Here is a 70,144-nt window from a genome sequence, read left to right as displayed (position 1 = left end):
GAGACTGGGGGCTCCCCGCGGGCCGGATTGGAAGTCTACCAGTTTACACCGGTAGACCAAAGCTGCGATACAAGGTCATCTGCAAGAGGGATCTGAAGGCCTTAGGAGTGGACCTCAACAGGTGGGAAACCCTGGCCTCTGTGCGGCCCGCTTGGAGGCAGGCTGTGCAGCATGGCCTTTCCCAGTTGGAAGAGACACTTGGCCAACAGTCTGAGGCTAAGAGGCAAAGAAGGAAGGCCCATAGCCAGGGAGACAGACCAGGGACAGACTGCACTTGCTCCCAGTGTGGAAGGGATTGTCACTCCCGAATCGGCCTTTTCAGCCACACTAGACGCTGTGCCAGAACCACCATACCATAGTCTTTCGAGACTGAAGGTTGCAAATATATATAGTGTGCCACCATCTAGCAGCCTCAGGAACACAGGACCCTGATTATTGTTAATTAATAATTTTTCTTGTTACTATTAATTAATAAAATTTCTTTCTAGACAACTTTTCAAAAGTGGGTCGTAGCGCTAACAAGTCTGGGAAGCACTGGCATAAAGCACCCAGGAAGAGTCCCGAAATTACTGGAAGGGAACCAACAAAGTGTAGTTTACTACAGGCAGTGCAGTTCAGTATTATTCTCAAAAGAAATTTTTGGTACAGTTTGCATATTGGCCATTGTTATACTCTACTTTTACTGGGGCCAGCAATGAAATTGTACAAGATCTAGGGCCCAGTCCTATCCAACTTTCTAGTACCGATGCAGCTCCAATGCAGCCCTGAGGTAAGGGTACAAATGTTCCCTTACCTTGAGGAGGCCTCTGCGACTGCCTCCCCACCACAAGGTGCAGTGCATGCCCTATTGGCACAGCTGCACCGGCACTGGAAAATTGGATATGATTTGGCCCCAAGACTACTAAAAAGAAATGCAAAAGTACTATTACCCTACCCTGACCACCATCATCACGTATCTCGTTATCCTCCTCAAACAGTTCTTTTTGGCTGGTGCTAAGATAAAATGCTACTGTCTTGTGTTTTGAGGAAAGTCCTGGTCGCTTGAAGTAACTTACAGTCACCAGTTGTTCCTCTTTAATCCAGCCTGCAATTAAATAGCATACCAGCTTTAGCACTATGTGTGCTGGTTCCTGGAGGGTAGCAAATGTATAGCTGTTATCTAAGAAAAGAAAATGTGTGTACCCAATTTTGCATTACGCTCTGGGCTAGTGGTTCCCAAACCTTTTAGCATCAGGACCCACCTTAAAAAAAAATTGCACTTCACCAGCTGCTCAAGCCTCTGTGACTATAATGGTGATTGGGCAGCAGTGCTCCGCACCAAAAGTTCAAGTATGTTGCAGCTTGCTTCATTTAGCTGACGTGAGCTAAGGCAACATGGGTTTTCTTTCCTTTTGTCAAATATTTATTTTAAAAGAATAAAGGTCTGTTGGCCAGGTATGGCCCATCGAAGCTCTTTATTTGGCCTGTGTGAGAATTGGGCTCTCCCAGCACCACCATCACCCAGTGGCATAGCTAGAGGAGGTGCAAAGCACTAATTTTTGCAGGGAGCCTCACCACGACATGCAACAATATCCAACACCCCATCTCAGGGAGACAGACTGGGTGAAAGCGGTTAATGGGAAGACACTGCCAATGTGTCACTGTCAAAGGGTCTCTTACAGAATTCCTCAGCACTGTGGCAGCTCATTTGCAGGTGTAGCTCTGAGGAGTCTGCTGGAGGTGCCTCAGCTCAGGATGGGGGTTTTGGGATATCACAGGTGCTAGTCCCACCACTGCCCGGCCCTGATCTGCCCTGATCCACACTCGGCTGCGAAATGAACTGTGCCATAGGATTGGGCCCCACAGCTCTTTCTATTCCACCAGGCATCTGGTATAATATTCTATAATGTTGTGATAAGATTCTTTTAATGTCTTACAGATTTTTAGCATATAGTTTTTAATTGTGATTTTATTACCTTTGGCATTTTCTACTTATTTTTGGTAAGCTCCCTGGGTCCCCTTGGGAAGAAAGGTGGTGTAAAAATGCTGCAAACAAACAAACAAAAATTATGCACAACAAACCTGTGACCTTTATTGCAATGCCAAAAGAACACCAATGACAGGGTGTGTTTTGTGTTTTTTTGGTCATAGCACAAGTTTCATTTTGCCATGCTTGTTTGCCATTGGTGTCTGAAGTACAGAGCTGGCATAAAAAGGTACATCCCCGCAGTGTTATCACCTACAAGTTGTTAAGAGTGCTTTTCTCTCACTGGCCATACTCCTTGGTGCCCTCTCATTCTTGGTCACACACACAGTCTAGCATGCAGCCCTCTGAAGTGGCAAGACAACACAACAAAGAAAACTGCATACACTCAAACACAAATAGCCTTATGCACCCACAAATATCACGATGGATCCATGGGAGGAAAATGGCAGGTACACCGTAACATGTACCTGCCATTTTACCATCGAACCCATTTCACTGTATTGTGAAAAGCACAAGAATCGCAGCACACAGAAATCTATGTGCAGAAAGTGTGATTGTAGCTGCTGCACAGCCCTTGGCCAGCAGGTAAGGGTTTTCGTAGGGGGAGGTTTAGCCAGTGGGACGTTGCTCTTACCGGTGTTGCAGCAGATGCCGGTAGCAGCACAGGTGCCTCTGTTGTTCCCGCACAGTTTCTTTCCAGACTCACAAGGGGTCGGGAGGAAGTTTTCTTCTTGACATCTCAGGGTTTCTGCAGTGCCCAAGTAGCAGCCCAGCTCTTCTCCACGGCAGAGGTTGGGCCCAAAGCAATTCCCCCTGTTCCTAGGCCCACAGGAGAGGCACTGAAAAAAAGAGAGCCGTACTTTCGTAAAGTGTCTCTGCCTGGGCCACCCATGGCAGGGCTTATTCGGCACCAGCAACTGCTGGATCACTCAGTTACGGACCAGAGCCAAATGAAGATCTGTGGATTTTGCACTCCTGAAGAGTCCTCCCTGTCAGGTCTCCGATTACCATCTGACCTACCTTTCGGACGTCCATATCCAGGATGGAGCGCTTCCCTCCAATGGGACAGTTCTGGATGTAGCAGGCTGACGAGAGGGCCACAAGCCAAAGCAAGCCGAAGGCAAGCATGTTGTTAGACATGGTTCGGGTCACCACCAACTTTTCACTCAGCAGTGATGGGAATGTCCACCTGGACTACCTGCTCCTTGCCTTGGGCAGGTGGGTCTTTGATGCCAGATCACCTGTTGCATACTGATGCTGAAGTATGAGGGATCCCAGAATCCACCCAGACCTTGATATCTGATGGTATCCTATGCAGGTTATAGTTTGAGATACTATGGGTAAATTTGAAATGTGCAATCTCACAAAAAAGTACACAAGTTTAATGTTCTCTAATTTATGCAGACTTCATAGTAGAGAGGCTGCAACTTTCAAACATCTAAAGTAAGGATATCCAAACTCCGGCCCGTGGGCCACATCCAGCCCTCAACACCATGTTGAAATATGTGATGTGGCCCTGAGTCTGAAAAGTTTGAAGATCCCTGTCTAAGGGAAGCAACTGAGAAGGTGTGTCATGTCAACAAACACGTTGGTGGATGTCTGCAGATCCCTTACAGCCCAATCCTATCTGCTGCCCCTCAGAGTGATGCAGCAGTGACGAAACTGCCTCTGCTGCCTCCTTTGAATGAATGGAGGCCACCAACGGGCACCTTGGGGTAAGGGAACATTGGTTCCCTTGCCCTGGGTAAACTTCGGAATCTGCAATGGGGCTACTTAGTCCTATGCCGGCAAAATAGCTGGAGCAAATGCAAGTAGCCCCATATCAGGAAATCAGGCTCGTGAAGGGGTATAGTTTACACCATTCTCCTCTCCCAGCACTGATCTAGCACCTCCTGCCCTCCCTCTTCCAGCTAAACCCCTCCCTGCCCTGTTCCATTCTCCACCTGCCGGCCTTACTTTCTCCATTGGGTGCAGGTCTTCAATTGGTGCCGGCAGGTTGGTGCAAGCCTTTATACCAGTGCCATGAGTCTCCGTGCTGCCGCAACGCCTTATGGCACTTTTGCAATAGCGCACATGCTTGTCCTGCCAGCATGAGGTGGGATAGAATTGCACTATTAGTCAATAGTCAGAGGTGTATAGACTCCAGTGGGGAATATTTTGAACACTTGGTCTGATTGATTGATTGATTGATTGATTGATTGATTGATTGATTGACAGGGCCAAGCAACTACTTCTATGTAAACAATATGCAGTATAGAGTATGTATGAATTGCAACATAATTAACTTGTTCAGGGAGCCCAGGCCTACTCAGAAGTAAGTCCAATTTTGTTCAATGGGGCTTACTTTCAGTAAAGTGTGGTTAGGATTGCAGCCTCAGATGGTTTGTCAAGGACAGTCATTTTCAACCTTTTTCATCTCAGGACACACTGACAAGGCACTAAAATTGACAAGGGACACCATCAGTTTTTTTGAAAATTGATAAGGCACATCTCACTGACAGCAGGGGCTCGCATTCCCCAGTGGCCCTAGTAACAAACAAACCTCCCCCCAAACTCTTGAGGCACATCTGCAGACCATCCACAGCACACTAATGTGCCACAGCAAAAGTTGTTGAAAATGGCTGGTCTAGGACATCACCTCCAATTACACATCAAGTTTTGCTGCATTTCATACTCTGCAGCAGTCACCCCTTTGTAAAATGCCTTGAAAACTTCTATTAGTTTCCTTTCAAATTCCTTAAAGGCTTTGCCAATTCAGAAACCCAGAGAGGTGAATCAAACCTTGATGTACAGGACCCGCATTTCATTTCCTGGTTCAGAAGAAAATCTTTTCAAATTCAAAACCTATCTTCGTTCATCATCTGTTTCTCGAGGAACCAATTTTCAAACCAGCATTTTCCCTGCAGGATTTTCCCCATTACAGGGAGTCTAAGCCCACTCCCTAAATGGTTCATGAAACTAAATGGTTCTTTTTCTCATGGGGAAGCACAGGTAATGAACCCACATGGGGATCAGGGAGATGATAACTGGAGCAACAACTTAGTGCAGATTAATAGTAAGAATCAAGCATTCCTGTTAGAAGCCAATAACAGTATCCATTTTTGAAAGAGATGACCTGTGATTAGCAGAAGAGGACAGAATTGTTGTTCCTTTTCTTGGAAACATCCAGACAGACAGACAGACAGACAGACAGACAGAGACATTCTTGGAGACAACCAGACAGACATCCAGGAAAGGGCTTCTCTATAAGGTAAATGTGTTTCCTACTTCTGTAAATCCTGACGTGTTTCAAAACAGAGAAGAAAACCAAAAACCTTGTCTTAAACAATAGAATAAAGTTGGATTGGAATTCGAGGTCATCCAGTCCAACCCCCTGCTCAGTTCTGGCAACTGTGGTAGCATCCTAACAGGGCTGTCTGACCTTTGCTTGAAAATCTCCAATGAGGGAGAGCCCACAGCTGCACAAGGCAGTTTCCCAGGTAGGACAGCTGCTACAGTTAGGAAATACTTCCTCATGTCTAGTTCAAATCCACTTCTTGGTAGTTTCAACCCATTGATGCTAGTCCTTGGGAGTCATAGAGAGTAAGTGCACTCCTTCCTTGTATGTGGCAGATATTTGAATATGACTGCCTAAATATATCAAGCTCTTTTAACTGTTCTTCACAAGATGGTTTCAGAGCCCTCAAGATGTAGAGAAGGACTTTGTATTGTCAGATGAGTTCACTGTGATTGTAGCATTGTTTATGTGCTGGTCTGTGGAGAGAAGGAATGTACATCAGTAGCTTCTCCTATATATCACACAATATATTTAGGGGAAGCTATGTGTATGTGTGTAACAGCCAGATATATTCTCAGGGTGTTTATTGTGTTTCCTATCCAAAAAGATTGATAGTACACACTGGCAATCTTACAACACTCTGTCTAAAGTGGAGGTCATGGAACATTTTTTACTGACATGTGTTTACTGACATATGCTGAGGACCAGAAGTGATGTCATTAGGCAGGAAATGATGTCATTAAACAGGTCATAACAGAAAATAAGCAATTCTTATTTAGGAATTCATTAGCTGCAAATGACAGAAGAGAAAATACACAAATCTTGAACATATTTCAAGATATTGGAGAGCCCAATTTTCATGTGGGCTGCCCTTTAAGCAGTAACACTTCAGCACTGCTCAGCAACTAGCCTAAGAGCCAAATAAAAAGCTCCTGTGGGCCGCATCCAGCCCCCATGCCTTGTGTTTGACACCCCTGCTATAAACTGTGCTTCCGGTAAACCAGAAGCACAGTTTCCGACCCTGTCAGGAGCCACAGAGAGGCTTCCATGGGGTCCTAAATGCTGTCTTTCCCAGATACCTTGCCAGGGCAAGGGCGTCCAGGGCCACGTTAAGTTCTGCTAGAGATGGTTGACTGTCAAGCTCCTGCAGCACAGGCACGCACTCAATGTTGTTCAGCACTTCTTCAGTTACTATGTGTAACTTCGGTTACACATACTAATTGTAGATTAATGTCATCTGCATGTAGCTCAGGTATGTATCACATGGGTAATAATGAATCATGGCCCAAGAAACTGAGCTAAAATATAATTTTTTAGTCCCTTGGTTGGATGTATTTTATGGAACAGAAAAAGACAAATCCCATTAAAAGAACCAAGTGCACTACCCACTTTACAACCATTTTGATCTTCATCCTTCACAATGTGCCATCACCCTCTATTTCTGCCTCTTTTTTTACTCTTTCTCCAGATGATCATGTGATGGCAAAAATGGAAATGAACAATGAATCTGCAATTTCAGAATTCATCCTTCTTGGATTTGGAGATGTGCAGGACCTGCAGATTCCTCTCTTCCTGCTCTTCCTCTTAGTTTACATTGCAGCCATGGCTGGGAACCTTCTCATCCTGCTTCTCATTGTAGCTGACCAGCATCTTCACACAGCCATGTACTTCTTCTTAGGAAATTTGTCGGTTCTTGAACTCTGCTACAGCACCACCATTCTACCCCAGATGCTGGTCATTTTCCTATCTGGGAATAAGGGCATTTTCATTAGGCTCTGCATCATGCAATATTTTGCCTTTGGTGGTTTGGCTGGCACTGAATGTTACCTTCTGTCTGTGATGTCTTATGACCGCTATTTAGCAATATGCAAGCCCCTTCATTATGCAACACTGATGAGTCGCAGGCTCTGCCAATATCTGGCATGTGGATCTTGGATCAGTGGCTTTATGGCCAGTACCATCATCACGTCATTGATGTCACAGCTCACTTTCTGTGGCCCAAATGTGATCAACCATTTTTTCTGTGACTCTTTCCCAATTCTACAACTGTCCTGCAATGACACCCAGCTTGCTTCTACATTGATATTTCTTTTGACTTCTACATTTACCTTTCCTCCTTTTGTCCTAACGCTGGCTTCCTATGTTTGCATCATTGTCAAAGTCTTGAGAATCTCTTCAGCGGCCGAGAGGCAAAAGACCTTCTCCACTTGCTCCTCTCATCTCTCTGTTGTGACCATTTTCTATGGGACCCTCATGATTGTCTACATGTTACCAGAAACCAATGAACTGATAGATATCAATAAATTCTTCTCTGTCGGCTACACTGTTCTCACACCCTTGGTAAACCCCCTCATCTACAGCCTGAGAAATCGGGAGGTCAAGAGAGCCCTGAAAAGAGTTCTTCACAGATGTTGTAATTAAGGAGTTGTTGGTTTTTATCAACTAAAAATCATTTGATGTGTCAGGAGGGGTGTGTGGGGAGAATCATGAAGCATGATGCCTATGATTTGAGGAAGTGTGTTCTGTAGAATGGCTGTGTGGCTGATCTGTGCATGTTGGCATCCTTCAGTCTTGGAAGACTATGGTGTCACACTCTGAATGGTGGTTCTGGAACAGAGTGTCCTCTCCAGTGCACGAACCACCTGTGCATAAGGAAGCTCTTATTCAGTCTTGCATATGGAAGCTCTGATTCAAATCTTGCTTATATTGCGAATTCTATATATAAACCTACACAAAATACTGTCACCATCTCTGCTAGTGATGTGTTTAATTCAGATTTTATTTTTTTCTAAGAAAATTAGGTGCCTCAGTGAATTCTGAGCCCAGGCCATGATATCAGTAATGCAAAGGAATTCATTCCCCTTCTTCATCCCAACTGTCCTCATGGATCCCCATCCCCTCTTTCACGGTTGCGCTGCCAGCGTCAGTGGTTGCTTGCCCTTCTTGGCTGATGTGGATAAAGAGAGCTATCTCTCTCTCTCTCTCTCTCTCCCTTGCTTTATTTGATCTCTCCTTCACTCCTTGGTGTTTGAAATATTATGAAGGGTTCGGGAATGCCGGATGACAGGAATGCAGGGATATAAATAATCCTGGTGGCCTGCCACGCATCATTTCCTGCACCAGAGAGAGAAGGAGGGGTGGAGGAGAGGAACAACTAAGAGAAGGGCGCACCTTTTCAGCATTGCTCCAACCGTTTTAATAGGCTGGAAAGTGGGTGAGAATGGAAGAGGGGTAACTTCCAGTGTGCTGCAACAGTGACATGTTCTGGGAGCCCTCAACATAAGAACATAAGAACATAAGAACAGCCCCACTGGATCAGGCCATAGGCCCATCTAGTCCAGCTTCCTGTATCTCACAGCGGCCCACCAAATGCCCCAGGGAGCACACCAGATAACAAGAGACCTGCAAGGCTTCCTGGGAATTGTAGTTAAGAACATAAGAACCGCCCCGCTGGATCAGGCCATAGGCCCATCTAGTCCAGCTTCCTGTATCTCACAGCGGCCCACCAAATGCCCCAGGGAGCACACCAGATTACAAGAGACCTGCAAGGCCTCCTGGGAATTGTAGTTAAGAACATAAGAACAGCCCCACTGGATCAGGCCATAGGCCCATCTAGTCCAGCTTCCTGTATCTCACAGCGGCCCACCAAATGCCCCAGAGAGCACACCAGATAACAAGAGACCTGCAAGGCTTCCTGGGAATTGTAGTTAAGAACATAAGAACCGCCCCGCTGGATCAGGCCATAGGCCCATCTAGTCCAGCTTCCTGTATCTCACAGCGGCCCACCAAATGCCCCAGGGAGCACACCAGATTACAAGAGACCTGCAAGGCCTCCTGGGAATTGTAGTTAAGAACATAAGAACAGCCCCACTGGATCAGGCCATAGGCCCATCTAGTCCAGCTTCCTGTATCTCACAGCGGCCCACCAAATGCCCCAGGGAGCACACCAGATAACAAGAGACCTGCAAGGCTTCCTGGGAATTGTAGTTAAGAACATAAGAACCGCCCTGCTGGATCAGGCCATAGGCCCATCTAGTCCAGCTTCCTGTATCTCACAGCGGCCCAGCAAATGCCCCAGGGAGCACAGCAGATAACAAGAGACCTCATCCTGGTGCCCTCCCCTACATCTGGCATTCTGACTTAACCCATTTCTAAAATCAGGAGGTTTTAGAGAAATCCCTCAGAGAAATCCCTGCCATTGGGTCACCATGGTTCTTCGGGTATATGCCCATGCTTATACGTATATACTGTACACACATGCTGCTCCTTCCTGCTTTGGCCTTTCTTAGCACCACTGCAGCACTAAGAAAGGAGCTAAGTGAACTGCCCACTTTTGACTCTCTTGGATGCTTTGGTGCAATAAGAAAGCAGTGGTCAGAGATCTCTCTTCTTTACATTTCAAGATGCCCAGGAAGTTAAAGGAGAGGACTGAGCAGCTTCATCTTTTTTCTGTTTCAAGAGTGCAGACTGAGGAGCATCTGGGATTGCAGCTGCCTGCTTCACTCTCCCGCCAGTAGTCTCACCTCAGAAAAGCATTAAACCTAAGACTACCTGGCGGAGGCATCACAAAGGAGAGATTAGCATAATCAGGGTTAACCCATACCTTCATGTTCCCATTCTACACTGTACACACATGAAGAATGCCTGCTTTCAGGTTGAATGCTATATTCCAGTGCTATCATTGAGTTTGGTGTCACCCAGTGCAGCAAAGGTGTTACCCCTGTGGCCTCTCTTCCAGTCTTGTTCTGGCCCTCCCCTCTCATAAGAATGGGTTCAGTTTTCCTGTTGTTGTCAAACTGTTTGGTTGCTCAGACAACACCAGCAATTCAGTTCATGTTTATCAGTTTGTTCAGCTGATACAGGAGTAACTAAGTGATACAGCAGATGTCAAGCAGAGGAGCTCCTGAGCCACAGTAGTTGGGCTTTTATACCTTGTATACTTACAAGTCTTCCCTCTTTATTCGCCCCTCGCAAGCTACGTAGCTCCCATATATGGGCTCATTTTGTACGCTTAGCAAAACCAAATCTTCATGCAAGGCGGATGCCATCACCATTTTTACCCTTTGAGCAAGGTGAGATGCAAGCCTTTTCTAGTTTCCTGTTGTAGCTTCAGTTATTTCACTCTAGCACGCCTAACACTGTTGCTTGTTTTCATGCAAAGCTGTTCTTTAAAACTAAACTAATACACTTGACAATTTCAGACATTTCCCTTGGGTGAATGAGTGCAATCGTGGTTTTTTGACCACTCATGACTTCATTGGGTGACCGCTCATGACTTCCTTGCACCACCCTAATTTCAGCATAACATTATGCAGAGGAATGGAATAAATCTGGAATGGAAGAGGGCTAAACGATTTGGGACAAATCTGTGCTTCTTTATGGCCACATTGCATGCATGTGCCTGGTCAGTGTGGGCCTTGCACCAATGGAATTTTGCCAGCATAATGGATAAGCCATCCAAAACCTATGCAGGCATACTCATAGCACTGTATTGGCATGATGATGGAGTCATATCACTGAGACAAACCCATGACCTCTGGCAAACCCGTGACTTAGGGCCCAAGCCTGTTGGGCCCAGCACCAGCACTCCACCAGTGGGGCCGCGGCTCCAGAGAACAAGTGACGAGGGTTCCCAGTGGTAAGGTTTATCACCAGCCAATGGCAGGGCATTTTGGAGTGGGGGAGGGGTGGGGAGGAGGCAGAACTGGGCAAGGAGAGGTCAGGGAGTGGGAGAGGATGAGCCCAGGAGGGGGCAGAGATGGTGGCAGGCTCTGCTGCCATATCCTAACCCTCCTCCTGGGCCAGGAAACCCAACATGGGTCTCCTCCATTCTGCTCCAGCTCAATAGCAGGCACAGATCCAAGGAAACCCATTGGGGCGGCCTGGTCACTACACGGGGTAAGGGAATGTTTGTTCTGTTACTCTGAGGAGAACTGGCATTGTTTGCTTTCCCCATAGGATGCAGTGGTCACCATTTTGGCACCACTACAGCCCTGGGTGATAAGGAAGTTTAGGACTGGGTTGTTAATAGACTGCAAGGCAGAGCACAGAATCGCATCCCAGAATGTGTTGCCAACAGGGGGATTAATTGATTCTAGAAACGGAGGAAGCTTCAAATGCCCCTACCAAGATCTTCTTGCAAATAGCATTGAACATGAGCCAAAATACTTTTTCTGACACTGGAGTTAAGTATCCCATATTGAAAAAGCACGTCTTTCATCATGTGACATTGCCTCACTAGAAGTCTATTTCCTGAACTATATTGTCTCCCTAGAATTTCAAACACTGCACTGAATGAAAGACAATTTCCAGAATGACCCAGTGAGCTTTCTCTTTCCCATGGGGTGAAAGGATAATTAATCCGCATGTGGATCAGAGAAATAATAAGTAAGAGAATGGTGAGGAGAAAGTGAACTGAGGATAAGAATGGAACCAAGATCTTCCAGTTACAAGGGCCAGAAAAAGAATTTTTGGCTGAAGGAGATGTGTTCTGCAAAGCAAGTTAGAAGGAAAGACAGTGGGCAGCACATCTCTATTCAGAGAAATATGTATGTCTCTGATGTGACTCAGCTACAAAGGTAAGGTTGAGACCTATTTAGCATATGTTTAAATGACCCACAGCAGAGAAGAAATCTTGTTATATGAAAAGGCTTCATATTTGCAAATACAGTACTGAAGGTGCTAAAGGTACTCACCATATGTCTAGCATCTTATCAGAGAGTTGATAAGAGAGGATATTTGGGGGGGGGGTGTAATTGAACTCTGTTTATTAAAAACAGATTATTGCTCCTTGACAAGGGCAATCTTATAACACTCTGTATGGAGAAATGATGTACAATCTTACCTGGCTCATAATTTTTTGGTTGAAAATATCCAGAATATATCTTTATTTCTGAGAATCAGTTTGAAAAATCAGTTTCTTCTAATTTCAAGGTTACAGGTATTAACAATTCTCCTTTATAGAAAGAAAGAAAGAAAGAAAGAAAGAAAGAAAGAAAGAAAGAAAGAAAGAAAGAAAGAAAGAAATTTAAAGGAAAAATTTAGGTTTCTTTTCATTTTTATGGTGAAAACATGTAGATTGGTTGATTGTGCCAAATATTTTGCTTACAAGGAAATATTTTACAAAAATTTTTTAACTACCCCAACAATGTTTATAATACAAATGATGATTAAATGTGGGGGACATTTCTTTAATTCTTTCATTCTGAGCAGATTCCATGAGTTTGTATTTACATGTGAAGGCCAGAAAAGGTTTCTACCTGCTGCCTCTGCTCCCAAACATTATATACCAATCTTCTGAATAGAGTATGATACAAAGGAAGAGTCCAGAAATAGCCTTTCTGGTGTACAGAACACAGATAAGAGCCTGTATGTTATGCATGTATAAGCTCTTTTCAGAAGGTCAGACCAATGCAAGGAAGGACCAATTAGCATGTTTCCATTTGCACATACTGACTGTGTATCTGAAGATAGCTCAGGTATGTATCATATGAGTAAGAATGAATCATGTCCAAGAAAAAGTGGGGGCAAGCATCAGGTATTTTGGGGTTCTCCAACACAGTGAACTAGGCTGTAGTTTTAAGAGGTGTTTTTTTTGTTTGTTTTGTTTTCTCCTTTATTTGGGTGGGTGTACTAAATAAAACAGAAAAGGACAAATGTCATTGAGGCTCTAATCCAATACACACTTTCCTGGGAGTTAGCCACATTGAATGCAATGAGTTTTACTTCTGAGTGAAAATACTCAGGAATGCACTGCAAAACAATCAAGTGCACTGCCCAACATGCAAACGTTTTGACCTTCATCTTTTCCAATATGTTATGATCTTCTGTTTCTGCCTTTGTAACTCTTTCTCTAGATCAGTGATTTTCAACCTTTTTCATCTCATGGCACATTGACAAGGCACTAAAATTGTTAAGGCACATCATCAGGTTTTTGACAATTGACAAGGCACACCATGCTGCCAGTGGGGGGCTCACATCCCCATTGGCCCTACTAATAAATGATCTTCCCCCAAACTCCTGTGGCACACCTGAAGACCACTTGTGGCACACTAGTGGCTGCTCTAGATGGCTGCTCTAGATGATCATGTGATGGCAAAAATGGAAACGGACAATGAATCTGCAATTTCAGAATTCATCCTTCTTGGATTTGGAGATGTGCAGGATCTGCAGATTCCTCTCTTCCTGCTCTTCCTCTTAATTTACATTGCAACCATGGCTGGGAACTTTCTCATAGTACTGCTCATCATAGCTGACCAGCACCTTCACACACCCATGTACTTCTTCTTAGGAAATTTGTCTGTCCTGGAACTCTGCTACAGCTCCACCATTCTACCCCAGATGCTGGTCAGTTTCCTATCTGGGGATAAGGGCGTTTTCATTAGGCTCTGCATCATGCAATGTTTTTTCTTTGGTGGCTTGGCTGGCACTGAATGTTACCTTCTGTCTGTGATGTCTTATGACCGCTATTTAGCAATATGCAGACCCCTCCATTATGCAGCTCTGATGAGTCGCAGGCTCTGCAAATATCTGGCATGTGGATCTTGGATCAGTGGGTTTATGGCCTGTACCATCATCACGTCGTTCATGTCACAGCTCACTTTCTGTGGCTCAAATGTAATCAACCATTTTTTCTGTGACTCTTCTATAATTATAAAACTGTCCTGCAGTGACACCCAGCTCGTTTCTACATTGTTAGTTATTTTGAGTTGTGCATTTACCCTTCCTCCTTTTGTCCTAACGCTGGCTTCCTACGTTTGTATCATTTCTAAAGTCTTCAGAATTTCTTCGGTGGCCAAGAGGCAAAAGACATTCTCCACTTGCTCCTCTCATCTCACTGTTGTGACTATTTTCTATGGGACCCTCATGATTGTCTACATGTTACCAGAAACCAATGAACTGATAGATATCAACAAGTTCTTCTCTGTTGGCTACACCATTCTGACACCCTTGGTGAACCCCCTCATCTACAGCCTGAGAAATCGAGAGGTCAAGAGAGCCCTGAAAAGAGTTCTTCACCGATGTTGCATTTAGCCAGAAGATGACTTTTTGTGTTGTTTTGGATAAAGGTGGTCTGAAGGAAAAGAAACAGTAATTGGTTGTTGTTGTGCATATGATTTGTGCAACATTCTGTATTAGACTGCAAAGTAACTGAACCAAGATCCAGAATACTGCTGGTTCATATCTTGCTTATACTGTGATTTCTGCATGTAAACTTATGCATGGTCCTAACCAGTGCTTTTTTTTTGTAAAAAAAAAAAAAAAAAAAAAAAAAAGGGGGTGCAGGAACTCACAACTTGTTAATCTTTTATTTATTTATTTATTTTTAAACCATTTTTTATTGGATAAATAAAATATTTTTTATGTGCTTCCCCCCTAAAGTTGAACTTACTTCTGAGTAGACATGCATAGAATTGGGCTGTCAATCTCCACATCCCCTTCCCCCTAGCTACTTTTTCTACACATGGGGGAAAATACTGTACAGGTGCACTTGTAGCATGTAGTATGTAGTGTGGCACTACTTTGAGGAGAGGAAGCAGTGAATGGATTCCGAAAAATGGCTTACATGAGTTCCATGTAGTAAAATTACTCTAAGCAACTGTGGGAGTAAGAACAAAAAAGGAATTCTTACACGAGAGGGGTCCTTAGGTGCACATAGAAACAGCTACATTTGCAAACAAGGGATTAAATATGGTTTAATTCAGGTATCAGAATACTCTATGTCTTTGGGAAGGCGCTTGGCATGCAATTGTATGTTCTCAACTGTTACCCTACACATGCCCGATCTTGTCTGATCTCGGAAGCTAAGCAGGATCAGGCCTGGTTAGTACTTGGATGGGAGACTGCCTGGGAATACCGGGTGCTATAGGCTTATACCATAGTCTTTCGAGACTGAAGGTTGCCAACCATATGCTGCCCTGAGCAGCTGCTGTGCATTGCTGGAGAGGAGCTGCAAACACTGGCTGGCAGAGGGCATGCTTGTGGGGGAAGGATGAGGAGGATCTCTGGCAAGGCTGGACAGCACTTTGTACACTTAGAATCCCTTTTCACCTGCCCTTAGCATGTGAAAACGGGTGCAGATATATATCTCTGCCAGGATTATGAGCCCAATCCTAGGTATGTCTACTCTGAAGTAAGTCTCGTTGTAGTCAATGGAGCTTACTCCTAGGAAAGTGCCTAGGATTGCAGCCTAAGAGCCTAATCCTATGCATGTCTACTCAGAAGTCCACTTTAGTGAATGGGGCTTACTGTGGATAGGATGGCAGCCTCAGGACCCAATCCTGTGCCTGTCTACTCAGAAGTCAGTCCCATTAGAGTCAATGGGGCTTCCTCCCAGGAAAGTGTGGAGAGGACTGCAGCCTCAGAGCCCTTCCTCTGCCTGTCTACTCAGGCTGCAAGGCTATGACACTTTCCCAGAAGTAAGCCCCATGGAACACAATGGAACTTACTTCTGAGTAGACATGCATAGGCTTGGGCTCTCAGGCTGCAAGGCTATGCACGCTTTCCCAGGAGCAAGCCCCATTGAGCACAATGAGACTTACTTCTGAGTAGACATGCCTAGGCTCGTGCTGTAGATTGGCTGGGGGGCTGCACCAGCCAGCTTCCTTCCCCTCCTCCTCTGCCAAGCCAGTACCTGGGCATTCCGTGGGTGCCGCAGTCCGTCTCCCTGGCAGGCTGGCTGTGCGACCTCCTTCTCGGCGTCGGCGCATGTCCCCTGCGCCCTCCACCGGCTTGGAAGCTGCACGGGGAAGCATAGCACGGGGAGGGGAGGCGGGCTGGGCTCAGGCGAGAGCTTGGGGGTGGGGGCAGGAGGGGGTCGTTGTGCGGTCAGGCAGGGGCCAGGCGCCCGCCCACCCTGCACCCCCCAGCACCCACCCAGCGAATTCCTCTGTTTTGCTCCCCCCCAGGAATCCCTCCGAAGGGGAGGGGCCCCTGCAAAAAGGTGCCAGAACTCCGTCCCCCCGCGTTCCATTAGAAAGAAAGCCCTGGTCCTAACTGTCATCCTCTTAGTGTTGTGCACTCCTCTAAATCAAACTCAGCATACCAAGCTCATTTCCAAGAAGACTGGGAAGTAGCTCCATGAATTCTGAGCCCATTATATCATCAAGAATGCTTTCCCTTCATCCTGTAACTGCATCCAATCCCATCTTACCCAACCTCTATGCCAGTATCAGTGGTTACTTCTCCTTCTTTGGTAGCATGGAAGGGGAAGGAAATTTTGTGTCTCTGCCCTCTCTCCCTTTGATCCCCTCTTGCCCTCCACTTCTTCCCTCTCTCTTGCATGAAATGCTACTTTTGCATTCGCTGTGACCAACATTCAAACACAAATATCATGCTTCTGCCATGGCTACTTTGGCCCTTACTGATGCTGGATCAGGCCTGGCAATTTTGGATATTTAAGTTGGATGCACTTGTCAAATGATGCATCACAGCCCTCTACATGTTCAATAAAAGTTAAATCTTCTCATTGTCTGCCTGCCTGCCTAAACAGTGGGAACAAAGGTTGTTAGGTATGCACCCACAGGCCTTATCCCATTCCCTTCTCAGTGCTGGAGCAGTTACTTGAAGGAAAATTTTCTTTCACATACTGAGAATCCTTTTGTTTCTTAATTGGTATCTCTCGCTGTTTGAAACGACACTCCTGAGGTAGACAGTTGAATCCTAAGACAGTGAATCCTAACTAAGCACCATTAAAATTGACCAGATTAAGTTCATTGTGACTGACTCAAGCCCCATTACACTTGATAGAATTAGGGAATTGTAACTTTCTTTAGATGTAACCTCTGGGGAGGGGAAGTGAACTGTGACCCTGGGATTAGTCCTTCCAAGTTTGTGACACTCCGCCATGTGGGTGGGGGGACTGGCTTTAAAAGTGTTAAATCTCCTCCCTTTGAGGTAAAATTTCCCATCCTTTTCTAAATGACAGTTGGAACACCTGGCCCAACTTCCAGACATCACCATATATGAGCATTATGTTCTCCCCACACGCAGAGAGAGACCCACACACCAGTATATTATTAATTTATACTATTTCATCACAGCCTATGCTAGGCTGGTTATAGTCTCCAATTCAGAATCTAGCTAACATCACACCCACAATAATAATAATAATAATAATAATAATAACTTTATTTCTACCCCGCCTTTCTCCCCGAAGGGACTCAAGGCAGTTTACAACATATTAAAAACAATTTAAAAAACAAATAAAAACATATTAACACATACTAAAAACAGCAGTCAGAGTAAAAAAAATAGGTAAAAAGAGCATAGAGCAGCAGCAAGTCATAAAAGAATCAGGCCTGTAAAAAAATATTAAAAGATGTTAAAAAGATGTTAAAAAGCCAAGAACTCAGAAGGCCTGTTTAAACAGAAGGGTCTTCAGGCCTTGCCGAAAGGTCTCAAGAGAGGGAGCCATTCTTAAGTCAAGGGGAAGGGAGTTCCATAGCGTTGGTGCCACTACTGAGAAGGCCCTATTTCTTGCAGCCGCCCCACGTACCTCCCTAGGCGGCGGCACTTGTAAAAAGGCCTTCTCTGATGACCTGAGAGGGCGAGCCGGATTGTACGGGAGCAGGCGATCTCTAAGATACCCTGGTCCAGAGCAGTATAGGGCTTTACAGGTCAATACCAGCACCTTGAATTGGGCCCGGAAACGAATGGGCAGCCAGTGCAGCCGCTGGAGAAGCGGACTGACAGGGTCGAACCGCCTACCTCCAGTAACCACACGGGCCGCCGCATTCTGCACTAGTTGCAGTTTCCGAACCGTCTTCAAGGGCAGCCCCACATAGAGTGCGTTTTTAGAGCCCCACACACCAGCATGTTTTATTATTTTAATATATAATATTATATATATTGCCATTATTACTAGTTGGCAACCTTCAGTCTCGAAAGACTATGGTATAGCGCTCTGAAAGGTGGTTCTGGAACAGCATCTAGTGTGGCTGAAAAGGCCGATTCGGGAGTGACAATCCCTTCCACACTGGGAGCAAGTGCAGTCTGTCCCTGGCCTGTCTCCCTGGCTATGGGCCTTCCTTCTTTGTCTCTTAGCCTCAGACTGTTGGCCAAGTGTCTCTTCAAACTGGGAAAGGCCATGCTGCACAGCCTGCCTCCAAGCGGGCCGCTCAGAGGCCAGGGTTTCCCACTTGTTGAGGTCCACTCCTAAGGCCTTCAGATCCCTCTTGCAGATGTCCTTGTATCGCAGCTGTGGTCTACCTGTAGGGCGCTTTCCTTGCACGAGTTCTCCATAGAGGAGATCCTTTGGGATCCGGCCATCATCCATTCTCACAACATGACCGAGCCAACGCAGGCGTCTTATCATCATCATCATCATCATCATCATGCCAAACTTCATGAAACACAGTTGTAAACTGGTATTGAGCAATTGATACAAGTCTCAGCCTGAGACCCAAGTATCAACTAGGTATCGGTGCAATATGTACAATGTTCCTAAAAGCACTCTTTTTTGCCGATCTGATGGTGTTATTTCAGTAAGCTGCAGTTGTTTAAGTAGTTTGCAGAACTTTTCAAGATTGTTCCAAGTGCCCCAACAACAATGGAGACCACTTTGGTATGCTTTGTCCGTAGTGATTTCAATAACCAGGTCTTGGTATTTTGTCTTCTTTCTAGTTCTCTTTATCAACTCTGGCATCTCCAAGAACTGCAGTATCAACTAGCCAGTCCCACAGGATTTTGACTTGTTCAAAATCTTTAGGTGGCGCAGATCTAAGTAGCCGCATTGGGCCTGCTGCCACTTTATCCAGAGTAAGGGGAATTGATTCCTCTTGCTCCAGGCTGAGCCACTTTCAGCCTCCAACCTGCCTTGGATGTGGGGCAGGCGTGCTGGCCTGCCTGCTCTAGGATAGGTTAGAATTGGGCTGTCAGTCTCTGGCTCTCAGCCCTGGATATCACCAGGCTGTTAGCTCCCTTTTCTTGGTACTTCCCTTTTGTTCTCCTTCTCTGTTTCTGTAATAAAATCTTTGTTCACTCTGAGAGCTCTGTGTTTGTGTGTCCTTTCGGATCATCCTGCCAAGCCAGTATATCAATAAAAAAGGTTCAATGCATAAACCACCTTGCTTGGTCCAGATTTGGCTTACAGGATGGCCCCTATAGTACCACAGATTAAGAAACAAATGGCATGTGCTAAGGCTCATAGGCCTCTTGTTCTGCTTAACTTCCAACAGACTAAATGCTAATTCAGCAGGCCACTCTTTGCAAATAGCCAGAGTTCTGAACTGTCCAAATGTTTGCACAAGAATATGATGACTTTGTCATTCTAGATGTGAGAAGACCTGGAGTTCAAGTTGATATAGGTCACAAAATGTACCATGACCATTCTTACAGTACACATACAGTACACAGTCTCCCATTGATGAACAATTATGAATTTCATGCAGCAGATGAATGCATTTTGTTCACCAAGATACTTTGAAAAAAAAATGACGGAACTAATCAGCTAACTTAAAAAAAAAAAAATTAAAACAGTGTTGTCCAGGGCCAGACTTACCCACCTTAAGGAGCAACCTGCCTGGCAAGCCCAGGTCCAGGTGCATGCTGGGAGGGGCTGGGAAGGCTGCAGCAGGGCAAAGCACAGGCTATTGGTCAATGGAGCAGAAATATGCTGTAAGAACATTAACTCTTGTTTACATACATCAATCAGCCTACAGTGATTTTTGTTGTTGTTAGAACTTGTATGAAGAGCCCTAGTGGATCAGGCCAAAGGCTCATCTAGTCCAGCTTCCTGTATCTCACAGTGGCCCACCAGATGCCCCAGGGAGCACACAAGACAGCAGGACACAACCTGTGTCCTGTGTCCTGTGTCCTGCTGCCCTAATGATGCAGTTTTCAAGAACCTATCAACTAGGACTTTAGGTGAAGATTTACTGTACTAAGAATGAAAGACAAAGACCTGGACAAGCCTGAAAAATCCACCTCTTTCACCCCACTGTGTGGCAGCCAGCTGTGGAACTCCTCACAAATGCTACTCTTCCAACTAGTGCACTGTAGAAGTCCAATGTGCAACCATGTCCCTTCCACTGCCCTTGCAATTGCTAGTAGTGGGAGAAGAAACTGAGTGGTCTGGGTTCTGTTGTGACCTGAAGCAGAGGAAGAGAGTATAAAATCAGGGTTCAAATGGATGTGTAGTACCTCCAGCCTCCTACCCCTCATTTTCTGTAAGGGTATAGGAGGAAAGGAGTAGGCAAGATACCAGGGAAACAGTAACTAGGAAATATTCAACAGGGTGGAGACCACAGACCAATATGAATTGCTGCACAATTTTGGGCGTTTCTCTTTTAGGCAATGCAGCCAAAGACGAGGAATCCCACAGATCTGACGGTTGTTGTAAGCCTGCTGGCCGCTATGGGGGTGGAAGGTGGGGGGGGATAGAAACCTCTTAAATAAATACATTCTAAATAAATATTGCCTGTCTGATGTGCTTCTGCCCTTCTAGCACAGAACACACATTTGAAAGAGCTATTCTGAAAATTGTACACTGCTTACCTTACATGTTACAAGATCTTCAACTGGATTGCCCAATGTTTACATTTTTATTGGGAAAAAGTCACTGGAGCAGAGGGTCCACATTTGATCAGAGATCTCTGAGTTTGCAGGGAACGTTGGCGTGGCAGGATTTAAAATTTTTAATTTAAATTTTCCTTTAGATCAGGGGTCTCCAAACCCCGGCCCAGGGGCCAGATGCAGCCCGCAGTGAGCCTCTATCTGGCCTGTGGCCAGTCTCTGATCCCCTGAGCACTTCTGGCCCCGTTGACCAAACACAACCAGAGTTGTGCTTGTTGGTTGAGGGAATGGGGGTCCATTTAAGTGTGTGCTTTATTTCTTGGGTTGTGTTCATGCTTGGAGAAGTCCTGGACAATTGAACCCATTCATTTATTCATTCATCTAAGTTCCATCTCTAATGTATTTATTTAAATTTTATATATATATTTTTCCAGCCCTTGACACTGTGCCAGATATTTGATGCAGCCCTTCAGCCAAAAAGTTTAGAGACCCCTGCTTTAGATGACTGTCCCATATCAATCAGTGCCATTACTGAGGCTTTTAGCTGGGGGTGGGGAGCAACCTGACCTTTTTCTGCAGTGGGGCTTATGACAGCATTGGAAGGAGGTGATTATATCAAGAGAATAGTGCAGGCAGTGTTGTGAGTAAGCATTTCTACACTGGCAGTTATTTGAATGTAGAATTTAGTAGACAGGACATTTTGAACACCAGCTAAGAGGGTCACAACAGTGATTCTCAGTGCAAGCCTATGCGTACCTACTCAGAAGTAAGCCCCATTGAATTCAGGTCTGCAATCTTATACATGCTTCCCTGGAAGTAAGACCCACTAAATTTCTCCTGAGTATATCTACATAGGATTACAACCTTCGTAAGTCCAAGCGATCTCCAGGAAATTTAGATCTTACTGCATTGCAACTATTATTGCCACCACCATCTTCAGTTGGCCAACCAAATTATTTTCAAAATAATTCCTTTGGCAGAAAAAATTTTAAAATCTGTTTTGGGCTTCCTATCACTGGCATAGCTAGATGGGGGCAGCACACTAGGTTTTGCAGGGAGCCTCCTCCTCCTGCAAGCAGCTCCTCCTCCTCCCCTGGGGAGCCATGTGGGTGGGGGGAACGGAGGCAAATGGCTCCCCAGGGGAGGGGAAAGAGCCACTGGCATGCTGCAGGGAGGCTCCCTGCAAAACTTAGTGTGCTGCCTCCCTAGCTACGCCAGTGCTTCCTTCCAAGGCAAAATGTCCAAGAATTTTCAAAGGAAGCTGAAGAAGTTTCTATAAGGAAAACAAAATTGAGAAGGTGGTTGCTGCTCTGGCCTGATGTCAGAAACTGAGTTGCACTAATTTTCTCACTCAAGTTCTTCATGCATACAAAAGAAGCCAGAAGATCTCTAGCAGTGAGTGTTCTCGTCTCCATGGCAAAGGAGCTTCCATGCTAGTCATCCCAGAGAACTGGCATGCAGAAGAACATCATTCAAAACAGTACGGCTATCAAATATTTAGGAAAGTAGATAGAGCCATTGGTAGAGAGGTGTGTATTTTTAGCATCTAATGGACCAGTTCTATCTCTTTCCCTCTCTGATGCAGCTGTGCCACCAAAGCACACACTTTATCCTGGGGGGGGGGGCAGTCCTGGAGACTCCTCACAGCAACCCACATTTGGTGTCTGTTCTTGCCCCCATATATACCGGGGCCAGCCAATCAGAATAGGGCGACCTCATATTCACAAGACTGTCTTGTGACCCTTTCTGATTGGCTGTCCAGTGGTGCAGCCATAGCCTACGTGACTCTGCACACATTCTCCCAGGTCATATGGCTCCCACCTAACACAGGTGCAGTTGATTGCTAATCACACAGTGATTGCTGTTCCAATGTTTGCATTTCATACCAGGCCTGGGCATCAAGGCCCCTCCTGCCACGTCCTGCCTTTCAGCAATCCAGGCCCTGGGATGCCAAAGGCCTGACAATGCCCAATTCCAGCCCCCAAGTTCTCACTTGCCCACTTCCAGAAGGGAGCCTCCAGGTGATCAGATAAAGAGAGGTAAGAGCATGTGAACCACCCGGACAGGAAGCAGCACTGATGGAGAGGCCTGCACCACCCTTTTGACACCACAGATGGACACCTGGCGAGCTCATAAGAACCAAGTGGCACAGGGTTGTGGGGAGGGTGGATGTAGGACAGAACAGCAGGTGGACCTCCAACCTGCTCAGATTCTGCACAGGATCCATTGGTAGCCATTTGGAGTTGCAGCACCTGTGCTGATTGGGCCCTGGGAGGTGAACCAGAGACATCAATATGGATTGCATCACCTGGTGCAAGAGCTCTTTGTGTCAGCCCCACGATGGACCTCCTCCTATACCAGTTCGTAAAGAATAAATTACAATATCATATGCAAAGCCTAAATGCAGTGGCATCACTATGGTTAGTGTCACACCCCCCCCCCATTAACTGTATTTACTAATTTAAATATTTAACAGTACAGTTCACTCAACAAATCAGTCTCCAACTTGATGACACTCGCGCAGCTGAATAAGAGTTCTAGTAAATGGTGCCCTGGCACAATCTGCATGTTCCCAAGAGAGTATTTCTTGTTTGGCCATCGTCACCTGCAGCAGACCCACCAGCGACTGGATTTTTTCCCCCTGAACAGGTGTGCAAGCCATGGGGTGAAGGACCAAATCCTAAACTCTCCAGTGCCAGCGCTGACCTCCAGCACTGGTGCTGTGTGCAGTAAACAAGCCACAAAGCACATTTTGCAGCACTGGGAGACCAAGGAGCACCAGCACTTGGCTGGCACCAAATGGAGCTGGGCCCGGCCCTGGTAGGCCAACCCTTACCAGGGAAGCGCCCACGGTAAGATGCACTGCTGGTTGGTGGTGCGGAGTTTTTGGGTGGGAGGTGAGGCATTCTAGGGTAGGAGAAGGCAGGAGAAGGGGGATGGGGGTAGAACCAGGGCCAGAGGGGGGTGGGACTGTTGGAGCCCTGCTGCACCAGATCCTATGCTCTGTGTTGGGCTGAAAGGGGACGAATGTCCCCTTTCCCCAAGGAGACCCTGGCAGCTGTCGTGGTGCCCAATGGTAGCCATTTTGCCACTGCTGCTCTTTAGGGTGCCAGACAGCTTAGAATTGGGTTGTAAGTCTCTAGAAACATGATCCTAGGGGCAGGGCCCTCTGGGACACCAAATTCTTTCACAACGGCCTGTAGGTACAAGCACCTTAAAATATTCATTGGATCCCACCTATCCTATTAACATGAAGCAGATCATGTGCAATATGGTAAGCCTCTCCTTTACAGCTGCCTGCAGGTATTCTCCAAGACTGAACTCTCACCTCTTCCTTAGTGTATTCCGGAACAACTATAAAAATAAAACTTGTTTTTACCCCCAGTGATGCCCATTGGAGATGACACTTAGCAGATTATCTCTCCTGCAATTATCTCAACAATTGTCATTTCTTTTCCTGGCCCAATTCCAGAAACTTTCCAGACCGTACAAGAAAAAAAAGAATCTATAAGCAAGACTGGAAGTGTTTATAAACCCCTCTGTTTGAGTCATGGAGAGCTGCAATGAGAGTTGAAAAATGGCAGGACTCTGCCAGTTGGAACTGTGACAGGTTCCCCCTTTTACCATATAGTTTGATTTCAAATTGGTGTACCTCGGCTGTCCTTTAGAGAACATTTTGATAACCTTGTCGATGCACCAGACAAGACTGATGTGGTTCTCTTTAGGCAGCACATGGGCAGGGTTGACTGCCATCTAATTGAGCTTGTTCATGCCTACAGATAGAAGAGAGTCTCCCCTCTAGAGAAGCATGGCTGCCACAGTGTTGAGAATACTGGCACTGCTGTTTCTGCTGCTTATCAAGGAGTGCAAAGTGGAGAACACCCAGTGCCCTGCGTCTCATCCCTTCCCTGTTCCGCACGAATGGGACTATCCAGGCGACTTTGTCATTGGTGGAATGGTGTCCCACATAATTTCTCTGTTGAATGGAAATTCCTTTCGGGAAAATCCGCTTCTGGATGTAGGTTATGATCTTCCTATGTAAGATTTTTCTGAGTCAAACACGCTTTGAAACCTAAGAATTTGAGAGGCAGGAAACAGAATTCCCAGCTAACAGGAATGGAAGGAAAACCCCTATTTTTCTTGGTCATTGACCGTTTATGAGTCTCATGCTTTTAACTGATAACCACTGACCTGGACTTCATTCTCCTTCCCCCAGAAGAGCTCTGAGTGTCGCTCTCTGTCTCTATCTCTGAATTGTGCTGAATTTCACAGCAGCACCATAACTTTCAAGAAGGACAATAATGTGGTAAACAAAAATCTGAGATTTTTTTTTTTGGGGGGGGGGGGATCTTTAAAAAAAGTCACCATCACAAAATAGCAAAATCTGACTATATAAATTGCCCCCCCCCCCCAAAAAAAAAAAAAAGACAGAAAAAAAAGACAACAGAATTGGAAATGGGCCTTGCCAATATCTTCCAGATATCATGTGCTGGTGAAAAGGAGAATATTATGGGATGTGGATTGAGTTACTGAGTAGAGAATGCTTCTAGCCTTATAATCTGAAGATAATCTTTAGCATAGGAAATGACATCATGTTTGTGGGAGAAAATGAAACATTAGAAAACAAGACACCCAATTTAAACTGATTTTTTTTAAAAATTTGTTATGGCTTCAAAACATAGAATATGTTTGTGAATAAACAAAGAATTACGTTTGTAGAGTGATAACAAAGTTCTACCAGCATTCCCTGGCCTTGGCATTCGCTGTCAATGAGATCAACACAAACCCCAAGATTTTGCCTAACGTCACACTGGGATTTCACATCTATGACAGCTACAATAATGTGAAGTTGACTTATCGAACCCTGCTGAACCTGCTCTTCAAATCCCATAGATTCATCCCCAACTACAAATGTGGCCTCCAGCAAAACCTGATAGCTGTCGTTGGGGGACTAAGCTCTGATATCTCCTTCTACATGGCAGACATCTTGAGTCTTTACAAGATCCCACAGGTAAGACCTGGGTGTTGCGGATCAATCTCAGGCTGTCTCACTCTTCTATTCTGAGTGGCTTTTGTTCAGAAAGATGGAGAGGGACGAGGGAAGATCAAAGCCTTATATGAAAAGCAAAATCAAATGGAGAATAGCTTCAAACCATGGAGGAAACGCACAATGTGGCATGAAGCCTAGCACATTCTAGCATTTAGCAGAGTCTTGCATGTATCAGGTTTCCTTACTATCTCCCAAAGCTGCATCATATTTAAACATTGTCCTTACAGCCAATGTCCTACAATAGCTATACTTAAGTATGTGCAACTATCAAACTTGTATTCTTCTCCAGTTTACTCCATCCTCTACCCTACTTCTGTTATCTTCCTGGAATTGGCATCTGGGTTGTAGGATGCTCATGGCAAGGATCTGTTAATTTTACTTAAAGATAGCAATTGCATTCAGAATTTCATTTCACTAAAATTTAATAGCATAAAAAGCCACTCAGTTATACGTGCATACAGATATTCTTTGTATGTATGCTTACCTGGGAGTAAACCTCATCCAAATGGATTGAGCTTAGTTCTGAGCAAGTATACAAGAATTGCACTTCTAGTCAATTAAAAAAAAATACCTTTCTTTTTAGCTCACCTATGGCTCATTTGCCCCAGCTGAAAATGATGGAACCCAATTCCCTTCCTTTTACCGCACAGTCTCCAATGAAGATCACCAGGTTAGGGGGATTCTCTTTCTATTACAGTACTTTGGTTGGAGATGGGTTGGGCTGTTGGTCATGGACGACGACAACGGAGATAGATTCCTGCAGGCTTTCGAGCCTTTGCTGTCTCCGAATCAAATATGTTCTGCCTTCTCACAAAGAATCCCAAAACAAGCCCGGTCCCCTGCCTGGAATGCGGATGGGCAAAGGCTTGAACATAAGTATCAACCTCTCCTGGATAAGCAAGTCCGAGTGTATATCATCTACGGTGACACCACGATCCTTGTGTGGCTGGTCTCACTAATGGTGCAAATGGATCCTGAGTACGAGGAAAACGTATCTGTTGGAAAGATGTACATTTTGACAGCCCAGATTGATTTGGCCACCATTGTCATGGCAAGGTTCTGGAATTTTGGAAGATTTGAAGGAATCATTACCTTAAGAAACCACCACAAGGAACCTGCAGGTTTTCAGGTATACCTTCAGAATGCCAGGCAATACTGGACCCATAGAAATGGTTTCTTGAAAGAATTCTGGGAGCAAGCATTCATCTGCTCATCTCAAAGTCCCAGTGTGCCTGCAAAAGATGGCGAAACATGTACTCTGGAGGAGAAGCTGGAGAACCTTCCTATGACTGTGTTTGAGATGCACATGACTGGCCACAGCTATGGAATCTACAATGCTGTGTATGCTGTGGCATACGCCTTGGATGCCATATACTCAACCAGATCCAAGCCCAGGACAATGCTGTGGAGTAGAAGCCATGACCTTCTAGATCTCCAGCCTTGGCAGGTATTGTCTTCACAATGAAATATCTGGAGATAGATACACAGATATTTTTCAACAACATGCATCTTCTTATCTAGGATCAACATGTGAATTGTGTACCAGCTAAGGGCCCAATCTTATCCAAATTTCAGCACCAATGCAGCTGTACCAATGGGATGCACACTGCATCCTGCAGTGGGAGGGCAATTATGGAGGCCCCTCTGGGTAAGGGAACATTTGTTCCTTTTTTGGGGGGGCTGCACTGCAGCTTCATTTGCTCTGGAAAGTTGGATAGGATTGAGCCCTCAATCATTTCTCTCTCTCTCTCTCTCTCTCTCTCTCTCTGTGGACAGTATGTGACACATATGTCCAGTACAGGTCTCCCCCCCCCCCGAAACACAACACAATAAATCAGGTCTTGACCCACCAGTGGATCCTGACCCACAGTTTGGGAACCACTGTCCTATCTAGATGAAACTCTTTCCCCTTAAACGTGGGCACCTACATGAAGGAGGCAGATGCAACTTTGGCATCCTTTGTGAGAGTGAGCACCATGACTTCAACCCCAGGTTGCCTCAAGCCAACCCCAGGTTTTCACCAACCCCTGGAATGATGGTCAAGGTGACAGAATTGCTCTGCCCATTCCAAGTCTGAGAGTCTTTGAGATGAAGTTTGCAGGTCAAGCTGGAGAAGTCGCCAGCCTGCGTCTCTGAGCCAGACAGCCTCTTGAGATTGGTTCTTGTTCCCTCACACAGGGTTCCCCTCTTTCTTGCTGATCTTAGGCACACCAGATCCCTAATCTCACTCCCCATCTTGCACTCTACCTGCCAGTAGTGGCCACCCTGGCTAAAACACCACACCTCAAAGACAGTTTGGGTTTGGCAAAAAAACTGCCTACCAACTGCCCATCAGGCTGAGAGCAAAAATTTCTACCTGGTTCCTAAACGTGGCCATCTTTTCTCAGACTATCCCACAGGGCTGGGCTGTGAAGACTCCCAGGAGGGGAATGCATGGTTTGGGGCCTGGGCATAGTGCCTTCGCACAGTGCCGTAGCTAGACAGGGGTGCAAAGTGCTAAGTTTTGCAGGGAGCCTCACAGCAGTGGCCTCCCTTTACCCCTAGGAGACATTCCAGGAATGTGACTCACATAGAGACACATCCATGAAGCCCTGAGCACTTCATGGGATGTCCGGTGCGTTGTTCTCTCTCATCACGCCTTCATTTTTTTCCCTTCTGTTTTCAACAGCTCCAGCCATTTCTTCAAGGCATTTCTTTTAACAACTCTGCTGGAGAAAGCATCTCTTTCAATGAGAAGAGGGAAATAGACACTGGGTTTGACATTCTGAACCTCCTCCTGTTTCCAAACAACTCCTTCCTTAAAGTGAAAGTTGGAAGTGTGGGTCCCGATGCTCTGAAGGGAGAAGGGTTTGTCCTTCACGAGGACAGGATTGTGTGGCCCAGGCCATTTAACCAGGTTTGGATTGTGTAAAGTACTTGTGGGGAGGGAGCTTGTGGGGCTTGGGGGTCTAGAAGTTTTACATGCACCATGAACATGAGAACATCAGAAAAATGCTGCTGCAACACACCAAAGGCAAAATGTCCCGTAGACATCAGAGGGTCTGTCTAACTGGGCCAAATTCTGAATCCCCAGCATGAGTTGCAGAAGGAGTGTGAAATGCACCATGGGAGATGCTTTGCTCCAGGAATCCCAGCAAGATATTTGGGCCCCAAATGTTTGTCTGCAGTGGCATCACGAGGGTTGGTGTCACCCCCATGGACCTGCCCCTTCTGGTCTTGCTCCGGCCTGGTCCTTTCATGAGAACGGGACTGGCTTTGCAGATGAGCCACCTGCCACACCACTCCAGCCGTCGTGGTGCCTCCCAACTGGCCATCTTGCATTGCACGTCGTTTTGGTGTCACCCCCCGCAGCCTCCCCATGATGTCGCTGTCTTCTGAAGAGCTGAGAAAGTGGATTTTTGTATAACGTGGAACAGAAAACATTGTCTGGTTCAGTTTGCTTAGAAAACCGGGGAGGCAGCACCTCATTTTTGAATGTGAGCAAAACAAGCAGACAGAACTGTTGAACACTGCAAATGATCAGAGCCGAGCAGCAGCATCACTGTGACTTGCAACAGCCGGTGTGGGAGGCCAGTGCGCCACCCCCACGATGGACCTCCTCCCATGCAGTGGGTGGAGCTATGCCCCAGGCGGTGGGTGTGGCAATGCACCACTGCTCCACCCTGTTGGTTTTTTTGGCTATCACTTTGGATAGAGTAGAGGTCTTGCGATGCTGTTCGTTTCATTGCATTCAGCATGGAATTGCACATTGAATGATATATAACATGGTGGTATTATTTGAATGTGCCAAGATTTTAAAAGTTTTGGCCAGGAGTGATGTCACCCAATGTGGCCCTCACCCACTGCACCCTCCTAGTGATGCCACTGGAGCCATGATTTTTCAAATCATGGAGCTCCTTAATTTTCAAAGAGCAGGGGTGTGCGATGGGGAGGGGCAGATCTGCAGTTTCTCAGCGGAAGGCACTGTGCTAGAGATGCTCCACTCTTCTCCCTGCTGCTCCCTCTTCCCCAAATCAGAACCTGCAACAGCACCTCTCATCTTGTCCATGCCCGAGATGTGTTCTGTCCTTGAAGCTCTTCTGCTATTTTTTTTAACATTTAAATTTCTTCAGAAGTGACTCATGTGATGTAAGTTTATTTGCTGTCCTGTTGAGAAAGCCATTCAGCTCTTCCTTGCTGTTCTCACGTTTCGTGAACAGGCGGCGCCCCTTTCTGTGTGCTCTGACTCCTGTCAGCCTGGCTTTCAGAAGAGGAAGAAGGAAGGGGAGAAATTCTGCTGCTTTGATTGTGCCCCGTGTCCAGAAGGGAAGATTTCAGTCCAGAAGGGTAGGTTGCGCATTGTGTAAAATACGCCAACTTTCATGTTTGATACATGCAACTGTTTAAGAGAACGTCATTTGTGGAATCCACCTAATAATACTCATAATGATCAGTGAGACTTGGTCAATCGTGATAGGACGACTGTGGGTCCAATCCTATCCCCTGAGCTGTGCCAATGCAACCATAAGGGGCACAATGCAGGGGAGGGGTTGTATACTGTTGCACATGAGGTGTGCACAGATAACCCACTCCTCACCTCCTGATACACCCCATGTCTTTCCTTAGCTCTTGAGCTGGCACAGGTTCGAAGATACCCATTGGTGAGCAGGTGGCTTACCCAGAGGTAAGAGAAAATATTCTCCCTTACCTCACTCAAGCCTCCTGATCTGCTCTCACCCATGCAGGAGGCAGTGCAAGCAGAGGGGGTGCAAAGCATTAAGTTTTGCAGGGAACCTCACCGCAGTGTGCAAGGGGCCCCTCCCCCCCTTTCGGAGCCATTCCGGGAGGTGGGAGCAAACCAAGTGTGGCAGAGGAAGGGTTTCAAGTCCACATTGACCAACAGCAATCCATTTTCCTTCGCTCCCTTACATTATTGAACTAAGCCAGTGGCATAGCTAGAGGGGGTGCAAAGTACGAAGTTTTGCAGGCACCACACCACAGCGTGCAAGTGGCCCCTTCCATTTGGAGCCATTTGTGTACACTTCCGTTTTGCTCCCACCCCCTGGAATGGCTACAAAGGGGGAGGGGAGGGACCCCTTGCACGCTGAGTTGAGCCTCCCTGCAAAACTTAGTGCTTTTCACCCCCTCCAGCTACACCACTGAGTGCCAGCCTTTTTCTTGTGGCTGCATCAGTGGGAGGGGGAAGGATAGGACTGGACTCTCAGACTATTCTGCAGCAGAGCTAACATGCGTTACCTGTTCCAAAAGCAGAACTGGCAGGAGAAAGATTCCTGCTTCCAAGGCCATTGCAGGAGGTGGTCGTAAAACATTTATGAACTGGCTTGTGATATTCAACCTTGTTTTCCAGACACAACCAACTGTTTTGAATGCCCAGAAGATCAATATCCAAGCAAGGACCGAGATGGATGCATCCCTAAAGTGTTAAGTTTTCTGTCTTACGAAGAAGTTTTAGGGATCAGTGTAGTCTTGGTTGCCGTTTCTCTTTTCCTGATCTCAGTCTTGGTGCTCGCAATTCTTATCAAGAACAAAGATACCCCCATGGTCAAAGCTAACAACCGGGATATCACCTACACTCTCCTCGTCTCTCTTATGCTCTGTTTCCTTTGCTCTTTTCTCTATGTTGGACAACCTGGGGTGTTGATTTGCCTTCTCCAACAATGTGCTTTTGGCATCCTCTTCTCTGTGGCTGTTTCTTGTGTCTTGGCCAAAACCGTCACTGTGGTTGTAGCTTTCATGGCGACAAAGCCAGGGTCTCGCATGAGGAAGTGGGTGGGGAAAAGACTGGCAAGCTCCATTGTCCTTTCCTGCTCCCTTATCCAAGTAGGAATTTGTGCCATCTGGCTTGGAACCTCTCCCTCATTTCCACATTTTGATATGAAGACACTGACCAAAGAGATCATAGCAGAATGCAGTGACGGTTCCACCACCATGTTTTATCTGTCCCTGGGCTACCTGGAACTCCTCTCCATTATCAGCTTCACAGTGGCCTTCTTGGCCAGGAAGTTGCCAGACAGTTTCAATGAAGCCAAGTTCATCACTTTCAGCATGCTGATCTTTTGTAGTCTTTCGCTATCATTTGTTCCAACCCACCTGAGCACCAAAGGGAAGTTCATGGTGGCTGTGGGGAGCTTCTCCATCTTGGCCTCCAGTGCTGGCTTCTTGGGTTGTATCTTTTTCCCCAAATGCTACATTATCCTGCTGCGGCCTGACATGAACACCAGAAAGCTGTTAATAAAGAGAAAGATTTAAAAATAACAACACCTGTTTGTTTGCCTTTTTAATTTGCTGGCATATATATATATATAACTTTCCTGCAAAAGCATGCAGGGCAATTTTGTCCTGTGTCTTGTGGCTGGCCAGGAGACACAGAAAATACAATACTGTGGCCACTGACCACCAATGAATCTAAGAATGAGTACAACTGATACCTACTCAGGATAAATAATTAGTAATTACAAGAAGGAGGGAGGGAATCATGTACACCATCCCGAAGTCCTTGGAGAAAGGGCGGTATAGAAATTGGAAAAAATAACTCATAAAAAAAGTAGGGCAGCCCAATTCTATTCCGTGCAGCAGCGACAAAATGGTGAGTGCTGCTTCCAGTGGCACCTCTGAGGCCATCAGAGGTCTCCTTGGGGGAAGCCCATTCCCCACTATTTTGCTGGCACAGATTTGAGAACCTCCATGTCGTGCTTTGCAGGCAGACTCAGACAATCCTGCCAGTCCCACCCCCTTCCCGCCCTGGTTCCTCCCCCCGTTCTGTCCACTGCCCGCATCTCCCCACCCTAAAAATACAGCTGGTTGGCACTGAGGCTCAGTGGCGACTGGCGTGGCCCAGCACCGTCGGCCCCTCCTCTCTGGGTGCCACAGACATGCCTTACAGCACATTTGTAACATCCAGCACTGGCAATGGAGTTCATTGTCGGCACTAGGCCGATTTAGGATTGGGTCCAGAGTCCCCTGTCTTCTATGATAGGGGACTCTGGACCCAATCCTAAGCACCAGGTTTTTCAGGAGCCTCAACGCTGTGCAAGGGGCCCCTCCTCTTTGGAGCCATTCTGGGCACTGGGCGCACAAATGCCTCTGTTTTGCTCCCACCACCTGCAATGGCTCTGAAGGGGAGGGGCTGCTGGCATGCCACTGTGGGGCTCCCTGCAGAACTGGGTGCTTTGCACCCCCTCTAGCTACGCCACTGTTCACCAGTGCAGTCAATGCCGGGTACTCTTGATTCCTTTCGCTTTAACGGAAAACCCTTTCCCTATAAAATTCACTCTGTGAAGCAAAATAGAGTAAAAACCAATAACAAGCATGGTTACCATTATGATATATCTGGTGTATGAAATTATACTGCAGCTTGAATTATTAGATGGAAAGGAAAGACTGATGGAAGGGGGGGGGAGATAGAAACAGAGATGACAACTGAAGAGTTAACAGCTTTAGAGCCCAATCCTATGCATGTCTACTCATAAGTCAGTCCATTATAGTCAATGGGGTTTACTCCCAGGAAAGTGTGGCTAGGATTGTAGCTTTAGTATACATAACGGGGTCCTGATGATGATGATTTAAGTAAATTCCAAAATAATTGGAAAAAGATGAATTAGCATTTGACGTCCACAGAGATAATTAAATAACTCTGAATCAAATATTAACTGTACATGAAGTGTATTGATTAAATATCTCATAGCAAGCAGCCTTTGAGCCCAATCCTGAGTTCGGCTCTCTGGCTTTCCGCAAGAGCGCACTGTCGCAAACATGCCGTAAGGCACGTCTCCAAGGCTTAGCGCCGGGCCAGCGCCCATGCTAGGAGGTGTTCCAGGGTTTTTTTTTTTTCCATTTTGAAATTGATCGCTGCAGCATAATAATTTCAAGGGCACCCATTTTGATGGTCTCAGGTCTACATCTTGAATTACTGGTTTTTACCATAACCTGAAAAAGTTTGGGGTCCTGCTGGAAGAGCCAACAGTTTTTAGGTGCAAAGAGAATGCGCCATCTGTTTTTAGCACATACACTGAAATGTGATTTTCGGCCACTGTTCCGCAGCACACTGGTGTGCCGTGAACGGTCTGCAGGTATGCTGTGGGAGTTTGGGGGAGAGTCAAATATTGGTAAGGTCATTGGGGGATGTGAGCCCCTGGCCAACAGTACTGTGTGCCTTATCGATTTATTTATTTTTTTAATAAAAAGATGCCTTGATCATTTTAGCACCATCTCAGTGTGTTGTGAAATGCAAAAAAAGTTTGAAAATTGCTGCTGTAGAGAAATGGAGACCTTGGGAGATCTAAGTTCTAAGAAATTCTCATGAGATATATTGCCTCCAATGAACTGGGGATTGTTTGAGTTGCTAAACTTTTAATTACATTACAATATATACTTTTGTCAAGTATGTCTCATGACAAAGGAATCATTTGTTTGGAACAATTCTCATGGGAATGGTTTTGAAGAAGTTAGACTTCTCCCTTACCAGTTAATCATGTTAATTAAGAAACATAAAGTTTTTTGGTTTTTTTTCAGATCTAACTTTCCAAGCATTTGAGAAAAAGACAGGATGAGGATACGTTTCTGTTGGGACAATTGCAACACTTGTTCCCATGTTGGGCTGTAAGATATATTTGCTTTCCAAAAAAGTTGGAGAGGAACCAAGGAGGAAAAAGGAGATACATTATAAAGATATTTAAACAATTTATATTACGTATTTCACATATAATTTATATCGTCACATATTTCACTCTCTATATGTATACGTTTAGGAAAAGTTTCCAAATATCCACAAATATATCAGTTTATGGATGTCATCTGCCAGCCATTTGCTCAAAAGTTTACAAGCCAAAAGATCCTCAATCCATTGACTAATAGAAGAGGGTGTTTACCCTTCCAGTTTTTCACTATCAGTCTTTTAGCTACCATAAGGTCACAGCAAGTCCTTTTCAACTGTCCCACTGTTGCAGAAGGAGGGAGGGAGGCCTCCCCTTTCCCGAGCGATGTGCAGAAATAAAGAAGGCTGCGTTGAAAGGTGGATTTGGCAAGGAAAACTGGTTTATTTCTTTTTTATTCCAGATCCAGGTACAATGTAGCCCCTGAACCCTCTCTTATGGGCCCTGGTATGTACTATATGCTGGACAGTCTTTGACCTGCTAATCTTTGGGTCTGATGGTGTGTATGCTTGCATTGACATCCCATCGTTCTTCTATCGTGATTACTCAAGATGGCATCCATAGCATTCCTAAGTGGGCTCTCATTCAGGAACTGACCAAACCTAGGCCTTGGAAAAGCGGCTGCATCATTTAGATCTAGTTATACAAAGCAGATTGCACAAAACCGAGCTTCTCATTTTATAAGCAAACACATTAGATAACGTTGGCCGCAATCCTAACCAACTTTGCAGCGCTGACATAAGGGCAATGCCGCTCTGAGGTAAGGGAACAAACATTGCCTTACCTTGAGGAGGCCTCCACGACTGCCCCCCAACTGCAGGATGCAGCACATGCCCCACTGGCACAGTTATGCCAGTGCAGGAAAGTTGGTTAGGATTGTGCCCAAAGTCTTCTAAAGGGACAAACTGTATTTAATAAAGACCAGACTGTTGCAAATAGGTCTAAATTGTTCATGTTCAAGAATCATTGGATACTTTAGCAATCTTCCATGAATGTTTTACCACTCTGATAAACTTGGCAATTTCTTGGTTTGGTTTGCCCATCTTGGAGCAAGCAAGAAGACTTGCTGAAAGACACTTGCTTGGATGATGCACTTCCAAAACCAGAAAGCCTCTTCTGCTCAGGGGGAAGAACAGTGCATGCATACTGTAAGAAAGCTGTAAGTCCACAGAAGCGATTCCTTCTACAGTGATACCTTGTACTCTAATCTGGTTAGAGACCGGGGCAGAGATGAAAGTCAAAAATGAGTGAATGTCAAAGCATAGCTTGATTTCACTTGCAGATTTATTTTGGCCAGTGAAAAAAAATAAATAACTAATATATGTCATGTGCCGATGCGGGCCCCGGGCAGGGTGAGTTTGTGCTGGCCGAGCTCGGCTGGAATGGGTGATTGGGGATAATGGGGAGGGGAGGGAGGAGGTGGAAGGAAGGCATTTGGGGGGCGGGCTGGTGGTGGGTGTTACTGGGGGTGGGCAGGCAGGGGGCAGGGCCGGAATCTGGCACTTATCCTAGCCCCATTCCCGGGTGGCCCAGGGCAGGCCCAAGCTGCTTGGATTTGTGCCACTGATTTAGGTGACGCAGATCTGAGTAGACCCATTGGGACTGCTGCGGCTCTCCCCAGGGTAAGGGGAAAAGTTTCCCCTTGCCTTGGGCCGAGCCTCAGACAGCCCCAAACTTGCGCTGAATACAGCGCAGGCCCACCAGCCTGCCTGTTCCAGCACAAGATAAGATTGCGCTGAAAGTCAAGTGGATGAAAGTCAAGGTACGCCTGCACATCCAGTCACGTAAACAGTCTTTTCCAGAGCATAGCATGGCCCACTAGAGTGTATCTGCTCCACTACTGTTACCAAAAGGGCTGTTTTGTTTAGGAGAATTATTACACTGCCCTTATTGGAACCTCAGGATCGCAGGCTGGAAAACAAGACGGCGTAATGCAGAGAAGTTCCCTTTTGCTTAAAAAGGAGACTGAGAGAAAGACGACTTTCAATAAAAGATTATAGTTTTATTACAAAAGCACAAAGGTAAACATAATGCACATGGAGAAATGATAAGTGCATGTTTCTTGGTTCTAGTACTTGAATCTAGTGTACCCAGGTTTCATGGTGGTTGTGTGTAAAGAGTATTTGGTGCATCCGAGGAAATTAGAAGAAGGAAAGGTTGTAGGGAAGGATTTTAGGGGTCCCTGGTCTGCCAAACCCAGTTGCTAACTAAAGATGGGGAGAGAAGGGGAGAAGAAGGGGGAGAAGGGAAAGGGGGAGAGGCGCAAGATAGCTACCTGTCCTGTAGAGCTGTTGGGGGGGGAGAGTCCTGTGAAGAGGACCCTCTGACACAAAACAGATGAGTTGGTCCTTGGAGAGAAAGAGCCAGAGAGAGCATGTGGGAGGAAGCCCTCTCTTAAAAAGGGTTCTGACAGTGCTGAGCTGGATGGTAACTTGCTTACTACCACGCAGCAGGGTGCTTGGAGTGTGTAAAACATTGTAAGGATCAGGATGTCCCTTCTCAGCAAAATTCAGTGGGGTCTATGGCTGGCTTCCTGGATGGGGGGACTTAAACAATACAATGAATCAGCAACCCAAGAAGGCAGTTCAAGTTTGCATACAGGACATAAACAGTGATTGGGTTAAAACAATACAATGAATACAGTAATGTAGGAGACACTTAAACAATGATTGAAGATGCCAGACTTCTTCCCATAATGTGTGACCATAGGGAGGTGGTGGTTGTGTAACCATGAGCTTGTGACTTGACTTGATTGTGACCTGTATGCTGGGAGAAGTTCAGCCTGCATGATATTCTAGTCCATAGCAAAATAACCAGATATAGAGAGAAAATCACAACTAAAAGGAAAAAGGGGATTTTCACGTAACATTACCACCATCTTCCTTGCTGGTCTTGCTTGTGCACTATATTTGGGGAGAAGGAACTGTACAAATATGTTGGAACTGTTCAGGTACATTTTTTACTAATGGGACAAGATTCATTTCTTGAATGTTCTCATGGAACTACCCACTGGTCCTCTATACCAACAGCTCTCAAACTTTTTGGAGCCCTTTACACTCCAAACAAGTGTCTTGGGGAGCCCCAGGACTCCAAGAAGCACACACTGAGAAACACTGCTCCATAGAGGAAATCAGAAACATACATGGAACTAGGAATTTCACACTGCTCAAGAAAGGATATTCAATTATTCTTTCTGGCATTTTCTATATTGTAAGGTTGTAGTTCCGCCTATGAATCTGATTGGAAAGCCTCTCTTTGAGGGGAACCCCCTTTTTTACCAACTGCTCTCCTAAAGGCTTTCTTCACGTCCACATTCCTGATGGTATTAATGTAGGGGTTCATCATAGGAGCAATGACCGTGTTCAGGAGGGCCACCACCTTCCTGAATTGAAAGGAGGAGTGCACATTTGGCCGGATATACATAAAAATAATGGCTCCATATGAAATGGAGACCACAGTGAGATGAGAGGTGCAGGTGGAGAATGCTTTCTTCTGCCCACTTGCAGAAGGAATGTGCAATATGGTAGGGATGATGTAGATGTAGGACAGCACAATCAGAAAGAGGCTGATGACCACAATGGAGGTGGCAGAGAGCAATGCCACAAACTCAGGCAGGCGGGTGTCAGAGCAGGCTAGACTTAAGACGGGTCCAATGTCACAGAAATAGTGGTTGATGACATTGCGATCACAGAAGGGCAAAGTCCAGACCAAGGAAGCTTGGAAGAAGACATGTACAAATCCTCCCAACCAGGCCCCCATAGCCAACTGGATGCAGACTGTGTTGGTCATGATCGCTGGGTAGCGAAGAGGTTTGCAAATCGCAATGTAGCAGTCAAAGGCCATCGCGGTCAGGAGGAGAAGTTCTATTTCCCCCAAAGCGAAGACAAAGAAAATCTGAGTCATGCAGCAACAATAGCAAATAGTGGTTCTTGCAGTGAGGAAAGTCTGCAGTAATTTGGGGATCACGGTGGTGGTGTATGAGATCTCCAGAATGGCCAGGTTGAGCAAGGGGACGTACATCGGGGTTTGAAGCTTTCGATCCAGGAAGACAATGATGAGGATGAATCCATTTCCCAGGATGTTTACACTGTACATCGACAGAACCACTGAGAAGTAGAGGCCACGAATGTGGTTAAGGTAGAGGAATCCCAAAAGGACAAATTCAGTTACTGTTGAAGTGTTCATTGGTATCAGAATGTGTCAAAGAAGCATCAGGTGATCTAGAAAGCAAGATATTCAGATAAATAACAAATGTTATCGTTGCAGCATGATTTCAGTACAAAGATGCGGGCATATTTTTGGTTCTACTTTGTGCCTTCTTTCATCTGCTGCTCAACACTAGTTATCTTTTAACAACTGTTACAATTTAAAATAGGCATCTCACTCTAACAGCATTCTTAATATTATCATATCATGAATGGACATTGCTTAACTAGATCAGTGGTTCCCAAACTTTTTAGCACCAGGACCCACTTTTTAAAACAACAATCTATCACAACCCACTAGACAAAAACAAAAGATCTAGAGAGAAATATTTTTATCTATTATTAATAATAATTGATTATTAATAATAATCAGAGTCCTGTACTCACAAGGCTGCTAGATTCATGTGTGTACAGTATATGTGTGTAGACATTTGCTAGACCCTCCCTAGAAATGGAGTTCAAGTTCCTCAAAACTTTAGAGTAGGGGTTCTCAAACTTCTCTGGAATAAAACTCCTTAGGCGAGTCTTTGTGAGGGAGGGGGGAAATTGCTAATGGGGTGGTTTGTTTGTTTTTTACTTACAGGGGGCTGCCGCCAGGTCCAGGAAGTACGCGAAGCCCAGGCTCCCCTAGACTTAGAATACTGAAAAAAAGAGACCGGAAACCACCCAAAAAGAACAGTTGTTTTGTTTGCTTCAAAAACCTTTCGCAACACACCAAAAATCAGCTTGCAACCCACTGGTAGGTCCCAACCCACAGTTTGGGCAACAATTAAACACTGATCATGATAGAGTAATTCAGAAAGAGTATGAAGTTGTCCTTGAAAATCCCAGTTATTTAAGTAAGGCTGCAATCCTTTACACACTTTCCTTGGAGTAAGCCCTCTTGAATACAATAGAAATTACTTTTGAGTAAATATGCATAGGATTTAGCTATGAGAGTATTAAGGACCTGGAAACCAACAGGATCGAGGCTGCAATCCTATGCATGCTTACCTGATATCAAGTCCCATTCAACACAATGGGACTTACTTCTGAGTCTGTATGCCAAGGATTGTGCTCTAAGAATTATTTGAATTCTGAATTACATGCTCAGGGTATAGTCTGGCTCATAAGGAGATTGTTTATGGGTAGATCAAACAGTTTGCTTTGCTGCAAGATTTAGAATTATTATTTTTTTTTTGTCTTAGCGGCAATTCTTAAACATCACACATTATCTTCAAAGCATCAATTCAGTGCCTAATCCTTTTCAAATAATTCAGTACAGCAGCTCTCCTAAGCCTCAGAACAGCCCCGCTGGATCAAGCCATAGGCCCATCTAGTCCAGCTTCCTGTATCTCACAGCGGCCCACCAAATGCCCCAGGGAGCACATCAGATAACAAGAGACCTCATCCTGGTGCCCTCCCTTGCATCTGGAATTCTGATATAGCCCATTTCTAAAATCAGGAGGTTGCACCTACACATCATGGCTTGTAACCCATAATGGATTTTTCCTCCAGAAACTTGTCCAATCCCCTTTTAAAGGCGTTCAGGCCAGACGCCATCACCACATCCTGCGGCAAGGAGTTCCACAGACCAACCACATGCTGAGTAAAGAAAAATTTTCTTTTGTCTGTTCTAACTCTTCCAACACTCAATTTTAGTGGATGTCCCCTGGTTCTGGTGTTATGTGAGAGTGTAAAGAGCATCTCTCTATCCACTTTATCCTTCCCATGCATAATTTTGTATGTCTCAGTCATGTCTCCCCTCAGGCGCCTCTTTTCTAGGCTGAAGAGGCCCAAACACCGTAGCCTTTCCTCATAAGGAAGGTGCCCCAGCCCAGCAATCATCTTAGTCGCTCTCTTTTGCACCTTTTCCATTTCCACTATGTCTTTTTTGAGATGCGGCGACCAGAACTGGACACAATACTCCAGGTGTGGTCTTACCATTGATTTGTACAACGGCATTATAATATTGGTAACAAATGGTAATATATTAATAGCTACACACATTAAGCTGCCATTGGAGCAGGGTTGTTGTCTTGAGAAGGGGATCTCCAGTTTTTTGTAGGATCAAAAAATGCTGGTTCACTAATAGCTCCATCCCAACTTGCATTGGAACAGGCAGGCAGAGTGGATATTTTAACTCTTACCCAGTGACCCCTGCCAGCCTTCCCTATGGGGCTTCTCAGATCTGTGCCAGGAAATCCACTGATGCAAATTCGGGCAGCCTGGGTAAAGCCAATGGGGTTAGGGAGGGTTAGAATTTGATCTGTGCTGCCACAGTTAATCCCACTCCCTCCCTGGCCCAATCCACCACCAAATCTGCCCAAAGCACACCCAAAAATGCTACCTCCCACCTCTGTTCCACCCTCCCACCAACCTTTCCCACCCCCTGTGCCCGCCTGCCTTGGCTGGCACAAACATACTTCATCTGGGTCCAGATCCACCGGTTGTAAGGGGGCACTAATATGCTTTATGGCATGTTTGCAACACTCCTGGGCTGGTGCAGGGGACTTGTGATGGCCAAAGTCCAGGTAAGGATTGCCCACTTTGAAAAATAATTTATTGATCTGATTGGTAAACAACCATTCATCGATTTATTTTACAAAATAAATTACTTTGTGAACCCCTCCTGTTGAAAAGTGGTATATAAATATTTGTTGATGCTGTATGTAGTAGGAGCTAAACAAGCGCATCGGTAAAGCAGCTACCACGTTTTCCAGACTCACAAAGAGAGTCTGGTCCAACAAGAAGCTGACGGAACATACCAAGATCCAGGTCTACAAAGCTTGCGTCCTGAGTACACTTCTGTACTGCAGCGAGTCATGGACTCTTCACTCACAACAGGAGAGGAAACTGAGCGCTTTCCACATGCGCTGCCTCCGACGCATCCTCGGCATCACCTGGCAAGACAAAGTTCCAAACAACACAGTCCTGGAACGTGCTGGAATCCCTAGCATGTATTCACTGCTGAAACAGAGACGCCTGCGTTGGCTCGGTCATGACGTGAGAATGGATGATGGCCGGATCCCAAAGGATCTCCTCTATGGAGAACTCGTGCAAGGAAAGTGTCCTACAGGTAGACCACAGCTGCGATACAAGGACATCTGCAAGAGGGATCTGAAGGCCTTAGGGATGGACCTCAACAAGTGGGAAACCCTGGCCTCTGAGCGGCCCGCTTGGAGGCAGGCTGTGCAGCATGGCCTTTCCCAGTTTGAAGAGACACTTTGCCAACAGTCTGAGGCAAAGAGGCAAAGAAGGAAGGCCCATAGCCAGGGAGACAGACCAGGGACAGACTGCACTTGCTCCCGGTGTGGAAGGGATTGTCACTCCCGGATTGGCCTTTTCAGCCACACTAGACACTGTGCCAGAACCACCTTTCAGAGCGCGATACCATAGTCTTTCGAGACTGAAGGTTGCCAATACAATATAAATACAATGTAGTAGGAGTAGTAGCAGCCATAAAATAAACATTCCAAGAGCTGTGTTGGAGAGGATGAGTACATATTATTTCTTGTGTCCTTTCCTGGACCCTGCTATGTCATTAAAATAATAATAATAATAATAACTTCTATTCCTCTCTCCTGTAAAATAAACTGAATAAGTACATTCAAATTATGATTTCCTATGGTCAAAAAGAGGAAGGAGACTACTCTTTCTTGCCATTTCTAAGGCTGTGATCCAATACACATTTACATGGCCGTGCCACTGAATTCAATGGGGCTTAGTACTGAGCCAAAATGCATTAAGTTTGCACTGTAAAACTCCTACTTCTGGTCCTGTCTACTGCCATTGCTTCCACTGAATAACGTCTCTTTGAAGCAAGTCCCTTTTTTGTAAACGGCCCTCCTGAAGGCTTGCTTGACTTCCACATTCCTGATGGTGTATATATAAGGGTTCAGCATGGGGGCGATGACTGAATTCAAGACAGCGACTGCCTTGTTGTAATGAAATGAGGAGTGCATGTTTGGTCGGACGTACATGAACATAATAGCCCCGTAGGTAATGGAGACCACAGTCAGGTGGGAGGTGCAAGTGGAAAAGGCTTTCTTGCGGTCAATTGCAGAGGCAATTCGCAGAACCGTGGAGATGATGAAGATGTAGGACACCACAATCAGAAGGAGAGTTATAAGCACAATGAAGATGGCCAACAGTAGCCCTAGCTGTTCAAGGGGATGTGTGTCTGAGCAGGATAAACTTAAGAGTGGCCCAATGTCACACAAATAATGGTCTATGACATTGGAATCACAGTAAGGTAAATTCCATACTATGACACCTTGGAATATTATATCAAGAAATCCTGCCAACCAGGCTCCTATGGCCAACTGGAAGCAGAGAGCTTTGGTCATGATAACTGAATAGCGAAGGGGATGGCATATTGCAATGTAGCGGTCAAAGGACATCACGGTGAGGAGGAGGAGCTCAATCGTTCCAAGGCAAAAGATGAAAAAAGATTGAGCCATGCAGCAACAATAGCAAATAGTGGTCCTTCCAATGACAAATGTCTGCAGTAATGTGAGGACCGCAGTGGAGGTATAGCAGATCTCCAGAAAGGCCAGGTTGCACAAGAAGCCATACATGGGTGTTTGGAGCTTGGGATCCACAAAGACGATGAAGAGGATGAACCCATTTCCCAGAATGCTCAGACTGTACATCAAGAGAACCACTGAGAAGCAGAGGCTCCGAACGTGGTGAAGGGAAGGGAAGCCCAGAAGGACAAATTCTGTAACTGTGGAAGTATTTCTCACTTCCATGACTTCATGGGACCAACACAGGATGTGTTAGAGAAGGTACAAGCTACTAAGTCCCACTGTGAGCTTCTGAGTACTCAGTTGTAGACATTAAACATAATTTGTGTTTGAGTCTTCTTATTAATCTGGTAGGAAAATAGAAAAAGAGCTTCAGCAGATATTCAAATCTTTGTCAATATAAATGACATAAAAGGCACTACTAGTAACAGCATATTATGGACAGATGGAAGGAAGATATTGGGGCTTCTTGTCTCTCATATAGCTAGAGGTGTTCTTACCTCTATGTTTTTTATGTGTTCTTACCGCTTATGTTTTTATTGTTTCACAAATTTCATTTTTTCCCATTGGAAGAAAAGTGCAGAAAGTGGTGTTATGTGATTTTATTCCAAAGGTGTGTTTTCATAAAGTATAATAGTTAAAAGTGTACTCTTAATGTAAGTAGTATAGTGTCATCCAATACAGACAAAATCATTACCCATGCACCCCCTAGTCCAGCTCATTATTTATTATTTATATTTCACAGATTCTGTCTTTTCTGTGTGTTTGTTTTGTTTTGTTTTTTTACAAAAATGAGGAGTGAAGAATGAGGTATTAGGTGTTTTTATTTTGTTATAATTGGAAAAAAAAAAAAAATCACACCTTTACCTATAGCATTTGAGAAATCATACTCTTTACATTATATACCCAGAACAAAGAAGAAACTCATTAAAGATTGTACAAGCTTCTGCCTAGAGAAAAAGAAAGTTAAAGTTAAAATTAAAAAAATAAAATCTGTCCGTGATGTTCTTTAAAATAAAACCTGTTCGTGATGTTCATTAAAATAAAAAAAATAAAATCTGTTCGTGATTAAATAAAATCTGTTCGTGATGAAACTTGTCATGAAAAAATAAAATATCAGTTATCAAAAATAATCAAATATTGAGATATGGAAATCCCATGAAACTCATGGAACCTCATGACAGATTCAGAATGTTCAGTGTCTCAACCATGTCCGGAATGATGCCGCTGTATAAAATGGTGCAATGACATCTTCATATAGCCAGAAATACACAGCTGCGATACAAGGACATCTGCAAGAGGGATCTGAAGGCCTTAGGGATGGACCTCAACAAGTGGGAAACCCTGGCCTCTGAGCTGCCCGCATGGAGGCAGGCTGTGCAGCATGGCCTTTCCCAGTTTGAAGAGTTTCCCAGTTTGAAGAGACACTTTGCCAACAGTCTGAGGCTAAGAGGCAAAGAAGGAAGGCCCATAGCCAGGGAGACAGACCACGGACAGACTGCACTTGCTCCCGGTGTGGAAGGGATTGTCACTCCCGGATTGGCCTTTTCAGCCACACTAGACGCTGTGCCAGAACCACCTTTCAGAGCGCGATACCATAGTCTTTCGAGACTGAAGGTTGCCAATACGATAGCCAGAAAGGTGTATGAAGATTTAAGGAGCGGGACTTCGTAGGCTGCAATGCATAAGAAACAGGAAAACCTAATCATCTGGATGGAACATGCACTGAATGGCACCTGCTGAAACCACTGGGAAGTTTTTAACATACTATTTCTATACAAACCTAGCCATGGCTAATATACTATTCATGTCTTTGAATAAAACCCGATGTGTATTTCAATGTCATTGTCTCTAAGCCCATAAACACAGCCCATAAACAAAGAACAAATTTCTAATTTTTGTTGATTTCACTGGCACTGCTCTCCTAAAGGTACTTACTCAGATGCAAATTCCTTTGCAGTTTGAAGGGAATGAGGTTGACTGCAAAAATTCTTTCATGGACTGGGACTCATATTTTTTAGACTCCGTTCAGACGCTTCACTTCTTGTTTCGGTGCTATAGATGTTGTCGACATTGGGAAGGAGGCTTCTTTGACATTTGGGAAGAGGTTCAGAGCTCCAGACGGGGGAGATGAACATGTCCATCTTTCCATCTACTCCCCATGTTCTTTAGAAGATTCTTCTGCTAGACTGGAACAATTATTTCCTGTCTTCTGGTAATACCTCCTGCAGCTCCCATTTCCCAGAGGAACAGCATCTAACAAAGGACTCCCAGGAACTTTGAAATCATTCATTAAAATTTAGAAAGCGATGTTTACTACATTCAATCCTCCAAGCACCGAAAGATCCAAAAGTGCAGATTGGTGGGTGGAATGGAATTGGGCCATGCCAGTACAGTTTGGATCCGAACCCCCACTCCTGACCCAATCAGCCTCACATGCACTGTGCAGATTAAGATTTCCATCAGCAGCTATTTTGCCACAGTAGAACATGCGCCTGCTCTCAGAAAAGGCTATGCGCAACAGGTCAGCACTCAAGAGGACTTGACTATTAGTGTGAATGAAATGAAATGTTTCTTCACAAAGACCCACCATTCATCTGTGGAATTTGCAACCGCAAGATGTGGTGACGGCAACCAGCTTGGAGGGGTTCAGAAGGGGATTAAACACATTTATGGCACGCAGGCAGGCCTATCACTGGCTACTGGTCATGCTGGCTATGGCTGCCTCCGTTTTCAGTGGCAGTGTGCCTCCATATACCAGTTGCAGGAGCATAACCGTGAAAAAAGGACATACTCTCATTTCCTGCTTGTGGACTTTGCAGAGGCAACTGACAGATAAGCAGATTATTAGATAGCAGCTGGACTAGTCAGGCTTTTGGCCATTTCCAACTGGATCTTCTTAAACTTTTATGTTAATAAACCAACACTCATGCTTCATTCATTATGGGCGCAATCCAAATGCGCCCTTGGGCCAACACAAATTCCTTGCTCCGGCTCAGGAGGGTCGCAAACGTGCCATAAGGCATGCTTGCACCTCCTTGAGAGGAAGTCAGGCCGGTACTCATGAAGCGCCAGCCTGCGAAGGCTGACGTAAGCCCCCGAGCTGGCTTCCTCTCTCAGGCTTGTGTAGGCCTGTCTGCGCCGATGCAAGAATAAAAGTTAGGCAGGGGGGAGGCAAGGAGGAGGGGGAGGGAGGCATTTCTGTGCAGGGGACGGGTGGGAAGTGGGTGGCCCTGAGGGAGGGTGGGCGGGGAGCAGGAGGAAGTGTTGGGATCCAGCAGTTATGACGGATCCTAACCCCCATTCCTGGGGAGAACGGAGCGGCTTCAAGCAAGAGGTGGCACACAGCAAGAGGTGGCACAAGTCCGAGGAGACCCATAGGCACCAGCAGCCCTTGCCCAGAGGAAAGGGGAAATGTTTCCCCTTGCCTCTGGCTGAGCCTCTTGTGGCCACAATTCTGCGCTGGATACAGCGCAAGCCTTTTGGCTTACCTGTTCCAGCGCAGAATAGGATGGCACCCTAAATTGTTATCTCATCTGTACTTGTATATTTATGTTCAGAAACATAGGGATTATACTGTGATAGCAATACTTAAAATAAAAATCTAAATTTAAGAATTGGGCTTTAATTTTCCAAACCAAGAACTGCTCCTTCTCTTAATATTTTATGTTTTGTAGTCTCTCTCTCTCTCTCTCTCTCTCTCTCTCTCCCTTTTCGAGCAGTGGTGAGCATCGTGCAAGATTCCATGAGTATTCCGGGGGGCACGGTGTGATGGAGGGGTGCACCATGTCGTGGACCTGCCCTTGGGAACAGTGAAGGCAGGTCTGTCACTGCTTGCCATCACCACAGCACCTAGGCCAGATGAGAACCACTTACGCCATGCAAGGAAGACAAGATGGCGGCCGGGGGGGGCACATTTTTGTCTTTGGCCCAAAGAAGAAGGAAAACTGGTTCTTTTGTTGTTATCCTTAGTGGCATGTAAACCTCTTTGGGATATCCTTTTTTCCTGAATTTTCAAGGACTCAGGATGGCATTTATTCTCACAACAACACTTTGAGAGTCCTGAAGCTTTGATTAAGCCTGCACAATTCCGAAACATGCTTTATAAATATTGTTTTTTGTGATAAGAATATATCCAGGGTATAACTATCTTAAAAAAGGCAGCAAATGAAGAGTAACATCAAACCAAAAAAGAAAATGAACAATACATTCCAAACAAGCAAAAAGCTGCATAAGATGGGATGTTCCTCCCATCTTAAGCAGCTCTTCCGCCTTCATGGGCTGTAATAATCTAGTACAATCATTGAGAACAATATACATGCACATATACATACCATTTTCATTCATATTGTAATTAACATTTGATGATTTTAATACAATTTGAGGTTGGAAAACAACAGATCTTTTTGAGTTGTTTATAGACTAAAATAGATATCCATAGATAGATAACCATAGATAACTCCCATACCTGCTTATGAATGCAACATATTTAGAATTTAATTTGAAATGTTATTTTATTTTTCTTTGTTACAAAAAAAAGTACTAAAATTACTTTAAAAATCACTAAAAATACTAAATTTTTTGTATGTACTAAACATGTACACACAACTGGCGATTTCCTATTGGTCAAAAAGAGGACATAAAATACTGTTTTCTGCCATTTCTAAGGCTGTGATCCTATACACACTTAACTAGCAGCAAGTCCCATTGAACTCAATGGGACTTGCTACTGCATCAGTATGCATGAAGGTTCCATTGCAAACCTCTTATTTAATGCTCTCTGCTGGCATTGCTCACACTCAATAACTTCTCTTTGAAGCAACTTCCCTTTCTGTAAACTGCCCTCCTGAATGCCTGCTTCACTTCAACATTCCTGATAGTATATATGAAAGGGTTTAGCATGGGGGTGACGATTGTAGTCAACACAGGGACCGCTTTGCTGAAATGAAATGAAGAGTGTGCATTTGGCCTCATGTACATAAACATAATAGCCCCATACAACATGGAGACCACAGTCAGATGAGAGGTGCAAGTGGAAAAGGCTTTCTTGCGGCCGCTTGCAGAGGGAATTCGCAGGACAGTGGAGATGATGAAGATGTAGGACACCACAATCAGAAGAAAAGTGAAAAGCACAAAGAAGATGGCCGACAGCATTGCTAGCAGTTCAAGGTGGTGAGTGTCTGAGCAGGATAAACTTAAGAGTGGCCCAAAGTCACAGAAATAGTGGTCTATGACGTTGGAATCACAGAAAGGTAGAGTCCATACTGTGACACCTTGGAATATAATATCAAGGAATCCTGTCAACCAGGATCCTATGGCCAACTGGAAACAGAGAGCTTTGGTCATAATAACTGGATAGCGAAGGGGATGGCATATTGCAATGTAGCGGTCAAAGGACATCACGGTGAGGAGGAGGAGCTCAATGGTTCCAAGGGAAAAGATGAAGAAAAACTGAGCCATGCAACAATGGTAGGAAATGGTGGTCCTTGCAGTGACAAATGTCTGCAGCAATGTGGGGACCGCAGTGGAGGTATAGCAGATCTCCAGAAAGGCCAGGTTGCACAAGAAGCCATACATGGGTGTTTGGAGCTTGGGATCCACAAAGACGATGAAGAGGATGAACCCATTTCCCAGAATGCTCAGACTGTACATCAAGAGAACCACTGAGAAGCAGAGGCTCCGTACGTGGTGAAGAGAAGGGAAGCCCAGAAGGATAAATTCTGTAACTGTGGAAGTATTCCTCACTTCCATGACTTCGTAAGACCAGCTCAGTTATAAGGATGTATTATAGAAAATAGATGATAGTTTCATTCCAAGTTTTTGCGGGTTCAGGTGTGAACATTCAAGATCACTTGTGTGCGTCTTTTTTTTTTAATCCGGTAGGAAAATAAAGAGCAGGACGTTAGCAGACATTCATTTTTTGAATATAAATGACTTAGGGCCCAATCCTAACCAACTTTCCAGCACTGGCGCAACTGCAATGCAGCCTCAAGGTAAGGGAACAAATATTTCCATACCTTAAGGAGGCTGCTGTCTGTTTCCCCAGCCCTGGATGAGGTACATACCCCATTGGCAGTACTGCACCGGCACTGGAAAATTGGATAGAATTGGGCCCTCAAAAGGCATCCTAAATAATAACAGGTTATGGCCAAACGGAACAAAGATTTTTGGGTTTTGACATTAAATTATTCTTAAGAAATTCCTCTTACTCTCATACAGCATGTTCCCTCCACCAACATACCACTCCGGAATATTTAAGATCAGCCCTGTCTTTATACATTTTTTTTTTTTTGGGGGGGGGGGGGGCTGGTGTCTAAATATTTGTTTGGCATTGAGGAGGGAGGAGGGACCCTTAGTTGCTGTTTTTATGCCATGTGTTTACGCTGTTGCTAATTTTATATTTTTAACTATATAACCTTAAATTGCTTTTAATGGTTTTTCTGTATCTGATTTTATTTATAGGTTTTTATTGTTGCAATTTTATTTTTTAATTGTATAGGAGAAGAAATGTATACATATTTTAGATAAACAAAATAACTTTAAATAGAATGCCTTGTGCTGCCAGAAAGCAAGGCCCAGTTATGCCATTAGAAACATAACTTGCTTTGTCTATCTCAGCTATAGCATACGAAAAACCTCAAATCATATTCGGCAGAATTACAAAGGGAAGTTCTTAAACCGAGATTGCACAGGTCTCTGCCTTGAAATAAAATTAGCAAACAAACAAACAAAATCTGGTCAAGGCAAAACTTTTCATGAAATATAATAATAAAAGTTATCAAAAATAATTCCAGTGTTGAGATATGGAACTCCCAAGAAAATCATGGGACCTTGTGAAAGATTCTGAATGCTCTGTTTCTCAACCATGCACAGAATATCAGTGTATATAATGGTACATATATATTGCCATATATATATATATACACACACACACACACACACACACGCATATATGGGCAGGAGGTCTGGTCTAGAGGGTAGAGCCTCCGTCTGCCTGAAGATAACATCCACAAGGTCGCCGGTTCGAGGCCACCAGCACCTGCGACCTTGAAGCAGCTGACAAGCTGAGCCGAGTTATTCCATCTGCTCTGAGCGTGGGAGGATGGAGGCCAGGGTGTGAAACCAGATCAGATAGAAACACCTGAATGTAGTGGTTCTTGAAAGAAAGAACCTTCTTTCAATTGTAAAAATCCCTATTTAATAAGGGATTTAAATAAAGCCTGCCTATGTAAACCGCCTTGAATAAAGTCTTGAATAAAGACCAAGAAAGGCGGTATATAAATACCTGTTGTTGTTGTTGTTGTTGTTGTTGTTGTTGTTGTTGTTGTTGTTGTTATTATTATTATATTGCAATGAAGTTCTAATGAGTGGCACTTCTATAGGCTGAAATGCCTGAAAAGAAACAGGTGAACCTGCTCTTAGATGGAACATACACTGAAGGGCACCTAAATGGAAGTTTTTACAATGCGTTTACCCAGCACCCCCCAATAAAGACACAGGCAAGGGCATATGGTACAAAGGGCCACTTTATTAACTATTTAAATATACTTCAGATTGCAACAGGGACTAACAAATAAGTCATGTGGGTTCTACATGGGGGAAATGAAGCTGCCCGTCTACTTCCCCCTATAATGATTTGGGACACCAGACTCTGGGCAGCGTCAGTACAAGCCTGCCGCCCCCTTCATTGTCACCCCGAAGGGGCAGGGTGGCAGGCTAGCTCAGGCCACCCGAGCGAACCCGCAGTGGACCTTTGCCACCAGGCCGAGGTTCATCCAGCCTGTGTCACCCAGCCGGGAATGCCAGCATGACCAAGTGTGGAGTCCACCTAGCCCGTGCCATCCTGCGGTGTACACCGAGATGACCTTACCTACCCAAAACCCACACGACACCTGCCTAAAGTGACCAACAAGACCTATGGAAAAAACCCATTTATGACACCCAGAGCCAGTGATACAAGCCTACTCCTGGCACTACAGGCCGTAGGATTGGGCTCTTAATCATGACCGGAATTTTCTTCACTTAAATCAAGTCACGATTAACTTACCTCACTGAATTCAGTGAAGGTTAGTGACGACTACATGTCTTAAATAAAACCCAATGTCTATTTCATTGTCATTTTATGAAAGCCTATAAACACAGAACAGATTTCCTCCCACTGAATTCACTGGTGCTGCTCACCTAAACATACTTACTCAGATGCAAATTCCTTAGAAGTTTGAAGGAATTGGGATTGACTGCAACATAAACTTCCGCAGATTAGGGCTTGCGTTCTTTAGGCATCATTCTGAACCACTTCTTCCTTGCAGCGCCATAAATATCACTGACATTGAGAAAGAGGCTTCATGGGAGAGACAAGTTTGTTTTCTCTTATCCGCAGAATCCACTAATAGAGAAAGTTTCATAAGTGGGATATGAACATTACTGGCTTTCCATCTGTACCTTGAGAAGTTTCTTCTGTTAGAGTGGAGTAATCATGTTTTCCCTTCTGGTAATATCTCCTGCAGCTCCTGTTTCCCAGAGGAACAGTTTCTAACAAAGGTCCCCCAGATACATTGTCAACATTCATTAGAATTGAAAAAGGTATTTTTACTACATTTAAACCTCCAGAAGACTTTGAGTAGTGCCAACAATTAGAAATGTCTTTGCATTTTCATAGATTGGTCTACTATCAAACTATATATATGTTTTCTCGCATATGTTTGAGTCATAATGCTGGGCAGGATTTGATGGGGATTAGAACTGGAGATAAGCAGGTGAAGACCTCTGCTGTGTTTGAGGTTCATAGAGTAACCTCGTGTGAAGGTTACTCTCTCTCCATTGCATCCTAACCCAATTCAAAGGGTTGTTGTGAGACTAAGGCTGCAATCCTAACCACACTTTCCTGAGAGTAAGCCCCATTGAACAAAATAGGACTTACTTCTGAGCAGACCTGGTTAGGCTTGTTCCCTAAAATGCCATCCTGAGTCTTTGAGAATTCAGAAGAAAAAGGTATTATAGTCCTCCAGACTTCGCAGTTTTTTCCTCCTCTAAGGCAAGAACATCTAGCAGAGCTTCACCTCCTGCTCCTCTCCTGCTGTGGAACCCTCTACACAGGCTTTGCTACTTCCTGGTTCCCCATGGTCTAACATGTCTGATGTGAGCCCACCACCTCCTTCCTCTTGTCAGAATGCCAGATGCAAGGGAGGGCTCCAGGATGAGGTCTCTTGTTGTCTGGTGTGCTCCCTGGGGCATTTGGTGGGCCGCTGTGAGATACAGGAAGATGGACTAGATGGGCCTGTGGCCTGATCCAGTGGGGCTGTTCTTATGTTCCTAAACTACAATTACCAGGAAGCCTTGCAGGTCTCTTGTTATCTGGTGTGCTCCCTGGGGCATTTGGTGGGGCCGCTGTGAGATACAGGAAGCTGGACTAGATGGGCCTGTGGCCTGATCCAGTGGGGCTGTTCTTATGTTCTTAACTACAATTCCCAGGAGGCCTTGCAGGTCTCTTGTTATCTGGTGTGCTCCCTGGGGCATTTGGTGGGCCACTGTGAGATACAGGAAGCTATGATGGGCCTATGGCCTGATCCAGTGGGGCTATTCTTATGTTCTCTTGTGAAATTTCTCCTTCCTCTTGTGAACAGGCCCACAAATGCTCTGAGGCCTTCTGAGCTATTTGGAGAGGGCAGAGGAGAGAGGCCCTGGAACTCTGTGTGCACCTGAAGGGGTTGTGCCATATGTTTGACACCCCTGGTCTAGTTCATAATACAAGGTGTGACCAGAAAGTAATGAGAATGATATTTTAAAAATTCTTCTATTGAAAAATTTTACAATTCAACATTGTCTCCTTCTAAGTATGCACCTTGTGAGTGTACATGATGCTCCCAGAGATATTTCCATTCTTCATAGCATCCCTGGAAGTCTTCAGGTGGGGTGGCATTCAGAGCCTGTGTAGTGGCTCTTTGGGCATTATGCATACTACCAAAACTTTGTCCTTTCAAACCATTCTTCATCTTTGGGAATATGAAAAGTTTGCAAGGAGCCAAGCTGGGGCTGTAGGGTGGATGGGGAACCACTGCAATGTGCTTTTTAGCCAAAAACTCTCTGACCCCCAAAGCACCGTGGCAAATCCTGAGTAACAATTTCAGTGGGGGAATTCCCATTCTGACAGTGAGCCATCAGTCAGGCCTTGTGCCGTCGGGACACTTGCGCAGATGATAGCGCAGCTTCTCCATAAGCTTTCCTCACCATTTCCAAAGTTTCGGATGCACTTTTACCCCATTTCAAACAAAATTTTATCGCTTGCTGCTGTTTCAAACGCGCTTGCATTTTTCTTAATGCGACACATTTGAACAGGATGTCACAAAAAAGAATGTCTCGACTCTGACAGGCCTGGAATGCAACTGATCAGTGTTCCAACATATACCTGGCATTCCACTCCAAGTGACCTTGGCCAGCTTCACAGAGCCCTTTTTGAGCATAGGAAATTCATTCTCATTACTTTCTGGTCACACCTCGTATTCCTTTTGGGCTTCATTTATGGAAAATGGGTCAAAACTGTAAGCCACCAGAAAGAACAATTACATAAGAACAGCCCCACTGGATCAGGCCATAGGCCCATCTAATCCAGCTTCCTGTATCTCACAGTGGCCCACCAAATGCCCCAGGGAGCACACCAGATAACGAGAGACCTGGATCCTGGTGCCCTCCCTTGCATCTGACATAGCCCATTTCTAAAATCAGGAGGTTGCACATACACATCATGGCTTGTAACCCATAATTGATTTTTCCTCCAGAAACTTGTCCAATCCCCTTTTAAAGGTATCCAGGCCAGATGCCATCACCACATCCTGTGGCAAGGAGTTCCACAGACCAACCACACGCTGAGTAAAGAAATATTTTATTGGATTCATAACCTGTTTATTCCCCCAAAGGACACCCAAAATGGCTCACAACTCAAATACAAATATTTATACAGGTATTCCCACTGTGTTCATGGATCTGGTATCTGCAATTTCACTTCTCTGTGATTTTCTGTGGGCCCCTCACCCATTACCTTTGCTTTTTTCTTTACTAACAGTGTGTTGCCCTTGAACCCACAAAGGAAGCATGAGCTTCAATGCCTGGAGTGCTATGCCCCAATTTAACACTCTGAGGGAAGGTATAGCAGAAAACAGCTTGTTTATTGAGTGAGTGAATGAATGAATGAACCTTTATTAGGCATAGATAGATAAATCATAAAAGCAAACATAATTAGTCCTAATCCCGTTTATCAAAAACGGAGTTAAGATACTAAATTACTAATAAAACACTTACAGTTCAACATAAAATATCAACATTTTTGACAAATTACATTAAGAAGGCTTAGAAATCGCCAAAAGTAAAAATTTAGAAACTCCCTTTAGCACATCTGGTGAGCAGTCATTTAGGAGACACTTCAGTTTTGTCTCATCCGAAAGCCCATTCATTTTGCCGAGAAGTGGAGTCATGTAAGTGTGGTGGGATCTAGTGTGCCGAGGACAATAAAAAAGAATGTGTATGATTGATTCAACATTTCCCAAATTACAAGGGCAGAGGCGTTCTTTATATGGTATTTGCCTATATCTGCCTTCTGTGATCTTGGATGGGAACACATTGAATCTTGCCAAGGAGATTGCACAGCGTTCAGAAGGGTTGATCAGAATACTCAGATAAGGAGCCATTTGCCCATACTTTAGCGGGATAGAGAAATTAAGAGGGGAGCAAATTCTAGAAGCAAGTTCAAAGAGGTTTTGTGCCTCAATGTCTAGCATTCTTTGCTTCACCCTTTGATAAACTCCAGGAAATGGATAGAAACTTAAAAAATCCAAAGAAAAACCAATTGATTCAATTTTTGATTTAATTTGGCTATACCATTTAGAAGAACCAGACTCAGATAGCATTCTGGATAGGAGACTGCCTGGTTTCACGTTATAATGTAATTGGAGCCAATAGCGTATGGTTAAAAACCATGCTCTTGATACTAAGAGCGATTGTCCAGTCTCCAAACATAATGCAGAGTATGGTACAGATTTAGGTAAACGAAGGATAGCCCTCAAAAATTTAGCTTGGATACTCTCAAGGGTGTGATTTATAGCACTAATCCAGATAGGGCACCCGTACAGGAGCTCTGCCGATACCTTGGCAGTAAATACCTTGAGAGCAGCTGGTATATAATGATTGCCCTGACTAAAAAAGAATCGATTGGTGCTCTGCAAAGTGACATGGGCCAAGTTGGTAACCAATTTTTGATGAGTACCCCAGCAAAGATTGTAGTGGAAGTGAATTCCAAGATATTTAAAGCTTTTGACCTGTTCCAGTTTCTCCCCTCCAATAGACCAAGTGCCTGGGCTCCATGATTTTGAAAAGACCATAACTTTGGTTTTCTGGGAGCTCAATTTGAGTTTGTTACATTTCAGATAGTCAGAAGTTCTGTTTAAAAGTCGCTTAAGTCCAATAGGTGTACAGGAAACTAGCACTGCATCATCTGCATAAAGCAATGCTGGAATATGCATTGAACCTAGTTTGGAAAAATGTCCATCTATCTGAAGCAAAAAGGGGGTAAAATCGTGTAGAAAAAGATTTAAAAGAGTGGGAGCTAAAATGCACCCCTGTTTCACTCCCCTTTCGACCTGAATTTTGGGGGTCAATTTCCGCGAAGATGTAAATTTAATTTGGCAGGTGGTGCCTGTATAAAGCCTGTTTATTGCTGGGACCAAGGCAAGGCAGCAAGGAGGCCATTTGCCTCAGATCATGCACGAGTGTAGCTAGATGCACCTAGCTTTTTCTACTCAGTTCAAGCAATACATTTGACAGGCAAAAGTCCAGTAAATTTCCATCCCTGCCACACTCAAATACACCCTTCACTCCTCCTGTTGGTTTTTGCTTTGGCAAGATAATGCAGACCAGTTCTGTCTGGTCTTCAAGGACTAAGGCACTAGAGGGTCAAGCACTGGGTCAGGGGTGGCTCACAGTTTCTTACTAACAATCGTTTTAGGACCAGAGTCATAAGAACATCAGAATAACCCCACTGGATCAGGCCCCAGAGAGCACACAAATGCCCCAGAGAGCACCCCAGATAACAAGAGACCTGCATCCTAGTGCCCTCCCTTGCATCTGACATAGCCCATTTCTAAAATCAGGAGGTTCCACATACACATCGTGTCTTATAACCCATCAGAACTGATGTCAGAACTGATGTCAAAATGGCGGTACTTTGGAGTTTAGTGAGAGCAATTGGCTCACAGCATCACGTGGAAGCACACAACTTCTTGCTTAGGAACAGTGTCTTACTTAACTGAGTTAAGTGACATGCAGACAGACAACCTGCATGCTAAAAAAAACACAGCTGGGATAGACAAGAGAAGTGTATGCACTTGTTTCAGATACAGGTGCCAGATGCAAGGGAGGGCACCAGGATGCAGGTCTCTTGTTGTCTTGTGTGCTCTCTGGGGAATTTGGTGGGCCACTGTGAGATACAGGAAGCTGGACTCTGTGGGCCTATGGCCTGATCCAGTGGGGTTCTTCTTTGTTCTTAGGTGTTTCAACTCAGTTTCAGTAGGGAAGAAAACTCAAGAGGGCACCTTCAGCAGGTCTTTTGGTGAAGGCCTTGTGGGTTACGTCGGTTCCAAAGACAGCAAGAACATCTTTTTACCTGGCAGAAGGACTGTGGAAACACCCCTGAAATAAAGTGATAGATGGGAGTGGAACTTTACATTGCAATGACAATATGGACAAATGGACATTCAATGATACCGACATTAGCCGGAGTAGGAGTAGGGCTCCTACTAAAGTCACTGGAGTAGGGCTGTTTTGTTTTGGAAAGTGGAAGTCCTCCATCTTTCCAGTTTTCGTAGGGACAATATAAGCTGATTCACTAAACAACCGATTAGTGAAATAAACATTCTGAGAGCTGAGATGGGAAGTACATACATATCAGTAAAGGGCAAGCATTGCTTCAGCCCTCACACTGAACCCTGTCATGTCTTTTCTTTTAATAAACAGCTTCTATTTCTTCTCTCCTGTTAAATAAACTAAACATGTACGTACAACTGATGATTTCCTATTGCCGGGAAAACAAGAGAAAATACTGTTTCTTGTCATTTCCATGGTTGCAATCCTATATACACATACCTGGCAGTGAGTGAAATTGAACTCAACAGGACTTGCTTGCTAAAGAGTCGATAAGCATGAAGATTGCACTGCAAATCTCCTTTTTGTGAGCCTCTCTGCTGGCATTTCTCCCACTGAATAATTTCTATTGGAAGCAACTTCCCTTTTTGCAAACTACCCTCCTGAATGCTTTCTTTACTTCCTCATTTCTGATGGTGTATATGAAAGGGTTCAGCATGGGGGCAACGACTGTGTTCAAGACAGCGACCTCCTTGTTGAAATGAAACGCAGAGCGCGCGTTTGGCCGGATGTACATAAACATAACAGCCCCGTATGTAATGGAGACCACAGTCAGGTGAGAGGTGCATGTAGAGAAGGCTTTCTTGCGGCCACTTGCTGAGGGAATACGCAGGACAGAACAGACGATGAAGATGTAGGACACCACAATCAGAAGAAGAGAGATAAGCACCATGGAGATGGCTGACAGCAACCGTATCAGTTCATGGAGGTGAGTGTTTGAGCAGGATAAACTTAGGACTGGCCCGATGTCACAGAAATAGTGGTCTATGACGTTGGAATTACAGAAAGGTAAAGTCCACAGCATGGCAGCTTGGATGAATATGACTACAAATCCTCCCAGCCAGGATCCGATGGCCAACTGGAAGCAGAGAGCTTTGGTCATGATGACTGGATAGCGCAGTGGATGGCATATCGCAATGTAGCGGTCAAAGGACATCACGGTGAGGACCACGAATTCAATGCCTCCAAAGAGAAAGATGAAAAGAATCTGAGCCATGCAACAATGGAAGCAAATGGTGGTCCTTGCACTGACAAATGTCTGCAGCAATGTGGAGACTGCAGTGGAGGTATAGCAGATCTCCAGAAAGGCCAGGTTGCACAAGAAGCCATACATGGGTGTTTGGAGCTTGGGATCCACAAAGACGATGAGGAGGATGAACCCATTTCCCAGCACGCTCAGACTGTACATCAAGAGAACCACTGAGAAGCAGAGGCTCCGTACGTGGTGAAGGGAAGGGAAGCCCAGAAGGATAAATTCCGTAACTGTGGAAGTATTCCTCACTTCCATGACTTCATAGAACCAACACAGGATGCGTTAGAGAAGATACAAGTTACTGATTTCCACTGAGAGTTACTGAGGGTTCAGGTGTGGACATTCAAAATCACTTGTGTTTGAGTCTTCTTTTTTAATCTGATAGGAAATTCGATAGAGAGGAACTTTAGCAGACATTCAAATCTTTGTCAATATCAATGACATAAAAGGCACTACTAGTAACAGCATATTATGGACAGATGGAAGGAAGATATTGGGGCTTCTTGTCTCTCATATAGCTAGAGGTGTTCTTACATGTTTTTATTATTTCATATTTTTCCATGGAGGAAAAGTGTTGAAAGAAATGTTATGTGGTTTTATTCAAGAGTGCATTTTAATAAAGTCTGCTAGTTAAAAGTGTACTAGATAGTAAATTTAAGTGGTATAGTGTCAGGAGATGCAGTCACAATCATTAACCATGCACTCCCCCAGTCCAGCCTATTATTGATTATTTATCTTTCACAGATTTGTTTTCTTGATTTTTTAAACAAAAATGTGAAGTGCAGAATATGGTCTTGGGTGTTTTTATTTCTGTTTTATAACTGAAAAATCACACCTGTACCTATAACATATGAAAAACCTCTAATCATACCCTGTATTTTATATATTCAGAATGAAGAAGGAACCTCATTAAACTAAGATGTATAGGCTTCTGCTTAGAAAATAAAATAAAAACAAAATCTGATCACAATAAAACTTGTCATGAAAAAAAAAATCAGTTATAAAAAATAATCTAATTTAGAAATGTGGCAATCTCGTGGAAATCCTGGAACCTCATGTCAGATTCTGAGTTGTGTTGTTTTGTTTTTTCTCAGTAATGCACAGAATGATGTTAATGTATAGAATGGTGCCACAACCTTTCTGTATAACCACAAAGGTACATTAGTGGGTGGACCTTCTATAGGCTGCAATGCATAAGAAAGGGACAGGGAGCTTGCTGGAACATATACTGAACGGCACCTGCTGAAACCACGGGGTAGTCTTTACAGTGCATATGCATTCAAACTTAGTAATGACTAACAAATTTTTGGGACTTACCTTCTATCATAACCTTTATTGGAATTAAAACAATAAAACAATAAATAACAGTACAATAATAACAATAACTGTTGAAATAAATAATAACAGTACAATAATTTTTGGGACTTAAATCAAGTCACTATTAACTTTCCTCACTGAATTCAGGGGAGCTTAGTGATGACTATGTGTCTGTGAATATAAACCCAATGTGTATTTCACTTTCATTTGAACCAAAGCCCATAAGCACAGAACAGATTTCCTCCCACTGATTTCACTGGTGCTGCTCTCCTAAACATACTTACTCAGAAGCAAATTCCTTGGAACATAAAGGGATTGAGATGGACTGCAAAATAAAATGTCACAGTTTAGGGCTTGTACCCTTTACGCTCCATTCTGAAGCTCCCCTCCTTGCTTGCAGTGCTACCAATGTCATCAGCACTGATGTTTGGGAAAAGGTTCATAGAAGAGACAAGAATGTTCCCTCTTATCCAGAGAAGCAACTAATAGAGAAAGGTCCGGATAGGGGATGTGGACATTACTCCCTTTGCATCTACTCAACATTGCCTTTCGAAGATTTTTCTGCTAGAGTGGAGCAATTATTTTCTCTCTTTTGGCAATATCTCCTGCAACTCCTATTTCCCAGAGGAACAGTTTCTAACGAAAGACTCCCAAATACATTGTAAACATTTGTTAAAACTCACAAAGGTATTTTTAGTACAATCAATCCTTCAAATGATCGTGAGTCGTCCCAGCAACTAGGAATGTCTTTACATTCTATTGAATGGCCTATCATCAAACTATGCACATAGTTTGATGGCCAGCCCCCATACTTCAGACCAGCCCCCAGATATGGTCAGAAAAGCTGTGACTCAGTGTCCAAACCTCAATAGGATTCGACTGTTCTTGTGGGCACTTTCAACCAGAAGCAGACCTAGTGCTGGTTAATTGGGGCAAATAACCCAGGTGCTGAGCCAGCATGCCTCTAGGACTGCACGGGAAGCCTCCCTGAGGCTCCCAACGTGGTCTGAAGCAGCACATTCAGCTTTCCGGAAGTGCAGTTTTAGACGGTGGGGAAGCCTCACAAGGCCTTCTCAGTTGGCTCTAAGGTCACGCAAGGCTCCATCATGCTTCAGAGGTAGGAGGCGGCTTCATGCGTGCGGGGCAGCATCTCTCGCAGCGGACGTCCTCGTGGACCTTTGCCGCAGTAGTGGTGAGGGGGATGTCCGCCACTGCTTTCAATGCACTTCCATTACGCCAAGGCGTTCTGAAGTGTGCAGTTTGTAAAGGGTAGCTCCAGCAGCTCCCAGATTTCATAGCAAACCGCAGTCCCCCCAGAATACATTGGGGGGATAGATTGGGCTAATATTATAATGCCATTGTACAAATCTATGGTAAGGCCACAGCTGGAGTATTGTGTCCAGTTCTGGTCGCCACATCTCAAAAGGATATAGTGGAAATGGAAAAGGTGCAAAAGAGAGCAACTAAGATGATTGCTGGGCTGGGGCACCTTCCTTATGAGGAAAGTCTATGGTGTTTGGGCCTCTTCAGCCTAGAAAAGAGAGGCCTGAGGGGGGACATGATTGAGACATACAAAATTATGCAGGGGATGGACAGAGTGGATAGGGAGATGCTCTTTACACTCTCACATAACACCAGAACCAGCGGACATCCACTAAAATTGAGTGTTGGAAGAGTTAGAACAGACAAGAGAAGATATTTCTTTACTCAGCATGTGGTTGGTGTGTGGAATTCCTTGCCACAGGATGTGGTGACAGCATCTGGCCTGGACGCCTTTAAAAGGGGATTGGACAAGTTTCTGGAGGAAAAATCCATTATGGGTTACAAGCCATGATGTGTATGCGCAACCTCCTGATTTTAGAAATGGGTTATGTCAGAATGCCAGATGCAAGGGAGGGCACCAGGATGAGGTCTCTTGTTATCTGGTGTGCTCCCTGGGGCATTTGGTGGGCCACTGTGAGATACAGGAAGCTGGACTAGATGGGCCTATGGCCTGATCCAGTGCGGCTGTTCTTATGTAAGTGCACTGAAAGTGGATTAAAGCTGTAGTGGAAATGCAGCCCAGGTCTTCTCCACAGCCACCAACCTGTATTAGCACAATTCAACCATCGGAAAGTGAAGCTTGCACCTTCAGAACAGAACTACCAGGCCCCAGTAGTAGGTCAACCAGTTCCTCAGATTTCCTAAACCCCAAGAGTCAACTCCACCCCTTCTTCTAGTTCAGGGCTTCCCAAAATTTTTAGCACCAAGACCCTCTTTTTCCCACCGGGAAAATCTATTGCGACCCACATAGCTTTACTGGACCGAAAAAAGGGATCTAGAAAGAAATAAGATTTTTTATTTATTAATAACAATAACAAATTATTAATTAATAATCATCAGGGTCTTGTGTGCCCAAGGTTGCTAGAGACGCTACATTTAGTGTGTCAATGTAAATATTTGCTACACTTTTCTAAGAAATAGACTGCAAAGACTGTTCCCCCAAACTGTGACAGTCATTCCAGGGTACCCGGAAGGCTGAATGGAGAGCAAGATGTGCATTTAGGAACTTCCAGGCTGGACAAAAGGCTGAAACTGGGTTCACACACGTTCTATTCTACACCATTTTAATGGTGATATTTTAATGTGGGTGTATGAGGATGACCTCAAACCACAGGTTAGCATTCCAGCCACAAGAGTGGCCACTCCATTCAGATTTGCTGCTGCTGTCATTTTCTTATCCAAGCTGGAGCGAGAACAGCCCAATGCTAACTTGCTATGGAACAGGCAGGACAAGTGGATATTTTAACCCTTACACTGCGCCATGTGCCAGCCAACCCATCTACTCAGATTTGCATCAGCCAATTCACTGGCGCAAAGCCGAGCAGCCTGTGTAAGGCCAATTGGAAAAGGAAGGGTTAGGATCCAATCCTGCCACCTCCCAGACCCACTTTACCCCCCACTCCGCCCCCCCCGTGCACCCAAAAATGTTCCCTCCCCACCTCGCTTCAGCTCTCCAGCCACCCTCTCCCACCCCACCTTGGCTGGCGCAAACAAACTTCATCCGGGTCCAGATCCACTGCTTGAAACAAGGTACAGACATGCTTTATGGCCCATTTGCAACACTCCTGGGCTGGCACAGGGGACTTGCACAGGCCAAAGTCCAGGGAAGGATTGCATTCTTCAACAACTGATGTATCGATTTGATTTATGAGCAACCATTTATTGATTTATTTTACAATATAAACCACTTTGAGAACTACTCCTGTTGAAAAGCGGTATGTAAATATTCATCGTCAATGTACATAGTAGTACTAGCAGTAAAATAAACTTTCTAAGATCTGTGTTGGAGAGGATGAGTAAATAATACTATAGAACAAGAATTGCTTGTGTTCTCGCCTGGACCCCTTCATTGTCATTTTTGAAATAAATAACTTAGGGCCCGATCCTATCCAAGTTTCCAGCACCGGTGCAGCTGCAATGCAGCCCCAAGGCAGAGGAGCAAATGTTCCCTTACCTTGAGGAGGCCTTGGTGAGTTCCTCCCCACGACTGGATGGAGCACATTTCCCATTGGCACGGCTGCAATGGCACTGGAAAATTGGATAAGATTGGGCCCTTATATTCCTTTCTCTGGTAAAATAAAGAAAACAAGTACATTCAACTGATGATTTCCTATTGGTCAAGAAGAGGAATGAAACTACTCTTTCTAGCCTTTTCTACAATCCAATACACATTCAATTGGAAGTCCCATTGATCTACGTGGGATTTACTACCTGTTGAAATGTGTTCAAATTACATTGTAAATCTCCTACTTGTGGTCCTGTCTACTGGCATTGCTCCCGCTGAATTACTTATCTTGGAAGCAACTTCCTTTTGTATAAACAGCCCTCCTGAATGCCTGCTTCACTTCCACATTCCTGATGGTGTATATAAAAGGGTTCAGCATGGGGGCGATGACTGTGTTCAAGACAGCGACTGCCTTGCTGAAATGAAATGAGGAGTGAGCATTATTTGGCCGCATGTACATAAACATAATAGCCCCGTAGGTAATGGAGACCACAGTCAGGTGAGAGGTGCAAGTGGAAAAAGCTTTCTGGCGGCCACTTGCAGAGGGAATGCGCAGGATTGTCGAGATGATGAAGATGTAGGACACCACAATCAGAAGAAGAGTGAAAAACGCAAAGAAGATGGCCGACAGCAACGCTATAAGTTCATGCCGGTGAGTGTCAGAGCAGGCTAAACTTAAGACTGGCCCAAAGTCACAGAAATAATGGTCTATGACATTGGAATCACAGAAAGGTAGAGTCCACAGCATGACAGCTTGGATGAATATCTCAATAGATCCTGTCAACCAGGATCCTATGCTCATTTGTACGCAGAGAGTTTTGGTCATGATAACTGGGTAGCGAAGGGGATGGCATATTGCGATGTAGCGGTCAAAGGCCATCACGGTAATAAGAAGGAGCTCAATGGTTCCAAGGGAAAAGATGAAAAAAAATTGAGCCATGCAGCATCGGTAGCAAATGGTGGTCTTTGCACTGACAAATGTCTGCAGCAATTTTGGGACCACGATGGAGGTATAGCAGATCTCCAGAAAGGCCAGGTTGCACAAGAAGCCATACATGGGTGTTTGGAGCTTGGGATCCACAAAGACGATGAGGAGGATGAACCCATTCCCCAGCATGCTTAGGCTGTACATCAAGAGAACCAGCAAGAAGGAGAGGCCCCGTACGTGGTGAAGGGAAGGGAAGCCCAAAAGGACAAATTCCGTAATTGCCGAGGTATTCCTCACTTCCATGACTTTATAGGACCAACACGGTATGTGTTGGAAAAGATACAAGCTACTAAGTCCCACTGTGAGCTTCTGAGTGCTCAGTTGTGGACATTAAACATAATTTGTGTTTGAGTCTTCTTATTAATCTGGTAGGAAAATAGAAAAAGAGCTTCAGCAGATATTCAAATCTTTGTCAATATAAATAACATAAAAGGCACTACTAGTAACAGTATATTGTGGACAGATGGAAGGAAGATATTGGGTCTTCTTGTCTCTCATATAGCTAGTGGTGTTCTTACATGTTTCACAAATTTCATTTTTTTCCATTGGAGAAAAAGTGCAGAAAGTGGTGCTACGTGATTTTATTCCAAAGGTGTATTGTTATAAAGTATAATAGTTAAAAGTGTACTCTTAATGTAAGTAGTATAGTGTCATCAAATACAGACAAAATCATTACCCATGCACCCCCTAGTGCAGCCCATTATTTATCATTTATATTTCACAGATCCTGTCATTTTGAGTTTTTTTTTTTTTTTTTTTTTTTTTTTACAAAAATGAGGAGTGAAGAATGAGGTATTAGGTGTTTTTATTTTGTTATCAGTAATCAAAAATAATCAAATACTGAGCTATGGAAATCCCATGGAACTCACGGAACCTCATGACAGATTCAGAATGTTCAGTGTCTCAACCATGTCCAGAATGATGCCAATGTATAAAATGGTGCAATGACCTCTTCATATAGCCAGAAAGGTGCATGAAGATTTAAGGAGCAGGACTTCGTAGGATGCTATGCATAAGAAACAGGAAAACCTAATCATCTAGATGGTACCTGCTGAAACCACCGGGAAGTTTTTAACAAACTGTTTCTATACAAACCTAGTCATGGCTAATATATTTTCAGGTCTTAAATCAAGTCACTATTAGCTTTCCTCACTGAATTCTGTGAATGTTAGTGATGGCTACATGTCTTTGAATAAAACCCAAAGTGTATTTCAATGTCCTTTTCTCCAAGCTCATAAACACAGAGCAAATTTCCTCCCGTTGATTTCACTGGCGCTGCTCTCCTAAAGGTACTTACTCAGATGCAAATTCTTTTGCAGTTTGAAGGGATTGAGGTTGACTGCAAAAATGCTTTCATGGACTGGGGCTCATATTTTTTAGACTCCGTTCAGATGCTTCACTTCTTGTTTCAGTGCTATAAACGTTGTCGACATTGGGAAGGAGGCTTCTTTGACATTCGGGAAGAGGTTCAGCACTCCAGACGGGGGATATGGACATGACCATCTTTCCATCTACTCCCCATGTTCTTTACAAGATTCTTCTGCTAGACTGAAACAATTATTTTCTGTCTTCTGGTAATACCTCCTGCAACTCCCATTTCCCAGAGGAACAGCATCTAACAAAGGACTCCCAGGCACTTTGAAAACATTCATTAAAATTTAGAAAGGGATGTTTACTACATTCAATCCTCCAAACACTGAAAGATCTAAAAGTGCAGATTGGTGGGTGGAATGGAATTGGGCCATGCCAGTACAGTTTGAATCTGAACCCCCACTCCTGACCCAATCAGCCTTACATGCACTGCGCAGATTTGAGTCTGCAAAATCACCAGCGAAATCACTGATGTAGATCCGAGTAGTCCCATAGGTGTGGCTGGGGCTTGATGTGAGGTAAGGGGAATAATATCCCGAGTTTCCCTCCAGCCAGCACCTACCTTAGTGCAGGCCATTTTGCCTGGATGTTCCAATCAAGTTAGGATAACTTTCTAAATGCCTAGCTATTTTTTAAAAGTGGAATAAATAAATTGCTTAGTTATATTTATAACACTTGCACAGAAGGGTGGGTGTGCACCGCTTGCCACAGCTTGCGGTCCCTTCATGACTTTTCCCATCTTGACATTACTGTAGCGCATGGCTGTATTGATAGAACACTGCAATAAACCAGTGTGACGTGACTACACAACAACTTTCTCAAGGTTTGCTTTGTGTGGTGTCTAACCAGTGTGCAGCAATGCAGTCAGCATCTATACAACGCTACAGAAAAAGAATATTGATGCAAACATTTCCGTTGGCGGCCATTTTGCCACAGCAGAACATGCGCCTGCTCTCAGAAAAGGCTATGCGCAACAGCTCCGCCCTCAAGAGGACTCGGCTGTTAGTGTGAATGAAACGAAATGTTTCTTCACAAAGACCCACCGTTCATCTGTAGAATTTGCAACCACAAGATGTGGTGACGGCAACCAGCTTGGAGGGGTTCAGAAGGGGATTAAACACATTTATGGCATTCAGGCTGGCCTATCACTGGCTACTGGTCATGCTGACTATGGCTGCCTCTGTTCTCAGTGGCAGTGTGCCTCCATATACCAGTTGCAGGAGTGTAACTATGAAAAAAGGACATACTCATTTCCTGCTTGTGGGCTTTGCAGAGGCAACTGACAGATAAGCAGATTATGTAGACAGAAGCTGGACTAGTCAGGCTTTGGCCATTTCCAACTGGGTCTTCTTAAACTTTTATGCTAATAAACCAACACTCATGCTTCATTCATTATGGGCGCAATCCAAATGCGCCCTTCGGACGACATAAATCCCTTGCCCCGGCCAAGGAGGGTCGCAAATGTGCCATAAGGCATGTTTGCATCTCCTTGAAAGGAAGTCGAGCCGGCACTCAAGAAGTGCTGGCCTGCGAAGGCTGACGCAAGCCTCCATGCTGGCTTCCTCTCTCAGACTTGCATTGGCCTGGCTGGGCCGACACAAGAAGAAAAGGTAGGCAGGGAGGAGATGAGGAGGAGGCGGGAGGGAGGCATTCCTGCGCAGGGGAGGGTGGTCCCGGGGCAGGTGGGCAGGGAGCGGGAGGCAGGGCTGGGATCCAGCATTTATGACAGATTCCAACCCCCGTTCCCGGGGAGAACGGAGCAGCTTCAATTCGCTCCACTCTGCTCAGACTTGCACCACCTCAAGAGGTGGTGCAAATCCGAGGATACGCATAGGCACCAGCAGCCCTAACCCAGAGGTAAGGGAAAATGTTTCCCCTTGCCTCTGGCTGAGCCGCTTGCGGCCACAATTCTGCACTGGATACAGCGCAAGCCTCTTGGCTTACCTGTTCCCGCGCAGAATAGGATGGCACCCAGAATTGTTATCTCATCTGTACTTGTATATTTATGTTCAGAATCATAGGGATTATACTGTGATCCTTGTATTGGCAACCTTCAGTCTCGAAAGACTATGGTATCGCGCTCTGAAAGGTGGTTCTGGCACAGCGTCTAGTGTGGCTGAAAAGGCCAATCCGGGAGTGACAATCCCTTCCACACCGGGAGCAAGTGCAGTCTGTCCCTGGTCTGTCTCCCTGGCTATGGGCCTTCCTTCTTTGCCTCTTAGCCTCAGACTGTTGGCAAAGTGTCTCTTCAAACTGGGAAAGGCCATGCTGCACAGCCTGCCTCCAAGCGGGCCGCTCAGAGGCCAGGGTTTCCCACTTGTTGAGGTCCATCCCTAAGGCCTTCAGATCCCTCTTGCAGATGTCCTTGTATCGCAGCTGTGGTCTACCTGTAGGGCGCTTTCCTTGCATGAGTTCTCCATAGAGGAGATCCTTTGGGATCCGGCCATCATCCATTCTCACGACATGACCAAGCCAACGCAGGCGTCTCTGTTTCAGCAGTGAATACATGCTAGGGATTCCAGCACGTTCCAGGACTGTGTTGTTTGGAACTTTGTCCTGCCAGGTGATGCCGAGGATGCGTCGGAGGCAGCGCATGTGGAAAGCGCTCAGTTTCCTCTCCTGTTGTGGGCGAAGAGTCCATGACTCGCTGCAGTACAGAAGTGTACTCAGGACGCAAGCTCTGTAGACCTGGATCTTGGTATGTTCCGTCAGCTTCTTGTTGGACCAGACTCTCTTTGTGAGTCTGGAAAACGTGGTAGCTGCTTTACCGATGCGCCTGTTTAGCTCGGCATCGAGAGAATGAGTGTCGGAGATCGTTGAGCCAAGGTACACAAAGTCATGGACAACCTCCAGTTCATGCTCAGAGATTGTAATGCAGGGAGGTGAGTCCACATCCTGAACCATGACCTGTGTTTTCTTCAGGCTGATTGTCAGTCCAAAATCTTGGCAGGCCTTGCTAAAACGATCCATGAGCTGCTGGAGATCTTTGGCAGAGTGGGTAGTGACAGCTGCATCGTCGGCAAAGAGGAAGTCACGCAGACATTTCAGCTGGACTTTGGATTTTGCTCTCAGTCTGGAGAGGTTGAAGAGCTTTCCGTCTGATCTGGTCCGGAGATAGATGCCTTCTGTTGCAGTTCCAAAGGCCTGCTTCAGCAGGACAGCGAAGAAAATCCCAAACAAGGTTGGTGCAAGAACACAGCCCTGCTTCACTCCGCTTCGGATGTCAAAAGGGTCTGATGTGGAGCCATCGAAGACAACAGTGCCCTTCATGTCCTTGTGGAAGGATCTGATGATGCTGAGGAGCCTGGGTGGACATCCAATCTTGGGGAGAATCTTGAAGAGGCCGTCTCTGCTGACCAGGTCGAAAGCCTTTGTGAGATCTATGAAGGCTATAAAGAGTGGCTGTCGTTGTTCCCTGCATTTCTCCTGCAGTTGTCTAAGGGAGAATACCATATCAGTGGTGGACCTGTTGGCTCGGAATCCACACTGCGATTCTGGATAGACGCTCTCTGCAAGTACCTGGAGCCTCTTTAGTACAACTCGGGCAAACAGCTTTCCTACAACGCTAAGGAGAGAGATGCCGCGGTAGTTGTTGCAGTCACCCCTGTCACCTTTGTTCTTGTACAGCGTGATGATGTTTGCATCCCTCATGTCTTGAGGTACTCCACCTTCTCTCCAGCAGAGACAGAGGATTTCATGCAGCTCAGTGACGATGATCTCTTTGCAGCATTTTAGGACTTCAGCAGGGATGCTGTCTTTTCCAGGTGCCTTGCCAAAGGCAAGGGAGTCCAGGGCCACGTGAAGTTCTTCTAGGGTTGGTTCACTGTCAAGCTCTTCCAGCACAGGCAGGCACTCAATGTTGTTCAGTGCTTCTTCGGTGACTACATTTTCTCTGGAATATAGCTCAGAGTAGTGCTGCACCCAGCGTTCCATTTGCTGCGCCCGATCCTGGATGACCTCGCCTGTGGCAGACTTCAGAGGGGCAATTTTCTTCTGTGTTGGACCTAGGGCCTGCTTGATACCATCATACATCCCCTTGATGTTGCCCGTGTCAGCTGCTATCTGTATCTCGGAACAGAGCTGGAGCCAGTAGTCGTTAGCACATCTCCTGGCAGTCTGTTGGACTTTGCTGCGAGCAGTTCGGAGGACCTGCAGGTTGCGCTCACTGGGACAGACCTTGTATGCTGCTTGAGCTCTCCTCTTTTCCTCAATGACTGGTGTCAACTCCTCAGAGTGGGCTTCAAACCAGTCTGCCGCCTTGTTGGTCTTCTTGCCGAATATGGACAAGGCGGTGTTGTAAACGGTATTCTTGAAATGTTCCCATCTGCTGGATGCGTTTGCGTCGGCCGGGCCTGGAAGAGATTCCTCAAGCGCTTGTGCAAATTCCTCCACTTTTCTCTGATCCCGGGTCTTGCTGGTATCAATGCGAGGTCTTCCTTCCTTTTTCGTGTGATACAGTCGCTTTGTTTGCAGTTTCACTCTGCTGCACACCAGGGAGTGGTCAGTGTCGCAGGCAGCACCATGATAACTGCGTGTGATCTTGATGCTGGGAAGGCTGGAGCGTCTGGTGAGGATCAGGTCGAGCTGGTGCCAGTGCTTTGATCTTGGATGTCTCCAAGAGACTCTATGTTGGGGCTTTGTGTTGAAGAATGTGTTGCTGACACAGAGACCGTGATGACAGCAAAACTCTAGCAGGCGTTGGCCATTTTCGTTCATCCTCCCAGTGCCAAACTGACCTAAGCAAGTGGGCCATGAACTGTTATCAGCACCAACTCTAGCATTGAAATCGCCGAGGATGAACAATGGCTCT

The 70,144-nt window shown here is 45.0% G+C and overlaps 8 protein-coding genes and 2 long non-coding RNA genes across 10 annotated transcripts; 4 read left to right on the top strand and 6 right to left on the bottom strand.

Annotated features, from left to right (window-relative positions):
* Window positions 1-2,272: 2,272 nt before the first annotated feature.
* LOC136654106 (neurophysin 1-like) lies at window positions 2,273-3,106 on the bottom strand. Its single transcript, XM_066630977.1, has 3 exons — window positions 2,987-3,106; window positions 2,601-2,805; window positions 2,273-2,310 (listed from the first exon to the last, which is right to left on the bottom strand). The coding sequence occupies exons 1-3, from the start codon at window positions 3,104-3,106 to the stop codon at window positions 2,273-2,275; spliced, it is 363 nt and encodes a 120-aa protein (XP_066487074.1).
* A 3,625-nt stretch (window positions 3,107-6,731) lies between these two features.
* On the top strand, window positions 6,732-7,664 carry LOC136653590 (olfactory receptor 5AR1-like). Its single transcript, XM_066630482.1, has one exon. It carries the CDS (start codon window positions 6,732-6,734, stop codon window positions 7,662-7,664), a length of 933 nt encoding a protein of 310 aa, XP_066486579.1.
* Window positions 7,665-10,171: 2,507 nt separating this feature from the next.
* Window positions 10,172-26,987, top strand: LOC136654139 (uncharacterized). The gene is made up of 3 exons (XR_010794583.1): window positions 10,172-10,315; window positions 25,650-25,767; window positions 26,390-26,987. It is a non-coding gene; the product is annotated as an uncharacterized lncRNA (long non-coding RNA).
* LOC136654138 (olfactory receptor 5B21-like) lies at window positions 13,335-14,459 on the top strand. The gene has a single exon (XM_066631024.1). The coding sequence runs from the start codon at window positions 13,335-13,337 to the stop codon at window positions 14,274-14,276; it is 942 nt and encodes a 313-aa protein (XP_066487121.1). The 3' UTR covers window positions 14,277-14,459.
* A 1,499-nt stretch (window positions 26,988-28,486) lies between the features above and the next one.
* LOC136654197 (uncharacterized) lies at window positions 28,487-32,064 on the top strand. Its single transcript, XR_010794586.1, has 3 exons — window positions 28,487-28,702; window positions 30,006-30,132; window positions 31,154-32,064. It is a non-coding gene; the product is annotated as an uncharacterized lncRNA (long non-coding RNA).
* Window positions 32,065-37,685: 5,621 nt separating this feature from the next.
* Window positions 37,686-38,642, bottom strand: LOC136653589 (olfactory receptor 6X1-like). Its single transcript, XM_066630481.1, has one exon. The coding sequence runs from the start codon at window positions 38,640-38,642 to the stop codon at window positions 37,686-37,688; it is 957 nt and encodes a 318-aa protein (XP_066486578.1).
* Window positions 38,643-42,408: 3,766 nt separating this feature from the next.
* On the bottom strand, window positions 42,409-43,395 carry LOC136653588 (olfactory receptor 6X1-like). Its single transcript, XM_066630480.1, has one exon. It carries the CDS (start codon window positions 43,393-43,395, stop codon window positions 42,409-42,411), a length of 987 nt encoding a protein of 328 aa, XP_066486577.1.
* Window positions 43,396-47,940: 4,545 nt separating this feature from the next.
* On the bottom strand, window positions 47,941-48,921 carry LOC136653587 (olfactory receptor 6X1-like). The gene has a single exon (XM_066630479.1). It carries the CDS (start codon window positions 48,919-48,921, stop codon window positions 47,941-47,943), a length of 981 nt encoding a protein of 326 aa, XP_066486576.1.
* An 8,503-nt stretch (window positions 48,922-57,424) lies between these two features.
* On the bottom strand, window positions 57,425-58,366 carry LOC136653586 (olfactory receptor 6X1-like). Its single transcript, XM_066630478.1, has one exon. The coding sequence runs from the start codon at window positions 58,364-58,366 to the stop codon at window positions 57,425-57,427; it is 942 nt and encodes a 313-aa protein (XP_066486575.1).
* Window positions 58,367-63,255: 4,889 nt separating this feature from the next.
* Window positions 63,256-64,206, bottom strand: LOC136653585 (olfactory receptor 6X1-like). Its single transcript, XM_066630477.1, has one exon. The coding sequence runs from the start codon at window positions 64,204-64,206 to the stop codon at window positions 63,256-63,258; it is 951 nt and encodes a 316-aa protein (XP_066486574.1).
* Window positions 64,207-70,144: the final 5,938 nt, after the last annotated feature.

Source organism: Tiliqua scincoides, chromosome 5, assembly GCF_035046505.1.
Source record: "Tiliqua scincoides isolate rTilSci1 chromosome 5, rTilSci1.hap2, whole genome shotgun sequence".
Taxonomy (NCBI): Eukaryota; Metazoa; Chordata; class Lepidosauria; order Squamata; family Scincidae; genus Tiliqua; species Tiliqua scincoides.
This window is presented reverse-complemented; position numbering and strand designations above follow the sequence as displayed.

What these genes read in the sequence shown, in the direction of transcription:
- LOC136654106 (XM_066630977.1), bottom strand. Translation starts at nt 3,106, where the DNA reads ATGTCTAACAACATGCTTGCCTTCGGCTTGCTTTGGCTTGTGGCCCTC. An exon ending in TGGATATGGACGTCCGAAAG is followed by an intron (nt 2,806 to 2,986) that starts GTAGGTCAGATG and finishes TCTTTTTTTCAG; the next exon opens with TGCCTCTCCTGTGGGCCTAG. An exon ending in CGGCATCTGCTGCAACACCG is followed by an intron (nt 2,311 to 2,600) that starts GTAAGAGCAACG and finishes TTGCCACTTCAG; the next exon opens with AGGGCTGCATGCTAGACTGT.
- LOC136653590 (XM_066630482.1), top strand. Translation starts at nt 6,732, where the DNA reads ATGGAAATGAACAATGAATCTGCAATTTCAGAATTCATCCTTCTTGGA.
- LOC136654138 (XM_066631024.1), top strand. Translation starts at nt 13,335, where the DNA reads ATGGCAAAAATGGAAACGGACAATGAATCTGCAATTTCAGAATTCATC.
- LOC136653589 (XM_066630481.1), bottom strand. Translation starts at nt 38,642, where the DNA reads ATGAACACTTCAACAGTAACTGAATTTGTCCTTTTGGGATTCCTCTAC.
- LOC136653588 (XM_066630480.1), bottom strand. Translation starts at nt 43,395, where the DNA reads ATGGAAGTGAGAAATACTTCCACAGTTACAGAATTTGTCCTTCTGGGC.
- LOC136653587 (XM_066630479.1), bottom strand. Translation starts at nt 48,921, where the DNA reads ATGGAAGTGAGGAATACTTCCACAGTTACAGAATTTATCCTTCTGGGC.
- LOC136653586 (XM_066630478.1), bottom strand. Translation starts at nt 58,366, where the DNA reads ATGGAAGTGAGGAATACTTCCACAGTTACGGAATTTATCCTTCTGGGC.
- LOC136653585 (XM_066630477.1), bottom strand. Translation starts at nt 64,206, where the DNA reads ATGGAAGTGAGGAATACCTCGGCAATTACGGAATTTGTCCTTTTGGGC.